General features: G+C 36.2%; 3 protein-coding genes across 3 annotated transcripts in view; 2 read left to right on the forward strand and 1 right to left on the reverse strand.

Annotated features, from left to right (window-relative positions):
• Positions 1-8,788, forward strand: part of LOC121314869 (palmitoyltransferase ZDHHC11-like) — a 16,170-nt gene extending 7,382 nt beyond the window's left edge. The window contains exons 4-11 of the mRNA XM_041248595.1: positions 538-639; positions 2,307-2,437; positions 2,685-2,882; positions 3,129-3,229; positions 3,515-3,573; positions 3,663-3,726; positions 5,263-5,341; positions 6,081-8,788. Coding sequence (XP_041104529.1) covers positions 538-639; positions 2,307-2,437; positions 2,685-2,882; positions 3,129-3,229; positions 3,515-3,573; positions 3,663-3,726; positions 5,263-5,341; positions 6,081-6,514 — 1,168 coding nt within the window. The 3' untranslated portion in view covers positions 6,515-8,788. The remainder of the gene's footprint in view (positions 1-537; positions 640-2,306; positions 2,438-2,684; positions 2,883-3,128; positions 3,230-3,514; positions 3,574-3,662; positions 3,727-5,262; positions 5,342-6,080) is intronic.
• A 3,886-nt stretch (positions 8,789-12,674) lies between these two features.
• LOC121314868 (tubulin polymerization-promoting protein-like) lies at positions 12,675-26,088 on the forward strand. The gene is made up of 4 exons (XM_041248593.1): positions 12,675-12,775; positions 22,417-22,731; positions 23,591-23,744; positions 24,874-26,088. Exons 2-4 carry the CDS (start codon positions 22,421-22,423, stop codon positions 25,072-25,074), a joined length of 666 nt encoding a protein of 221 aa, XP_041104527.1. The 5' UTR covers positions 12,675-12,775; positions 22,417-22,420; the 3' UTR covers positions 25,075-26,088.
• A 250-nt stretch (positions 26,089-26,338) lies between these two features.
• Positions 26,339-47,590, reverse strand: LOC121314867 (centrosomal protein of 72 kDa-like). The gene is made up of 15 exons (XM_041248592.1): positions 47,513-47,590; positions 46,888-47,039; positions 45,797-45,924; positions 43,509-43,701; positions 43,300-43,414; positions 42,227-42,405; positions 40,026-40,096; positions 33,872-33,926; positions 31,178-31,375; positions 30,086-30,273; positions 29,286-29,409; positions 28,815-29,005; positions 28,252-28,378; positions 27,280-27,391; positions 26,339-27,068 (listed from the first exon to the last, which is right to left on the reverse strand). The coding sequence occupies exons 2-15, from the start codon at positions 46,958-46,960 to the stop codon at positions 26,921-26,923; spliced, it is 1,902 nt and encodes a 633-aa protein (XP_041104526.1). The 5' UTR covers positions 46,961-47,039; positions 47,513-47,590; the 3' UTR covers positions 26,339-26,920.
• Positions 47,591-71,755: the final 24,165 nt, after the last annotated feature.

Raw genomic sequence — 71,755 nt, forward strand, 5'->3', positions numbered from 1 at the left:
TCTCTTATCTTGGATGTATCTATTCATTTTATTATTATGAATAATATTTTTTGTTTGTTTGTTTGTTTGTTTGAAGTTTGAAATTATATAAAGGGATTGGACCAAAATAGCTAAATCTTTTAATTAAATGGCCTGTCACTGATATGACTGATTGATTGATTTTCTAGTTATGTAAATAGCAGTCCCTGACATGTAGTCTTTAAGATAGGAAATAGCTGCACCTCCCCAGGCTTTGACAGATTACTAATAAAGGCTGCTCAGTTGGCTGGTTCATCTTCATTTCAGACTGCCATCACAACATCCTGGAAGGAAATGGTGGTGGTAACTATTGCATGATAGTTATATTTCCTGCCAAAAGAATTTAAATTAGTGCCATGTTGACTGCCTGTGATAGCTCATTGTCACCCGACATCTTGTTGCCTGAGTTGTGGTGGGTGGATACCATTTACTCTTGAATCCCTGAATAAATCAGAGTAATATGCTCTGTGCTATAACCAATGTAGACATTCAGTCATGATATGCACTTCTGATTTACAGTGGACTAAAAGCAAAACACTGCAGTAGTTGCAATAAGTGCATCTCTGATTTTGATCACCACTGCAGATGGCTGAATAACTGTGTTGGGGGACGGAACTACTGGTAAGTTGCCACATCTATGCTGTATAAATTAACACCAGTTTCCTCAAAATGACTTATATTTTTTGTTAAAATAAAGCCACATTTTCTGTAGTGACTGAAGAGAGGACGACTGACACTTTTTGCTGTGGAAAAGATTCCTGATGTTCAAGCACACTGATATTAAAGCGAGAGTGAACCATATACATGTTTAATGATCATGAAAACACGTTAATTTTATTATTCCTTGGTTTTCTAAAGAGTCACTACATGTGAAATGTATACAGTCCAAAACCTTACCTTACATGACCTTAAAATTGACCTCAAACAACCTTAAAATTCACCCTAAACCATCACAACAAACATCTAGGGTCTTGCTATTAACATGAAGGAAATTATACCAGTCAGAACAACACAAACACCTATATGAATGGATTCGTATTCATGTGTTATGCAATAACTGTAGCATCTTTTCTATGGTTCAGGTGTGATCTAATTCAATTGCTAATTACTGATCCTGTAGTTCTAGTAGGATGCCAGCACAACAGTGTGGAAAAAGATGAGACGGGGCAAAAAAAAAACCCCACAGCTTGCACCATGTCCTTGGTCTTACCATGATCGTCACAAGCCGCCTCCTTGTTTGAAAGTAACTTTACAGATATATAACCCCAAAATAAATTATTAAATAGCTGTTCTGTAGTTTTAAGTGGAGCTGTCTTTCCTAAAACTGTGAACAGGTTTGCAGTGTGGAAAGAGTTTCAGTAAAAACAGTACAGTAGAAAGTCAATTATCCAATCTTTGATGTACCGTACTGTTTAATAAACCGAACCACCTGTAATCACATGATGAATTACGTGTGGTGTATTACACACACAGCTTCTGTTGCTAAAATGGCTACAAGATTTAGCTGCCAAAAAAGAAACTGCAGACTGAGGCAAATGAAAGTTACAAAATTATTCAGATCACCAAAACCTTAGATGGAGCACTGTGTGCTTTAAATTGTTGCAGTTAAGAAAATTAAAACAATAACCTTGTTCTTGATTTTTCTTCTATTTCGTCAGTAAGGGCTGGCGATCCTGTCTATGTTATTGATCAGCTAAGAACTTTTATTTGATTCACTGCAATTGCACGTTATTACAATGCCTTAACAGCAAATATCAAAGTATAGAAACATTTTACTGAATTTTAATGATTCCTAAAGTTCTGTAATGTGTCAAAGTTGTACTAAATTGTAATCAAAGTTTTCAAAGTTTGGTATGTGGTACGTTTAATTACAGTATTTCATTACCTTAACTGTAGGTGTTAAAGTTTTAGTGAATTGCATTAATTTAATGATTTGTAAAGCTTTGACATTTTGTTTGCTTAATGTGATAGAATAGGTTACTAACTATAGATCATCAGTAGGTACTTGTGCACTAAGTACTTGTGTATGTTAACTTTATTCTGTACATTATTAAAGGTACAGTAATTGTTATTAATACTCAATTTCCTGGTGCAGAGTGTGATGTTAAATTTGATGTTAAGTTTTTTTTTGTACCCAAGTTCCATAAAATAGTTCTAGAAATAATGACTAGTATCTACAGTATAGGTGTAATGTTTGCTTTATTTGCATGTCTATTTCTACTGTATAATGTAGGGTTCAATGGATTACTATAATCCCATTGAAGAACAAGTGTTACATTGTTTTGTAGGTTTTTCTTCTGTACTGTGCTTTCTGCAGTCCTTGGGATTATTCTGATGGTGCTTGTGATCCTGTATGTTTTCATCGAACATTTTATGAACCCTACTCAGCTGCGCACTGCTCCTCAGTTTCATGGTATATGTCTAAATTCACTCCTTATCAAGTGTTTTTTTTAGTGTCTGTTCACATGTTTTACACTTTTACACTTAGAATTTTGCACCAACAGGGTGTGCAGTGGGACAACATACAGTATTTTAGACACAGTGACTTTGTAATACAGTATAACTGTATCAAATCTTCAAAATCTATAGTGGTTGCAACAAAGGCAAATGCAGTGTAATGCAAAATTACTATATCCAAATACTTTGTCACAACATGACATTTCTAGTGGCATCTGTTTTCCTGTTAAAATATTCATTTTTCTCTAAAGATATTCAGGAGAACAGCACGTGGCTGGCATTTCTTCCGGTGTCTCCCGTGGAAACAACGTCAGCAGGGATTCTGGTTCCAGCATTCATTTCCATTCTCATGGGGTTGGCCTCTCTCTTGTTGCTTGGGAATTTACTTATATTCCATATTTACCTGTGTGAGTTATATGCATGACTTCATAACTCCAGAGAACTACACTTGCTGTATAGCATACTGATTTAACAGTAAGGTTATTGTATTGTATTGTAAGGTTTATTTAGTCCTGAACATGATTCAGTCAAATCTCCCAATAGTTTATTCAACTCGCAATAAAAAATGCTCCCTTCCTGATTACTATAAAATAATAATTTTCATTAGATCAGTATACATTACTTTTTTTAATTTTATTTAAATTTTTTTACAGTGGCAAAGAAGCTGAGTACGTATGACTATATAGTGAAACAGAGGCACGCTCCAAGTATTAAAAACCAAGACAAGGATTTGGAATCAACATTCAGATCTCAGGTGAAAGTAGATTTTTAAAAATCAACTACTTTAGAATTGTAGAGATGTTCAGTTTGCAGTAACTGAATTTGAACCAAAAGTATATTTGTTATAAGAAGTTATTGAAAATACAATCCACATATCCCAATAAGCACTAATCTTAACTTTTCCTCTAGAAAGAAAGAAAGAAAAAGAGTTATGCCATGACCTAACTAAAAAATAAATAAATAAATAAAAACTCTGCAAAGAGTCCAAGGCTGACTCGTAACTGTTCCGTGTCATAATTGTTCTGTCCTCTATTGATAGAATGTGCCAGCAATGCAGACCTCTATTGGTTGTGATTCACCCTTATCTGCAAGGTCCAGGTAACATTTTGATTATCCCCAGAGTTCAAATAGTTTTGTGTAAAATTGTTTTGTGTAAATAAAAAAAAATGTATCTTTTTTTTCCACAGTGCTTTCAAGTACCAGGATAGACCCCGCGTAACCATTAAGCAGTCCAGTGGTGATCGTGCAGGGGTGAGCTTGTTCATTGAAAAGTACTTTATATTTTTGTATAATTTTTATTGAAAAGTTATTTTGATTATTAAAAATATGAACTATGAAACTTTGACTTCCCCCCCCCCCCCACCCCCAAACATATAATCCTTAATATCCTTGTTGAATTTCTAAATCTGTAAACATTTGGGTGTTATTATTATATTATGATATATTATATTATTATTATTATATTATTATTATTATTATTATTATTATTATTATTATTATTATTATTTATTAGCACCCTTATCTAGGGTGACTAAGTTGTTACAAAATAACAGTACAAAGTATTGCATTATAAAATCACATTACAAGTTATCACAATATCACATAAAATATCACATTACAGACTATCCTAATTCAGATAAGAGCAGTTATGAAAGTGCAATAAGATCAAATTTAAGTAACAGCGAAATAAAGAATACAGTAAGGTAGGGTATAAGTACAAGTTTGACTAAGAGCAGTTATAACTTATAGTAAATATTTGCTTATATGAGTAAAGTCCAGTAAGAGCATGTAGTAAGTATGATAAAGGGATGAGAATGATTTCCCAGTAAGAGCAAAAAAAAAAAACTGAGAATGGTTACCTGAAAGAGTAAAATCAGATACAAGATACAGTTATAGTTTGGAGCAGTAGTTGAATGTGGCAAGGTATGGAGCAGTTCAATGCAGGTACAAGCTGATGCAAGAACTGGTACAGTTGGGTGCCATATAGTCCAGCATAATCGAGAGTTGAGGGTTACAGATGCTGTCTGAACAGGTGTGTCTTGAGTAGGACCCCCGAAGGTGGTCAGGGACTGAGCAGTCCTGATATCCGTGGTCTGGTTGTTCCACCACTGAGAGACAAGGCTGGAGAAGGAGCGGGCTCTGGAGACGGGGATCGGTGGGAGGTTACAGCTAGTCTGCCAGAGGTGGAGGAGCGGAGGGGGCGAGAGGGGGTGTAGTGAGAAATGACAGGTGTCTGGAGATAGGAGGGAGCAGAAAGGTGAAGACAGTGATAGGCGAGTACAAGAGTTTTGAATTGGATGTGAGCAGCGATAGGGATCCAGTGTAGACAGCGGAGAAGCTGTGTCACTTGGGAGAAACGAGGAAGGGGAAAAAACAAGGCGAGCAGCAGAGGTTTGGATGCACTGGAGCGGACGGGTAGCAGAGGCAGGAAGGCTGGCCAGGAGGGAGTTTCAGTAGTCGAGGCAGGACAGTACCAGGGCCTGAACTAGGAGCTGGGTGGAGTAGTCGTCAGGAAGATGCGAATTCTTTGTAAGTTGCTGAGGAAGAAGCAACAGAAGCGTGCCAGAGTCAAGATGTGCTGAGAGTAGGAGAGGGAGGGGTCAAGGGTGACACTGAGGTGCTTGGTGGATGAGAAGGGAGAGAGGGTGGTGGATTCAAGAGGAAAAGAGATAGAAAGATCAATATAACTTGGTTGATAATTTTGATGGGTACACATTCAGTTAACAAACCTTTTTTGAATTGATTTTTCTGAATGACTTTTTGTTTTTTATATATTCTTTTTATTAGGGAGAAATCAAACAAGTAACCAGTGATACAAGTGAGAATTCATACTATAATCCAAAACAGGCCACTCAAAGCTTAGCAGGTATGTTTTTTTTTTTTTTTATTCCCTCAAATATTTTATTACTCATTATGGCAAAGTGCCCCACCCCTGTGTGTATTTTGTGTTAATGTTTGTGTATAGTCATTGGTACACGGGATATAAACGGGTCTGTGTAACATGAGTGTTTCAAATGTATGTTTGTATTGAGGCACGAGGATTGCACAGCACTTCATGTGCAGGTAAAATGTAATAATATGTGCAGTTGTAACGCGACTCCAATTGAATGACTGATTAGCAATCGAGTCTCGGTACAGCTGTATAAAAGCAGCATGTTTTCACTCGCTCGGGTTTTGTGTTCGGTGAGTGGAGAACGGGATTGGAGACGGAGGTTATAATAACAATAATAGTAATAATAGTTAATAGTTAAAATATCAGCTCACCGTGTTTGTCTGTGTAGTCCGTTTTGTTTTTCTCTTAATTTTGGCGAAAGTGCCGTGTCCTGTGTTTTTTGTTTGTTACATCCTTTTTATTTACTGTTCTGTTCATTCATTAAATGCTGAGCGAAACCAATCGCTCAGCTCCACCCAACTCCACCTCTGTGTTCATTTCCTGGTTCCTGTTTCTGGTCTGACGTCACCCACTACAGCCGTCTTTGTGACACTCATTTACTCGTTTTATCTGTCTGTCATTGCATCCATAATTTTTTTTTTTTTTTAAATGTATTTGACCTTTTTAATTAATAAGCTTAACCCACAGTAAATCTGGTTCTGTCCCCTTACAGTAAACTTGGAAGGTGAATGTTTGGTGGATTCAAATGGAGGCTTTAAGTCTGCATCTAAACAGAAGCCAAATAATTCCTTCCAAGAAAGTGTGGAATCCATAGAGCAAATCCAAGTAGCCCAAAACCCTCTAGGGAGTTGTGCCAAGCAAAGTACCCCCTCACAGCAGTCAAAACATGCAGCTATGCAGCCCATCACAACTCCCTCTCCCTATGCATCTGAGAACTCAGGGAATTCAAGACAATCGTTTCTTAGGACATCTTTATCAATGGACACAACCCATTCTGAACAGGCATTGTCAAGTATAGGAACCTCACACTTCATGGATGGAAGTCAAAGGGGTTCCCATGAAGTGTCTCTTCATACAACAGATGTTAATTCCCTCTGCTTGGGCAACAGCATTCTTGAAACAGACATAGAGAGTGACCCAAGCTGAGAATAAGACAGCATGCACTTTGTTTTCTTTTTGAATTTATGGTGGATTACCCCCTCAACACCACAAGGCCTATCCTTTCGAAGTCTTGAACTGGACATGAAAGCTGGGACACACTGCACAGCTGCTCTTTTTTTAATTCTTTAACTTTATTCTTGTTGAAAAGAAATGGACCTGGAAGTTTTACAGTTCCCAGCCGTGATGACTAATGGCAATGAAACTTCAATCTGCACTATTTAAATTAAGTGAAAAGAAACAAAAATTAGATTTAATAACATGCTGTACTTTTATATTGTTTAAGTGTTTGTCTTCATCCATCCCTCCCCAAAATGTAAAAGATTATGTTAAAATTATTTCAGTATTAAGCTATATGTTTATACTTTTATTTATAGCCAATGATGGAAGCACTGAGTTGATTTGAGTGATTTAATTTTTAATTTGTTCTGTTTGAACCTCAAATCTTTAAAGGATATTTATAGAATAAAACAAATAACAACTGTTCTCTCTGATGCTCTTTTTTTATTGATTTTTTTTAATATAAAAAGTTTTTTTTGGCAAATCTTTCTTTTATGTTTCAAGGATCCTATCTGTTATTTACTATCTGCTATATAAGCAATAGCTATAGTGTCTAGAACTAAGACTGTAGGTTGAGATGTTTATATTAGAGGGAGGCTAGTTATTATTATTATTTTTTTTTTTTTTTTACAAACTATTTAAAATATTGTCCCTTGTCGGGTTTAATTTAAGTCATTAACCTGATGAGTTCAGTATGAATAGAATACCTACCCTCAGTCATTGGTAACAATAAACACTGACTGACTGAGCAGGACAGTGCACAAGCACTGCAACATCATTTTCTAAATATTGAATTTTAAAAAATAATTTACAGTGCCTTTTCATGGGTTACCACTGACAAGAAGCAATGTATTATACTTAGAAACAGAAACTGTAAATTATGTATTCTTTGTTCTGGGAAGCAGTTAAATACTTAGGTGATATTCATTGAACTTCAGAGTTTTTAGATACCACGTAGGTTACATTGTATATATTTTTTGGCCATGAATTGTAAATTATAGTATATTATATTATAGTACAATACTAACATGTGTATAAAATCTAGGCTCTTATGAAACCACTTTAAAAATGCTTTTCAATAGGGTTTTGTATTTTGGTTCTATTTGACTTTTTTATATTATAACTTGAGTACATTTTCACCAAGCAACCTGAAACTTGGTAGAAAGTCAGATACAACCCCAAGGTCCAAGACCCTAAACCACCAGCAGGTTTCTGAGTGTGTAAATGTGATGTCTGAGGGTGGCAACTAACTCTAGTTTTCATAAAGTCTGCCATTTGAAATGTACAGTTTATAACTTTTCCTCTAAAGGTAATGATAACAACTCAATGTAAATGTATCACTCTTTACCACAAGAGGGCAGAATCTGTTTACAAGAAATGTACCACAGTTAAATTGCTTCACTCCCAGGCAAAAGCTTTTGGTCTTCTGTTTTCACATCTTTGCCTTTTTCGGTATTGTATTTAACATCATCCAAAAAAATTAATTAATTAAAAACACAATGGGCTTTTGCATGACATTTAAATAACTCTTATTGTGCAGTATTTACCAGGCTACTTTTCAAGCATGTTTGGTATATATTGCTAAGTGAACGCTTTGAAATGTTGACAACATTGTCTTTAACTCAGTTTGTGCTCTTGTTATTTAGCTAACAGCTTTGTACCTACTTTATTTAATGAATAAGCCTCTTTTTAAAGTTAAACCCACATTTGTTTACTTACGTTGTACAGGGTATGTGTTCCATATGTGTGTGTGAATAGTAATTTTGTGCAATAATATGAGCACTAATCCCTAACCAAAACTTTGTGATTAGAGATGTTTCAAGAATAAAAGGGTTTATTAGAATGTTTAATGTATTTTGGAGAATTTCTCCATTTTGCCTGTGGGAGTCACTGATCACATGCCATGGATGCAACCTGAAAAAGTAGCTCAACATGGCCTGCATCCACATGCAAAAATGTGTGTTTGACCTAGATAGAGACACGTGGAGGTGCTTCCATATACATATTCTAATATTCTTGATAACTACAGCATGTTAAAAAAAATGTCCTTTTTCAAGTATAATCGCAACTGAAAAAGTGCTACACAAGATAAATGTAAAACACATGGATCACACAAGATCCCCAAATAAATCTCAACATGTCAAGATCAAAAAATAAATGATCTCAAGATCTTGATATTTCATTCCTTTATGTAGACATGCACCAGGCTAGTATCACATTGAAAGTGAATCTAAACAAGAAGAAGAATGTATTAGTGATGTTTCCTACCCACACCAAGTTGTGTTTTAAGGGATGTTCATTAAACCAACTGTCATCCATTTTTTTTAATGCCCATGTGAGCAGGTCACCACATCTTCTAACTGAGCTGTTGGAGATGATTTACTGGGCTTCCAGCCAAACTGAATGTCTGCTTATCATCATGTAACAATCCCTGACTGGTTAACTGAAGTATGCAAGACAATGCATGTAAGGTCATTATTGATTTAAAAGTGCAGGGCAACATTGTCGTTGAAGTGTTTATTCTAACCTATATTTTTTCAGAAGGAAAATCCAAGTTTAATGTTTCAATAGAGAAACAACTTTTTCAGCACCTTTGACATGAGGTCTTGTGATTTTACTGTCTTTTTTGATGATGTCCTGTCACAAAGACGGCTGCAGTGGGTGACGTCAGACCAGAAACAGGAAATAGACGACAGAGAGATTTGGAGTTTGGTGGAGCTGAGCGAATGGTTTCACTCAGCATTTAATAAATGAACAGACAGCCAGAAAATAAACGGTTGTATCAAACACAAAAACATAGGACACGGCACATTCGCCAAAAAAGAGACAAACAAAACGGACTAACACTACACAAAACACGGTGAGCAGATATTTTAACTTTACGTTATTATTTTTATTTATTACCTCCGTCTCCAATCCCATTCTCCACTCACTGAACACCCAACAACGAGTGGGTGAAAACAAGTAGCTTTTATGCAGCTGTACCGTGACTCGATTGCTAATCAATCATTCAATTGGAGTCGCGGTACAACTGCAGGTGAATTAATAAAGTGCAATTTATTCCTCGTGCCTCAATACAAATATACATTTGAAACACTTGTGTTACACAGACCCGTTTATATCCCGTGTACCAATGACTATACACCAACATTAACACAAAACACAAAATACACACAGGGGCAGGCAATTCGCCACATGTCCCTATTGGAAATGTTTCTGGCTGCTTGTAGGAAAACTAGCCACAGCAAAATACTGCAAGCAGCATTCTGTTAAATTTCTGTGGGTGAACCTGATAACATTGTGTATGCTGTTTCAAGAGCTGCCTGTAATATCCTATGGGGTTTTATTTAGCTTTGGACCTGCGCTAGTTTTGGCCCAGACAACCTCATTTAATGTTTAACCTGAAGGAACTTCAGGTGGAACCTGTAAAACAATCTTACACTCTAAAGTACGATGGTTCCGTCTGGAGGACAATTACATCTCCTAAAAAACAAGCCCACAGTTTGTAACCTACTAAAAAGTGTGGTCTCTCTAGCAAACAGGGTGCTATTTTGATTCAGTTGGGGAAGTTGTAATCTTATGTTACAGAAAATCCAATTTCTCAGAAGCAGAAATGCAATGCTGTAACGGAGACAGGGTGCTGTACAGTACAAGTCGATTTCCACCCTACAACCTCAAAGACTAGCTGTGTGTTGCCCCTACAGTAATAGCCCCACTACAAATTTCAAAGCCCCTCCACTGAGATATCGTTATGGATTGGGAAATTGAAGAGCACCTGAAACACTTGTGGCATCTAGCAGGTACTGCATATCAGCCACCCAGTTCTCTATGCCTGCTTTACAATTGGGTCACCCTTTAAACACTAGCACCCCTTCAAAGTGGTGAACGACTGTTATCGGGGTGTACTGATATCGTTGAGGTGTAGCTTGCTGGGTTTCAAGATCTGGGGTTATGGGGTTTCCAGGCATCCCCTTCATACCTGCTAGACTGACCTCCATGCCACCTTTCTGGTGCTGTGTAGAGTTAGAATGGGGGTCTTTGTGGTCAGCTGCAGCTTAAGTGGGTTTACTAGGATGCTTTTGCAGGGATCGTTGAGGATAGCTCACATGTGTTCAATAGGGTTCATTCTAGCGATTGGCCAGCCCATGGCAGAGCTGTGATGCCCTGACTCTAATTCTATCTTTGTGTTGCACAGGTGGTGTGAGCTGGGGCCCCATCTTCCATAAAAATATTGCCATCTTTGGATATATGGCCATTGGCATAGACAGGCAGACGTCCCTCTTGGAGAATGTAGAAATATCGGGCAGAAGTTACAGTTCCTTCACTGACCACCAGCTGTGACTCGCCCATTGCCCTGTGTAAAAAGCTGACACAACACGTTTGCCTTTGTGCACAGGTTGCATGAATTATTTTTTTTCACTTAGGCTATTTAATATTAAGCTATTGTTTAGGCTATTGGAAATACTCAATGTCACCTTCCACCTTTGCTAATGTAAAGCTTGATAGAGCACACGACCCTGAGATTAAGAAACTCTCCAAAAATATAGAAAAAAACTACATTTACTACTACATTTTAACATTGTAAAGGCCTCAGAATTTATTGTTTCAACTTGGATAATGAATAGTGCTTACAAAATTACCACAAAATCTTCCGGTCACCTTTTTTGAAGTAATAGAAACGCTTATTCCCTGCCAAACATTAACATTTCGGTGTAGGGAGAGGATTGTTCATTGTTTTATTAACAACAATATGATAGCCAATCAGAGTGCAGTGTCCTGACAGGAGAATTTCTTGTTACCTTTGTAAGGACAGTGGATAATGCAGCTAAGTAATTAACCCCACTCATTTTGCCAGTGCTATGATTGGTTCCACAATAAGCAGGTGTTCTTTCAAACTTGGGTGTCTATTTACTTATGTCAAATCTATGTAGTTCAACAAAAGGAAGTATTTGGGTATAGAAAACAATTATAATTTTTCTGGTTACGTAAAAAACAGTGTAGTTGTTTTTTTTTTTATATAAAATAAATTTAAATAAATACAAATTAATTGAAAAAAGTTTTGTAATCTCTAATGAGTTTGTGTTTTAATTAAACAGAATTACATTGGTGACTGATGTGATGGGGCATTGCTTTCCGAGATTAAGACATGCCCAACATCATGTCTAATTATGGCAAAATTCCATTCATTGTCTTACCACAAGGACTCCTGCTTCTTTGAATTCCTTGCTCCCAGATACTTATGACTTTACTTCAAGATCCAGAGTGAGAAAAATCTGAATGTATAGTTGAAACTGAATCTCCTGCTAGACTTTTGTTATGTGATATCACATTTTTGTAATCTCTAAAAAGAAGTAGGAATGTGTTGAACGTTGAAATGTATTACCTATCCGTATGTCTTATGTTAGCGATTGGGTGGATGGAGTGCAACATTTAATTACAGTAACTGATGTAAAAATATGTTTTGTGTGGCATTTTGTGTGTTTACAAACGCAAATGCTGTACCTACGACATCTGTCAGTGACAGCCAGTGCTTCGATATTAACACTTCTCAGACATCAGCGTTGGTCTGGCTTCCAGCGCAGTATTTTCTTTAGACAAGACTGTTGCTTCATGTTAGCCTTATATATAGTAGTAAGAGAATGGCTTGTGTTTTAAATTAGATAAATGTAATTTTTTTTTTTTTTTTTTCTGTGAACTGTTCAAAATTGAAAACAAGAAAGAACCATGTTTGAGAAAACAGAAAACGAAACTCCGTTCTGTCGCAGTTATACTTACAGTGGTAGTACAAGGTGGCTATGGGGAAATTAATTACGCTCTTCATGTCACTTGCTACACACATTTGTGTGACACCGTTCACTTTTCATGCTATATGCGTGATAATTAAAATAAAAGTAACTCAACACCTAACCTTTTAAGGTTAAAAACGAAATATATCCATGTTGAAATATGTTACATCATCCATCGAAACATCTGCTGTAACTCACCCGAGTGACAACGATACAACCAATCAGTGACTAAAAAACATTGGAAAGTTCTCAAAGATTTGCAACTAGCCAATCAATGAATCAGTAAGCAGCGGACTGGGTTGAAGTGGAATACAGTTGTGAAAGTAGTATCATTCTGCTTCATGTTTGTGTTGCACCAGTGTTTCACAGGATTCTGACGCAGGAGGTAGCCGCCAATAATCAGGTGAATGCCTTTTTTAAATGCTACCATTATTAATTGTGTATTGAACTTTATGGTGTGTAACTAGTTTTGCAACATTGTAACGCTGCTTCTTGTTCGACCATTCTGTTGCTTTTTTTTTTTTTTTTTGTGTTTTTTTTTTTTTTTTTTTTTTTTTTCTGATACCAGTACATATATTATTTAAGCTTTATTTTATACAATACTATTTATCGCTGTATGTTTGGACTGCAGACGTTGTTTAAAGTTCCTTTGTAATTACAAAACACGACATTGAGAGTTCATGCATTTAAATGGGATTTTTTTTCTTTTTTTAGTTTCGGTTTTGCCAGTCTCATTGTGAGATGCACATTCTGCAATAAATCTATTTTAATCAAGTAAAATCAAGAGTTTGAACCAAACCTTAGTATTGTGTACGAAGTGGCAGCAGAGAATGTGTTTAAAGACGATAAAGAAAGTCATGGGCAAATCATCATCCCCGTGCAAGAAAAGAAGCATCCGTGCTAATGGTAGATTATGTAACCATGAGCCTTTACGTGTATTTATGTTTTCCTTTACAAGTTACACTGTAGTGTTCACTGAAGCATGATCGTGCCTCCTTAGGCAGATTGTATATTTTGAAAGGAAGATTCACAAACAAATGGGGAATTAAAGGAATTTCATCAACCCGTTCCTATTTATAGATTACAAGTATTAGCAGGAAAAGTAAAACGTGAATTGCATGACGGATACCTAAAAATGTTATGGTTTTTTTTTTTTTTTTTTTTTTTTTTTTTTTTTTTTTTTTTTTGGTGCTGTCAGTAATATAGTATGGCACTGTTTTGCAGTTCTGAAACACTGTTCAGGTTATTTCAGATCTATGAAATTGATTATGGGGAAAAAAAGATTATGGGGAAAATAAACGATGGTAAGAAAAGGTATAGAATTCATGTGCATGATTTGTCATGTACATCTGAAAACTGTGTCATAAAATAACATAAAATATGCAGTTTTTGGCAGTAATTTAGGTTAATTTTATATTTTAAAAATATACCTATAAGACATGAATATTTAGTTATATAATCTGTTTATCCATTATTGAAAAAAAAAATTAAAAAAATCACAAAATATTGGGCCTGTCCAGTTTATCTTAGAAGGAGAACTTTAAAAAAAAATCAATCTGAAGAAAATTATTCAATCTGAAGAAAATTATTAGTTTTTATCTTACTAAACAGCAATTACAAATCAGCTCAAAGCAAGTGAACAGTTGGCTCTCAGAGGCAGAAACCCTTCTTACTGCTTTAAAATGGAAATAGCCCATTGAGGCTGACTTTCTGTGCACCTGCAAGTGTGGCATCATTTATTCTGAACACACTACAAAAGCAATTGCTATGCACTCAAGCTAAGATTTTGGCACCCATAACCTGGCAGATCACTGCATGTTTTCCTTGAGAAGAAACAGCCTCCTCAATTCTGTAATCACTATGGCACTGCAAGTGACTTTCACATTAAATTGCAGCTTAATGAAGACTGGCTCAGTATACCAATAGCTAATGTGTTGACCCTCAAACCCAGACGTTATGTGTTTAAACTTCAGGTTTAATTGGCATCTTTACAGATTTTGATCAAGCATGGCAAAATCAGTTTCCTTGTTTACATAATGAATAGTTTACCATCTTTGAGCTGGAATATGTATTTTTAAAATCTTGCTGACCTCTCCTGCTCACAACATTGCTTGTGCTAATCAGGACTGAGCATAGAAGACATTTCTCACATAGACTAATACATAGTTCCATTGGGAGCTGGTTCAGATAAACATTTGATTAATCTGTGACAGAACACTCTGTATACACTGCCAGACTTTGAATAACATATGTTGACCCCTGTTTTTTGTTAGTACAGTGTTATAATTGTATTTATTTATTTATTTTACAATCCCAGAGATCGAATGCTTGATAAAGGATGATGTCATGTGTGCTTCCAGTACTGAAATACATTGTATTGGGTGTTTGGTCCGTCTTTAAAACAAAGATGAATACGCATATGTTGTCGACTTGTTGAATGTGTGCCAGGGTGATGGAAACAGCCCAGTCCAGATGCAGGTTCTTGGTTTACATGGGTTTCAAATGCCTGTCCAGTGTCTCCCATTGGGATGGTATAAAATGATGGATGAATTCCCCTAGAGTAAAATAGCCTTTTTTCTACATGCTAATATACTCGCCTTGTAGTTATGAGACTGCTGTGCTATTCTTTGGAGTTATCTTATAACAAAAAAAAGTAATTGCTTAGAACAATAGTTGACCTGGTCCTATCTACAGCTAAGTGTTTTTTTAATCAAATTCCATATGGGCCTATGGTATCATGGTGAATGTTGGCGGTTGAAAACAGTTTTGTGCTGAAGTGAAGGAGCACATTGACACATCCTCTTCAGGATTTCACACTTCGTTCTTCAGTTTTGTCAACCCAACTTTTACAATCTCCTTACAGCTCAGGTCATGGCTCATAATAATAATTTTTTTTTAAAAACCCTCTGTATTTGCATGCATTTTGGCTTGTCTATGCAATCATGGGCTCATGGGTGTGGTGATCTGTGTTTCAACTTGCTGTAAATTTCCAATAGTTGATGCAAGGTAAGTAGATAAGGGAATGCACAGTGAGATTATTATCAGCAGCACCACGTGTGTGTGTGTGTGTGTGTGTGTGTGTGTGTGTGTGTGTGTGTGTGTATGTATTGCTTACCCTCCCTGAGAAAGTGTTCACACCCCATTGATAACAGTACTTTTCTGGACAGTATCACAACAAGTCGCTGACTTGCTGTACACTCATTGGTTTTGTTTTTGTTTTCCAGGCTCCTTAGTCTCACACCCAAAATAAATTATCCTTTAAATCTGCCAGAATGGCACTGTTGGTTGTCTTTGATGGCAAGGTAAAGCTGCCAACTTTCTGATTCATATGAGGCTTATTGCAATGTCAAAGAACATGTGGGCATGTGAATATGTAATTTCTACAGGTGCACTGTGATCTGTAATTTTGCAACCATGGATTAATTAAAAGGAACCACATTTTAGAATAAGAATAATTAGCACTAAACCATGGCCACAATCATGCAATAAACAAAAGCAAAAAATACTGGAGATTATTGCTTGAGTTTGAGAAAAAACCAAGAGACAGTAAACTTCGAGCAGTGCCGCCCAATTGTAAAACCAGATTAGAGCTGGTCTAATGGATAAATAAGTTAGTGTTTGGTTGACCATTACATAGTATATGTCAGATCACTGTGAGGAGGCAGTGTGCACGGAACTATTGTCATGTCTTTTGGAACTTGGCTTGCAGCTGGTGTTCCTAAGAGATGTCGCCCAAAGTGTAGCTGTTCAAATGCGTCATTCATAGGGGAAGAAATAGACAATATATTTGCTTGTACAAGTAATCACTGATGTAGTGTGGGTCAAAGCAAGTTTAGTATAAGAGTACTGTACTGCTTGTACATAGAACAATTTTATATGCACCACTCCTTCAGTATTAAGAAGCAAAAAGTGACTAGCTAATGGTAAAGGGCAAGCAAGTGCAAAAGATCTTTTTTAATCTGCCTGTTCATTCAGATATCAATAAATGGCCTTGTAAAGAAGACTGTCGTAACAAGCATAAAGCACAGAGGTGTGGTAAAGGATGATAAAATAAACTAATAGAAATACATATTTTATTATAAATAACGCCTTGACGCTCAAGAAGGAAAACATAAATTCATATTGAAATGAAGATTAAGACAGTGAAGACAGGAAATGGCCAAGGATATGATATTTTAAACATGAGCATATTTTAAAGACAAACGGGGCCACCCGTAATTTAGGATCAAAACACTAATCCTGAAAACATGTACTGTCTGTTAGAATTTTTCAAAGAAACTTCTATAGTTATTAAAAGAAATCTCAGCTATATAGCAGTACGGCACATTGACGCTGGTGGAGTTGGACACGGTAAATACATTTTAGAATTAACACAGATGTTTAAGTTTCCATTGATTTAATAATAGTGCCTAAAATTTCTTAAATGACTGGTTTGGTCATAGTGCAAGTTTAATTTTCAGGTATTAAGATGAGCAATAAAGGAATACCATAACACTGAAGGAATCACAGTACAGTCGGATTTGCTTTAATAGTCCGTAAATCTCTGGGGTATTGTTGCGATGGAATGTGCATTCTGTTTATTTTTCATTTATCATGCTGTTTAGGTTTTGTAGTTCCCAAATGTTTTTCTTTTCCTTTTTATGCTTGAGGCGTAGGGATATTACTTCCATCTTCTGGTGAAAAGGTCTTAAACAGTTTATCAGAGGTTTCCAGGCCCTTGACATAAAATACTTTTTTTTTTTTTGTCTACTTCATGTTTTGTGGGTGGATAACATTTATCATACTTTGTTTTTACTTTTTGGAACTGGGAATGAAATATTCAAATATTGCATTTAATCTACTGTATGCAATACAGTGTATTGCAGCTAGTTGCAGGCTTTTGTGTTTGTGTTATATTTTAGTGCTGGGACAAATATTTAAATATTCAAACAAACATTTCTTGACATGAAAGGGGTGATTTTTTATTTTTTTTTGCATATAATAAAATACATTTGGTCTGTTTTAATCACTAAATTATACTTTGCTAATGAAATCATTAATACATTGGAGTAGCAGGTATATTTTACATGGTTAAAAAACATTAATGTATAATTAATCTATATACATAATATAATCTATAATCCATTTACACTTGCTTGAAACAGCAGGGGGTACTTCTCACAGGAGCAGACTCTGAGCATGCGTAAAGAAAAAAAAAAAAGAAGCCCACAGTCTGCTGTAGTGACAGATTTTTCCACTGCCCATTTTGTGCTCGTTAGATCCTGTCTTCTCTCCAGATAGATATAACCCTACTTTTTTCATCAGTGAAGTTGCACAAGCATCCTTCAGACATTATTTCCAAAATCTGTAATGCAAAACAATAAGGTTTAGCCAGTAGTCGCTACACATCAAAAAATGTAAACTACATGACAAAAGAACATGCAGCCATCACTGTTAATTGATATATCAAACATATTATCAATATTTAATATAAAAAAATATAGAAATGCGTTACACTTACTTTTTTAAATGCTTCGAGTTGGAGTTGGAGTTCTCCAATCTTTCCAGAATACATCCTTAGCGCGGTTACACTGAAAAAAGTGACCAGAATCTGTCCTCTTGTCCTCTCAGTCCTGAATACGAACTCAACATTTGAGAAGATAAGGGGACGGATTCCGGAACTTGCTCAGTAGCGTTTACAGTGAAAACAAGTGACCGGAATCCGTCCTCTTATCCTCTCGATCCGGAGTATTTGTAAACGCACCTAATAACGTTGCACAGCCTCACTAATTGTAGGTACAAGGGGGATGCCTTACTGTTTTTTTTTTTATGTGATTACGTTTATTTACTCATGGGGTATGTACCTACAGTACATTTCAGGCATTTAAGAAAAACAGATAAAATAAATACATGTTGCACTTATTCTTGAAGATATAGACACTTTGCAGTACTAGTATATTGGTTTGATTGAGCATTGATAATCAGAACAGCAGATGTAGTACTGTAACCTTTGGTATTCTTTTCAAGCTCGATGTACAGTACAACTGTATTCTGTTATTCTCTATCTTTCTTTGTGGGAGTACGGGTGAAGTGGTTTGTTTTATTTATAATCCAATGGTCTGATGACCACACAGCAAATAATAAAGAGCTTAATAGTGGTAAAGGGTTGCAGTCCCATAAATAATAATGAGTGCTGTAGTACTTGTGGTGAAGTACATTTTATTACGTGCAACAATGGTGAACAAGGAGTGCAGTGTTGTCCGGATTTAGTGCTGGCTGTGGGCAACAGCTCCGGATTGTATTAGCCGTCTAGTCTAGTGAACAATGAACAATAACAGAGTTTTAGACAGAGAGACAAAACAAACAAAACACTCACGGTTCTCTATAACAATACACAGGTCCTTCCGGTTTCAGTGTAACTACAAATAAAGGAACAGATCACCTTGCTATGTCCCCTTATATACCCTCAACCATTGCCCCTTCGTAAACGAGTGCAACCGCTCTGCCAATCCATGGATGCCACTTTGTTTCCCTTCTAGGTCTCTGATTTTGTGTACTGTAACTCCGCCCCCTTTCTAGATGACCAACTTCTGCCTTACCCTGGGAATGAATTGTCTGGCCGTTCAGTCCAGGGTACTCTGTTTCCTTTACACAGTGCCCTCACAGGTTTGGAAGGAAATCTAACACCAATAATCATTCTATTTATGTCACAGAGTATTACAAAAGCGTTGTTATTCTGAGATCATTTAAGGTACTGACTTCACTTTTAATAAACACTGCATCTTAAATGCTGACCTTGACTGACCTTGTAGGTATACACATAGGATCAATTGCAAATGACCCAGGCTCTGATCGATTATAGAACCAACCCCAGCTCAGGTCGAAGAGCATTCAGACAGGACGGTGAAAAACCTGCCCAGGAGAATAAGCCGAGTTGGTCTGATAGTTCATTTGCCTGTCTAACATGCTCCAGATCATTTACTATTCTCATTGACATTTTAAGCCAGTATGTTTTTTTTAAAAGCAAGTGATGTCAGCTGTACTGATACTGAGAATACAACATGGTAGAAACTCAGTATGGTATGGTGAGGTGAATGGGGCTTCTATGTGGTGGCTGAAACATCTTCAGAAGCCTATGTTAAATTCATTATCTTAAGTTTGTTAAATAGTGATAGAAATCATCTGTGTTTTTTGAGAAATGTGGGAGATGCTGTATCAGGGTTAATTGTTTGGTTAAAATTTGCAGAACATTGCTTGAAAGGAAATGTAGGAGTATATTATGATGCTTTAAAGAGGCAGTTAACATTATTTTAAATAATTGAAACTACTTGCTGCAATATGTCATAATAAAATGTAAGTGTTTACTGATTGCGTTCCCATAGAAATAGTATGTGTATGTATTTGATGATAAAAGCTGTAGTAATAAACACTGGAAATAATATGTTCAGTCTGTGTGGTCAAAACATGATTTTTTGTGTTTTTGACAGTCATTCTACTATTTCTACGAGCGACTAGTCTTGCCCCAAATCTTACACCATTTAAAAAAAAAAAAAAAAAAAAAAAAAAAAAAAATCAACATTGTTCTATTTTTTTCCCCAGCTGTAACGCTTAATGCATAAAGCTACGGAAGAGCCTTAGGGCCTTCTGAGAAAAAAATAAAAACTTTTTTTTTTTTTTTTTTTATTTCATCTTTAAAACTTTCAAGTTTTTCTCACATGGCCCAAGGGCTTCTGTATGATCCTATGTATGCCTGTATGCTTGTCCTTATCTGTGTAATTTTAAAGGTTTGCATATCCAGAGAACTGATAGTATAGGGGTCTTGCCCGACCTGTTTGTTTTTGTCACACTTTATAAATATCTAGAGCAGTGTTTACCAACCCTGTTCCTGGCGGCACACCATGTCTGCTGGTTTTTGTTCCAATGCAGCGCTCAATTGCTCAATTGAACCGTATCAACAAACGAAGAGTTTGAAAATAACGGGTCACTTTATTAGTTCAATGAAAGGTTCAATTAAGCAATTGAGCGCTGCGTTGGAACAAAAACCAGCAGACACGGTGTGCCGCCAGGAACAGGGTTGGGAAACACTGATCTAGAGAACTGCTTATCCAATTATGATGAAACTTAAAAAGACATTATTTAGCACAAGTTAAAAGCATCAGAATGAAAGGGTTACAGTACATGGATGCACCCTGATGTATAATCTGGAGGTATCTGAAGGCATCTGCCCATCTGTCTGCATTTCAAACTTACATTTTGATATAGAGGTGGCTCGTCAGCCAAGGCAAGTGAGGCATGGCCTCACCAATAATTCCTAAAGGATAAAAAAACATTTTGGTTTTGCATATTATTTTTATTTTAATTGAGAAATACATTTAAGCACAGTTAAGCATATTACATACATTTAAGTCCATAGAAGCGCTTGTGACATTATTTAAAAGTCATAACTCATTTTCAGCAGTAGCGAAAGCACAACACCAGAAAGCTGGAACAGTGTAGTGCTGACACACTGCTGCAAGAGGCACAAAGCTTGAGCACCTCAGAAAGTTGATTGGGGAGTCTCTTTCTGAAGTTGTTGCTATGGTAACCGCAGCTTGGTGCCGCATCTACTGGATTTGGATCTGCAATTTAATTTTCAAAAATGTCTTTAGTTGAATCTGATATTATATGCGAACTGAGGACCAAAGTTTTACAGTAAGATCCCAAGAAGAGAGACTTTCAATTGTTAAGGATGGCAGAATAACACTAGCACTGGAGATTTTGAAGAAAGACGGTGAACAGATGCGGCAAGGAGTCCATAAAATGGCAAGCAGCGTTGTGAACAAATTATTGTTGGCTTGTATAGTAGTTTGATTGTGTCCTGTTGCTTTTCAAAATACTTAGAAAAATAATTTTTACATGATTTTGTTATTATATTTACTGTCGTTTACCATGCTTTTGCTATGCTGTACTACATTGTGCTATGCTTTTACAACTGTAAAAGTTCCTAAGAGACAGCATCAGAACTATTTGGTTTTTACATTTTTGCTTTAATTGACAATAAGGCTGTACATCTCTATATTTTATATATGCCCAGATAATACTGCCATACCCAATCATTTTTTTCTTTATTTATTTGTAAAATTTTTTATATAGCACCTTTCATAGTGGACCACCATCACAAAGCGCTTTACAATATACGAGACCAGGGTGTGGCACTGACTCTTAATTGTGAAGGTCGTGTGGCTGGCGACCATCTTGGTTCAGGAATGGAGGTACAGCTTGGAGTCAAGATGGCCATTTTTGCACAGCCTATGTTCACAATCCTATGGTCGTCCCAGCACATAAAAATAAAAACAATTATATGGTTATATAAACAAATAAAGTCTGTTTTTGTATACAGATATGCAAGACATAAAACTGAACCCCATGATTATGGGAACACTGCAGCTTTGAAATGGATCATTTATATCACATTTGCTCATTGTTAATGTATAACCTGTTCAATATCTTATTATCAGTGCTGTGTAAGATTCCTTATTCTTGTTTCTGATTAGATCATTAGTTGCCTTGCTTACTTAGTATTCCAGCAAATGAGCTTTACCATAATTATATGTGATTTAACATCCTTGCCAGTGGTTTACAACAAATTAACTTGTGATGCTGTATTTAACAGCAAAGTTGCCCATACCCGACTTGTACATGCATGGCAGAGATTTAATACACTGTTAGACATGGAAGCATTGCTTAGCAGCAATGTCCACCTAAATTGGCTCTAATAAACAGTATTTTTTATTGTGTTTGTATTCTACCATGTTAGAAAGGGGAGTGACAACTTAAGACAAAAAATATATTTCTCACTAATACATGTTTTTGCATATTTTGAGAAAAAACTATACTGTACATTGACTGTAATTTGCTACATTACTTGTTTCATAGTGGTCTTATATATGTGGCATGAATATAATTTTACATTTTCTAGAACCCCCGTAAGCTGGTGTAAATACAACAAAAAAAGTTGTATAATGGCATATAATAACACCATACTACCAGACTATTTTAAATTTTTGCATAATTTTATCATTGCAGCACAATGGCCGACAATAAATCTAAAACTGCAAAACTTACAAACAAGACAGCAGTGAGACATAGCGAACAGGCGAAGGGTAAAGCACACAGTCGCCTCTCCTCCGAATCCAATGGGACCAGTGAAGGCGCGTCAGCACCAAATGAACTGAGCGCACTTGAAGAAGCTTTCAGGAAGTTTGCTGTTCATGGAGACACCCGAGCATCAGGAAAAGAATTGCATGGAAAAAACTGGTCGAAATTGTGCAAAGACTGTTGTGTCATTGATGGAAAGAATGTGACTTTAACAGATGTTGACATTGTCTTCTCTAAAGTAAAGTATGTACTGTCTTTAATTTTGTATACACAATATTGAGTGTTGGCTTTTTCAAGTTAAACTTGTTACTCTTTGTGTTAATGTTAACAATGAAAAAGTTAATTCCAAGTTCAGCTGTATGTGTAGTGTACTGTTTTAACATATTTATCAATTGAAAAAATAAATGTTAAATTAAGTTTCTGGTGCTCTACAAAAAATGTAGCAGTACATTATGATGGAATTTAAACCCAAACATAGAAGCCATGCTTTACATTATGATGGGACATTATTAACCCGTCACTGTTAATTATTTTTATTGGAAAGGATATAGCAATTGATGTATGAATTTTACTCCCAACTGGCATTCTTGAGTAACAAACAAGATAACATCAGTTAAAACTGTATACATTAAAGGTAGAATTATCACCCTAACACATTTGACTTAAATATTATCATTTTCAAAGATAAACCAAAATAGTTATGTTTATGCTGGCATGTTGCTATGACAGCAAGCGCCAGACTCTGGACCCCTTATAGATATTTGTTTTGGTGATTTGTCTCCATGGTAACAAATGTTTGTTTTTTTTGTTGCTATGCACTTTTAACTTTTAAATAATTTTGTTGTACACATTTATCTTTGTTCCTTCCTCTATTTTTATTATATATAATCTCTTTAACCCCACCTTAAATTGTTATTGTTCCAACAGTAAAACAAGAGGGTGGCTAACAATTATTTTGTGTCAGGGAATGCATGCCAACAATGTGTTTTTGAATGGTGGGCCAGGAGGCATCAAGTACTATAAACTGCAAACTGAATTTATGTGTGTTATAATAGTTAAACATAAAAAAAATCGTATCTAAAATGATTAATTCATATTTCAGGAAAAAACCTTGCAGAGCAGTCACCTTTGATCAGTTTAAGGAAGCTCTTGGTGAACTTGCAAAAAAACGTTTTAAAGACAAGCCAGGGGAAGAAGCTGTTGAAGAGGTTTATAAACTGATTGAAGGAAAATCTCCCATCATATCTGGTGTAACGGTAAGAGTGCCATCGTAGGCCCTTTACTACTCAGATATTAGGGTCGTTTAGTTTACCCTTTTGCTTGTGGTAAGGCCCATTTGAAATATCTTTGTTAAAACATAGAGTAATAGCATTTACAATTCTGTTTGGGTTTTACAGAAAAAATGGAGGATAGCATGTTTATAGTCACAAATATTCTTGAAAAATTATTGCCCAAGCTTTTTAGAACCACTGGTTGCCATTTAATAGTAATTAAAGATTTTTTCATTCATATTTTTGATGTCGTGCATAATACAAATGGCACTGTGATTGTGTCACACATTTCTGTAAAAAGGGTGTTTACAACAACTGTAAGAATACTGCAAAAATGTACCAAGTTTATCTATTCTTGGGTTTAGAGCTGATGTAATTTATTTTTATCAAGCTTTTTTCCTCTGCCATTTGTTTTAGTAAGATGTAGATTCTTAGATCTGCCACTGAATAGTGATGCATTTTGGTAATAATACATTGTTTAATCTAACCAAGTGGCCCTGACTACTCCCTCCAGACATATTGTACTATTTCTAGATTTCCATTCTGGGTCACCAGTCAATATAACCAGCTAATGCCTTCATAGTAATGTATGTTTCTTTGTTCGGTGGCTCCTTCTAATCGAGCTGAGTGTATTTCTTGCACACTTTGTGATGTGTGTCATACAAAGAATGGAAGAGAATATACGCTTAACTTGAAAGTAAGTAGCCTCTGAACACTTTCAGACATACTGTAAGTCATAACATCTAAATAAAAAACAGACAAAAAGCTGGTATTAACACATTTCATCTGTTTATATAGAGCCTGTTCTGGTTTAAATTTTTTGAATACTTTGTATTGAGTGTGAGATCTACACTCTCAGCAAGATTGTAAGTGTAGTTGCTGCTAGTAAGGTTCCAACAGAGACATGACTTATAATTAGTACTTTTTTTTTTTAAACAGTGCCTACAATTTAAGCACCACTAACATTACTGAGCAAAGAGAAGTCAAATTGGCAACAAGTGGATGCAACTGTACTAACAGAGATAGTGTTGTATAAAAACAGTCTGATTAAAATTACTACATTCTAAATCTTGCAGTAATAATTTTGAATTATACTTTTTTTGTCTTTGCACAGAAAGCCGTTGCTTCTCCCACAGTATCACGGCTGACAGACACGTCAAAGTTCACTGGCTCCCATAAAGAAAGGTTTGACGAGTCTGGAAAAGGGAAAGGAAAAGCAGGCCGAGAAGAATTGGTAGACATGTCTGGTTATGTACCTGGGTACAAACATGCTGGTACATATGCTCAAAAAGTGAAAGGATCGAAACCAATCTAGAAATGTCTCTTTCTTAACACTGCTGTATACAAGTTCCTGATCTTTCCAGTGAGACATTCTAAACAGTGCCACTCTTCAGCAAAATTCCAGTTTATATCTGCCAATATATTATCAGGGTCCAGCGTTCCTAAAGACTAGCTAATTGTAAACCATATATGTGGTTTTATTTAGATGAAATAACCACAAAAGACACAAATCTTTTCAATTAGCAATCTTCTTCTGCCATTTTCGTCAAAAACAGAGACACCACCTAATGGAGAAGGACATTTGTAAGATTAGGATGCCAGAAATAGGAAGAAAAAAAAACGATGATCATGTCAACAGAAGATAACTACACCTACAAATTACTTTTTTTTTTCTGTTTCCATACTGTATACATTTACAAAGAGCTATTTGCAAGAAGAAATTGAAGGTTAATGCAAGTAAGTGCATGAAGTTCGAACAATTCAGGTATTTTTATTGCTAACATTTGTCAAACCTTTAAAATGCCATTTGTTTCCAAGTTGGACTGGACCGAAATTAAACATGTTTTTTTATTAAAACAGTGAGTCAGAATTTGTGGCTGGCATTTGGGGTAAAGTATTGTATTTTTCTGTTAAGTCTCCTGTAATTGGTTTCTTCAAAGTATGTGTCCTGGTCATAAGTAATGCCATTTTTAATCGTTTAGTGTTTGGGTAATTTTGTTATTTGAATATAAAAAAGGAAAGAGTGTTCTTTAGCACTCACTGAAGCTATTTTTATGTCAAATTTGCTGCATTTCCAGTTATAAACTTTGATTATAGTAAGTGGACCAGCCAGACCTGAATTGCTTAGCTGCAATTAACTGCAGTTCCAGATATAAAACACAAATTCTTCCCAACCCATTTAAAGCTTTCTGGTTCAAAATGATCAAAATGTTGTGGCGTTACCTTGTTAAGTCGGATTTATTCCTACTAAAGGTAGCAGAGATATACATATTTGAAAGTCTATTTTTCCAATCTTTTAATCCAATATATTAAAAAAAAATGTGAATGAGAAATGTGTCTTTTTTACTTATGCTTATTCAACATCCATAATTGTAATCATAATTATGACTGGCATTTTGGGTTCAATCGGTTTGAGGGTCCATCACCTAGTCTGGTAGACGAGTATGTAGACCCTCCCATAACAGAGGACAGACTAATTTCAATAGACTAATTTATGTTCCTCTGTTTGTGAATGCATAAAAATAGGTTTTGAAACTGTTCTTGTCCATAAATTTAGATTTTTTTAAATATATATATATATATATATATATATATATATAATTCTGTTCATATTAGTTAATTTTATTATTGTATCTGTCTTTGTTGTAACCAGCAAGACCTGAGACACTTTGAAATACCTGCATTAGAATCATTAGAATCGTGAAAATAGTTGCAAGAACACAACACACATAAAGTTCAAACTAAAGGTATAAATGATCATCCTGCCTTGATTACAACATCTTTCTGTTCTTAGAACATACAAAAAGACGAGTATGTATACTTTATACCACAGACAAAAAACCCAACACCTCCCAATCAACACCATCCTCTACCTGCTCCATTGGTCCAACAAGGACAATAAAATATAAAAAAAACAGCAGCTTTATTTCCAAAATATGTTTTACATTTTAATGCACACAATTGTATATATCACAGTAAAATAGTCATTAAATATTACAGTAAATTGATTGACAGTTAAAATCTGAAATATGCGAAGCACACGGAAAACACATTATTTACATGTTGTTTTTTAACCAAGTTTAAAAAAGTGAAATACAGAAAAAAAAAAAAAAAGAAAAAAAAAATTGGATTTTTTAAAATATTCTGTTAAGGTTCCTAGATTAATGTCCCTTGTTAGTGGTGGAAATAATGTCCATGGTTTTTTTCAATTCATTGTAACTCCAGTGAAGCTGTTGCACTTCTGTTCTATGACGTGAACGCGTCTCTTCCAGCTCAGCCAGCAGATGCTCATTGGTTGAAACCAAAGTTCTGAAATGAAGGAGAAAAGGGTAAAGAAACTTCCATATAATTAAAGTTTATCTACCAAAGCATGATTTAAGCATCTCTGTTTATGTTGCCTCTTCAGTTCAGTAAGATTAGTGGTATTTGGCATCTGATCCATATAAATTTACTTGTCCTTATCTCAAGTTGGCTCACTCAGGGATAACAGTGTGACGAGAAGGAGGTTATGAAACTGTACCTATGACTTTCTTGTAACATCTCTGTTAGTTCCTGAATCCTGCCAAAGTGCTGAAGCTGCTGCTTCAAGCTCTCAATTTCCATCTTAAGCTGTTGATTGTGGCTCTGCATCTCTGCATCAGAATAAACAACCAATGCATTAGCTAAAACCATTAGTAACCTTAAAACCATTTCTTTATGCCCAATGTAATATCTTGTATGATTTTGTGCAATGCAACTCGTGTCTTCCTGCTATTTTGTTTAATTTTTTGTTCCATAAATACTGAGCCTGTAAAAAGCTTAGGTTAACAGTGATTATATATATATATAAAATCTCCTTAATGTATTTTACTAAACTTTTAACCAAAACCTGTTTTATGAGGACCTTGGGTTTCACATTTTTTCAAAACGTTTAATTGGTTAGGTTTTGAAAATTATAAACCACTGTGTTTTAATTGTGTGTGTGTGTGTGTGTGAAAATGAATGTGAAATTAAACATGCATTCTATTAACGTGAAGTATATTTTCAGCCTTATAAATGCCCAATATATTGCTAAATCTTCACACTGTTTAGCATGAACATGTTCCTGTGGATTTCTGCATACCTGTAAATTGTGATTACTTTACAATTCCTTACTGCAATCCTTAAGTAACAAAAGCTCTTACGTTTGGTTGCAATACAGTATGTTAGAGCTTTATAAAAACATTACCATTTTCAGTACAGTTTTTTTGTTCAAATGTTTTGCATTTTAATAAAAAAAGAAAAAAGATGGTGTTAATTGGGTCTATTGAACTTATTTTTGATACAGTACTGCTAACAGTAACACAGTTAACCAGTTCTAACTATGGTAGTAATCCTGTCGTCGTGATTTTTCTTTCTTTCTTTCTTCTACCAAGACTAGCATAAGTATAGAAAGTATGGCACATCAACAAACTAAATGCAGACAGGGTTATACAATGTCCCAATTCCCAGTAAATAGAAAGGAACACTTTACCGAAAATCTGAAATTCTGATGGATTGGGACCTTTGGCATTCAATAACTTTTGTTCCATGTTTGTAAGTTGGTTTTCCATTGACTTATTCTTTTCCATAGTTAGTTTCAAATGTCTCCCCAATGTTTCCTAGTAAACCAAGGAGAATATTAATGACTACAGATTAAATCATTTTAATGCATAGGCACATCACAGAAAAGTATTCAGTTGATCATCATTGGAAGACAAAGTAGTGATTCCTGTCTTTTTTTTTACCGCCCAGAAAGAAAACTGGAAAGGCCTCTTAGAACTCAATAATAATGATTACTGCCCTGCCAATATTCAGCTTCTTTTATACTCTGTAGATGATCACAGTGGTTTCTAACGGTGTAAACCAGCAACCTCCCTTTTCAGAGCCCACTGGCAAGCTTACTTGACTTTCTGTGCACCCACAATAATAATAATAATAATAATAATAATAATAATAATAATAATATTTTCACTTCAGAAATCTGACTCGGGTTACCATTTTTTTTTTTTTTTTAACAGGTTATGTTTTTAAATAGTTTTTGCCACCAAGACTCACTGTCTCTTTCTGTGTCTGGCTCAGCTGGGCATTAAGTGCCTGTATTTCCAATAGAGCACTCTGCTCCTGTCTGTCTTTCTGGATGTGCAGCGCTTCCTTCTCTTCTTTGAGCTTGTTCATTTCATCTTCAAATCTTGAGTGGTCTGGTTCTTCTGCTACCCACATTGCAGCCAGAATTTGAACAGCTTTAGCTGTAAGATTTCAGGAATAAATAATATAGCCATATTATTATAAGTGTTAAAAAGAGCTACATGATGGGAAATACAGATTCTGTTCAGGTAGAATAAACTTTGATAAATGCATATTAACTCTAGTACCTCATTAAGAGTAAAAATAAATAATGAAATGTAGGGAGACTTGTGCAATAACATAGTTATTTAAAGCAGCTAACTTTGTGTTTGCGAAATGCATCTGGTGTGAAATCAATTCATGCACAGCATTTACGAGTAATGGATGAGGTGGGCTACTTACTTAGGAATTTTTCATTACAGTGAAGAGACCTTTTGCCATTCCAGTACTTATCTACTTGATCCAAGAGTGATTCCAAGAGAGCTGGAGCAACATGTTTTTTCATAACTGGAACGGAAGCTATAATCTGAAATAAAATAAATACATAAATAGGTACGTATTATGTCTAGTTATATGGTATAATATATATATGTTCTATATATATATATATATATATATATATATATATATATATATATATATATATATATATATATATATAAATATAGAAAGGGGCCAGATTACAGTATTATAAGGCTTTTGATTTAACCCAAAACACTGTTGTACTGTGTTTCATCAACACTGTTTAATCAACAGTACTGTGTTAACCCCTTAAAAACTGCAAGTAAACGTGTGTTTCTTTAACATGTCCTAGGCGTACCCAAGTTGTTTCTTATTGCCTGGTTAACATTAAGGACCAAGGCAAATTGCCAAGTAGGAATAAAATCATTTTACCAATATCAAATTAGCAAAAAAACTACTTGTAACAATCGAATCACTCACTCAGTTCAAGTTCTATACTATAAAAATAGTTTTCATTTGCCTTTGCACTTCAAAACCGGGCCCCAAAATAAAAAGAGGTGGTACACAGTAAGTACAGGAATAGAACTTTTACTGAAAATACAAGTTTTTTTTTATTTTTTTTTATTTTATTTATTTATTTTTTTTTTTTACACAAAATAGAATACAGTATAAACTGTTTTCTTGTTTACGCCAAGGTTTCCTGTGTTTGTATTAATACAACAATATTATATTTTGCATACCTCTTTATACTTTTCCCTATATACCATCCCATCTGCAGGATTGGAGCTATCTACATAATGATGAACTGCTTTTTGTGCCTTTGTGTGTATTCCTGTAGAATCAGGAACACCTTGCTGAAGAAGTTTATCAGAAGCAGGACAGAATCCTGTAACAGATGAAGGATCAACAGCTTTTGGACCTGCTAAACCTAAGAAAAGAAAATGTATCCAACATTAATAAGAACCAAACAGACTGCAGGATTGTTGGTGTTAATGTACAATAAAGTAGAAACTAACACAGAAAACGGCACTGTTAGGTTTCAAAAAATACACTGCCAGTACCAACAAGGCCCTTAGAGGAAAATGTAATTGATAACTGAAAAACAAAGCATATAATGTTGGTTTGCCATAGTGTGCTGCAAATCAAAACCAAGTCTATGTGTATTGTAATTATCAACACAGGCACGTAAGTGGAAGATAATGAAGGACTAATTTTTTTTTTTTTTACAATTTAGATTTGAAAGAACAGTCACGCACAGCACTGCTATATCCACTATAATGTTATTAGCACAAATATGTGCCAAAAAATCTCACTATAGTGTATGGGAATGTATTGTTATTCTACTCTGGAATCCAGAACAATTTGTAAAGCATTTCTGCCTAAAATCAATGTATATCTGACTGTGCTGTCCAGCACCAAATCATGACATTTGTAAAAAGTTTATAACCAACTATGTAGAGTGAATACATACATGTGTTTGTTCATGTAATAGAGAAAGTAAAATTTAAACAAACACAATACCTGAGTGGATATACCTGAGGGAGTACTTTTTTTTTTTTTTTTTTTTTTTTTTTTTTTAAAGTGTTCAAATAGTTTGTCATTTATACATTTATTTTATTTTGGGTACCGATTTTACAGTACATCTTTAAACCATCACACTGTATAATCCAGCACTTTTTCCGGTCCCAAACTGGATTAGACTGGTTTTACTGTACTCAATCGTAAGATACCAGTAAGTAAAATTACTAAAATAAATGAACAAACTTCGTAACTAGAAGTGCATATTGAAGTCCTGAAGTATTCAAATAATAAAGACCCATTCTGTGAGTTACCTGGATGAGGTGTGAAGTGTCCGCGAGCTGTGATCTTGTGATAGGCCTCAGCCTCATCTTGAAATTCTGCATGTAGATCTTTTGGCTTGTCTTCTGAGAATGTTACTCTTATCCCTTCGCCTCCTCTCATACCGTCTCTGGCTGCTTTATTGAAAATACAAGACCTTGGTGGGGATCCGTTGGACAGGGGCTGACATTCTGAAAAAAAAAATATATATATATACAATTTAGTTAGACATTGAAACTGAAAAAAAAAACATAAGTTGTAGCCATTAAATAAAAAAAAAAAAACATCTACCAAGTCCTCCCAAATCAACCCCCCACCACCACCACCACCACCAATTACAAGTATGAGGTTTTTCATGTCATATCTTTAGATCAAAATTTAGATAAAAGTTTACTTCAATATTATTTTTTTATTATTATTTTGTGTATTGTGTATTTTAATGATACACAATACATTTAACAAAATAATGCACACCACCCACTCAATATATTGAGGGTGTCGGGGTCCAATACAAATCCGGTATATATCGAGGGCCGCGATATAGCGAGAGACCCACAGAAAAACAAAAAGGCTAACAAATAAGTACTGTACAACCACTCCCTTGTTTTATCAGGGTCCAATAGAAATCCTCTATGCAAACCACTTTTTCTCATTTTTCATATAAAAAGCAGCACACCCTTTTAATTCGTACTGCGGAGGGCAATTGCTTCTCATCAGCTTAAGTCTCCAATTAATTTTATGAATCTTTCCCTCCTTTCTCAAAACCGCTGCATTGAAAGAATCCATTCCCAACATGTGGCTTGTTGCTAGGGAGCTGACGTCACTGCCCTGACTTTTGTTAGTTAGTGCATTGCTCAAAAAAACGCTTCAGCAAGTAGATATTTCTTTGTGTTATTGTGAAATGTGTGTATATATGATAATATTACAATACTAATGCTTTGTTTTTAATTGTTCTGTATATTTTAGTTTGTGATGTGCAGTACAAAATATAAAAAGAACAGTAACTAAGTGAAGTTGTCTATGTATATTGCAGCTAAGGCATAAACAGTTAGACTGTAAACATGGGCAGCCAACTCCAGAACCACTATATATCCGACTCTGCAGTATACCGAGGGGCGGTATAACAAGGGGTGGGTTTATTTGCATTACAAAACATTGAAAAAATTTTTTCATTACATCATAATATAACCATGAGTAGTATAAAATGTTATTAAAAGTTCCCAGTTGATTTTTATAAGAAATGCATATGCTGTAATAATATAGTGCTAAAAGTACCAGTACAGTATTCATAATGTTAGGCACTTTTTATTGGGAAAATGTAGCAAACTTGTGCTAGCTATTGTACTGTACCGACTTTTAATAGGCGCACCTTGTATGTTTAAGCAAGCTTTTGCTACCCCCACCTGGTCATCTTAAGAAATTACAGGAGGAATTTTTTGACTGACTTTTTTTCTTAAATTATTTTCATTGTATTTTTCTGTAATGTAATTGTTAACCAAGGCTTTTTTTATTACTTTAAATTTGGAGTTAAAAAAAAAAAAAAAAAAAAAATTAACTTCTACTCAGTGCCAAATCACTTCCTGTGTGGAAGGTAACAGCTGTACTCCACATATTGAATTTAAAGGCTTGAATATAAAAAAAGAACATCTGACTATAACATTAGCATTTTGTATACATTGTTAATAACATATTTAAGAAATGTCTGTACTTTTTTGTTATCATAAACAAATACTGTTTAATGTAATATATTGAAACATAATTTCCATTAGTCTGGTGAAGAAAACTCTTAATACACTGAAACAACTCTGAACAATTCAAACCATTTTTTATGTAAACATTAACACAAATTAAGAACGAAGCTGCTGACATCAAAGTAATTAAATGCAGCACATTACTAATTATAAAATGACAGAAAGTTAATTATAGTGCATATGGAAAAATATATATTTTTAAGTGGAACCATTCAACTGTATTAGAAATGCCTGGCTCCAGTTTCAGACTTGTTTACCGAGCAAAAACAAGTTGATGTATGGCTTTTAATTGCTTAGCCTCAGTCCCTGACCACCTTCCGGCGCCTCCTCAAGACACACCTGTTCAGATAGCATCCCTCCCAACTCCCATGCTGAACTACATGGCACACACTTGTACCAGTACTTACATCAGCTTGTGCTTGCATTGAACTGCTCCATACCTTGCTGCATCCAACTACTGCTCCTACCTATAACTACTTACTATATCTTATAGCTATCTGTACTCATGTTTTCTGTAACTGCTCTTATTTGAAATCATTCTCATCCATTTATTGCACTTACTATGTGTTCTTACTGGACTTTACTCATATAAGCAAATACTTACTATAAGGGTTAACTGCACTTAGTAGAATCTGCTCTTACTTAACAGTTACTGTATACTTTATACTTACTTGAATTGATTTTATTGTACATTCATAACTGCGCTTAACTGTACTATGATATTCTGTAAAGTGATATTTCATAATGCAATACTTTGTACTGTGATAACTTGTGGATAAGGGTGTCTGCTAATAAATAAATAAATAAATAATAGAAGTGATGAATTACTTTATGTATGGTAACTGCTTCAGAAAGCCAATCATTTTTAGTACTCCTGAAGGTTAATGTCTATTTTGCGGACTAGAGCTCAATTTTGAAAAAGCCAGCAATACTTACTTTCATTAGGTTCCAGGAATTTCACACATTTTTGTGTTTCAGAATCCTGAATAACCTAAAACACAATGGTAGATACAAGTTAGAAGAGAATCAATTTGAACTTAGATTTATTTACAAGTTTCTAAGTACCTTAGAAATGCCGATTACTTTCCATTTTTTTGTATTTTATGTTTGAAATCCCAGAAAACTAGCTACCTTACCTACCATTATTTAATATTAATGCATGAAATAAATTAGTGATAATTCCTTGTGATATTTTTAGCTGCTAGAAAAATGACTTAGTTTACATGAAAATTGTGAAATGTGATGGGCTGAATAGCTTATTCATGTCTTAAAAAGTCTTGTGATCTTGTAGCTTTGAGGTATTTTTATTTATTTATATATTTGTTTATTTATTATTCATTTATTTTGTTAACAGAAAAAAAAAACTAGGGAAACAGGGTTGGAGGTGTATCACATTTTGATTTTGCCAGAAGTCAAGTCTTTATAATATATTGTATTGCATACATCTCCACTAAACGGTTTGCAGTACCAGTTTCTGTATTGCATTCTAGCCTCACGCAAAGACACCTCACAATTTGCGGATTTCACACATCCATGGACTGTCCCCCAGGGGCGGTTCATTTAAGTGTCTTTCTAAGCTCGCTCTGAGCCCCATGTAACTGCTTATGCCATATGGCTCTCCGCAGCCATTTCTGACAGAGGCATAAAATTGTCGTAGAACTGTACTAAGGTGTTCTACTGTGACAGTTTTCAAGTCTATCTAGTGTGTTACTCTCACTCACAGTCATAAAAAACTGACTGCCCAGTTGGTTTGTCGTTTCAGATTTTATCTTTCCTAGTCTCTCAGAGTCTATCTCTTTTTAAACGTTTTTTTTTTTCTTCGCTCATTGAGAGGTACTGTCTGGTCTCCTGGCTGCTGTGTTTGAAGGCTCATTGCCAAGCAAGATTTCCACAGTTGTCATGTTGTTTAAAGTAAAATTCACTTTAGTAATTGTGTACTTTATTCTGTGTTATTACCAGTTGTGGCTGATTCATATGTCTGTCTAGGTTTTCAGTAAGGAGGTTGCCGGTGTCGTAGGGAATTAGCAGACCAGGGAAAAAGTGGATGGTGCAAGCGCAGTAAGGCAAAAGGAAGACATGGCAGCAGTTTGATTAAAAGGGAGGTTAACTAGATGAATCAACATTTTCTATCTGGTCATTTTATTTGGTAGATTGTATGTAATGTGTTCACACACCACTTTATTTTTTGTAAATTTATTTTCGGTCTGTAAAAAAAATGTGCGATTCAAAGTGTTCAGTTATACTGGAACTTACTTCTCTCTTTATACTAGGCCTAGAGTCTGTAAAAATGTCGTTGTTAATCAGATGTAGTTGATGTGTGATTGCAAATATTTATTTACTGTATATTAAAAGGTTTTACACGTCAAAATGTCAATCTTTAATCTAAATTAAAATTATTTTGTCAGTAGGCCTAGCGTTAACTATCACAGTTTACAAAGCCAAAACGTTAACACCCTAGTATTTAAAAAAAAAAAAAAAAAATTAAACATAAAAGCATAAACATGTTTCTTTTTTTTTTTGTTTGAATAGGAACAGGAGTTGTGTTTCTTTGTTTGAATAGGAACATGAGTTTTGTCATGTAGTCTATGTACCTTGGTTGGAAAATAAAAATGAATACTTTCTGTAAAAATAAATGAAAGAACAAAGCACATAATAAATAATAATAATGCAAGTGCATCAGTCATGGACAAAATTGAGCTCCATGCTGCGGTTACTAACTTAGGCCATGATGCACAGCAATCACTGATGCACTTGTATTATTATTATTTATTATGTGCTTTATTCTTTCATTTATTTATTTTAACTATTTTAACGTTTCGACTTTGTAAACTGTGATAGTTAACGCTAGGCCTTCTGGCAAAATAATAATAGACCTGGCAATACTACAATAATATTGCATGATATATGTCATTAGAATATATTACTAAAACATTTTAATTTCGATTAAAGATTGACAACATTTTGAAGTGTAAAACCTTTTAATATACAGTAAATAAATCTTTGCGATCACACATCAACTACAGGTCGAGGGGAAATTAAAAATAATAATAATAATAATAACAATAATAATAATAATAATAATGGCTATCATTTCTGAACTCAGCATGTCAGAAACCACCCAGGTGAATTTTTCTAGGAAAATCTGGGACAGACAGGCAACACAATGTCCCTTTTCTGGTTGAGTTGGCGTGGAATGACCCACATATGTTTTACAGACCGAAAATAAATAAATAAAGTTGTGTGTGAACACATTACCATATGATCAGGCAACTGAAATGACCATTCATGTTAACCTCCCCTATAATCAAACTGCTGCCGCGCCTTTCTTTTGCCCATCCTCTTTTTCCCCTGTCTACTAATTCCCTACGACACCAGTACTAGAGCCATAATTTTATGCTGGAATAACATCACGGGTCTGTTGCAAGGCCAACCAATCAGAATTCAGGAATTTTTCTTGCCACTGTATGTCTACTATTTAGGGAAACAGTACTATTTACTGGTCAATAACCCTCAATTTGAGATCCGTGAAGGGGAGTGTATTGGGGTTGCACTGATACACTAAAGAGAAAATAGTGGTTTGGTCAGGTGTCAGACAGCTTCCAAGAGCCAGCAGTGGTTTGCTTTTTGGAAGTGCCTGTTTTGTATTTTGAGTTTGTTGAGAGTTATGAGTAAACAATTAGAAAAGCCTGCTGTGTACATACCAGAACCAACCAAATTGCTTTGTGTACTATTTACTCGTTTGCAGTAAAAGCAGTTCAGAAGAACTGTAAAGGTATATAATATAAACCTAGAAAAAATCTCCTATTCTTTAAATAACAAACTTGAGAATGTAAAAAAACATATGGTATAAGGCATGATCATATCTTCCTAATACTGATATGTATGAAAAGCCTATGTTATCTCTCTCTCTCTCTCTCTCTCTCTCTCTCTCTCTCTCTCTCTCTCTCTCGTACCAGTGAAAAGTTTGAGTACACTTGCTGGAAACTAGGTTTTTTCCTTTTTACATCGTATACGTTTCTGTAAACACGTTACAATATGCAAAACAATACACAAGGAGTATTAAATCAATGTTCAAGAAAATTGAAAATTGTCTCTAAATCTTGGATTCCTCAAAATAGCCACCCTTTGCCTTATTAAAAGCCTCACAAACACGAGGCATTCGGTTAACAAGTTTCAGCAGGAAATTACCCGACATGTCTTCTCAGCTCTTCTGCAGCAATTCCCAGAGATGTAGGGCACTTGTGGGTAGCTTTGCTTTGACTCTTCTGTCCAGTTCAACCCATACAAGCTCTATGGGATTGAGGTCTGGAGACTGGGCAGGCCAGGTAATTTGATTGCGTTGTCCTTCACTTTCCTTCTTCACCAGATAGTTCTTGCACAACTTTGAGGTGTGTTTCGGGTCATTATCTTGCTGAAGAATGAAGGACTGCCCAACTAGCCGTAATCCTGCTGGAATGGCATGCCTCTGAAGTATGCTATGATATATGCTGGTTGCCATGCTGGTTGAGCTTGCCATGGACTTGGTAAAGATCACCAACTCTGTCACCAGCAAAGCAAACCCAGACCATGACACTGCCTCCTCCATGCTTGATAGTGGGAACCACACATGCAGAACTCATGCGCTCACCCTCTCTGCGTCTTACAAATACTCGGCGGTTGGACTCAAATATTTCAAATTTTGACTCATCTGTCCATAAGACCGACTTCCACTCCTCAAACGTCCAGTTTCTGTGTTTTTTGGCCCAGGCAAGTGTCTTCCTCTTATTCTGCACTCTTAACAATGGTTTCTTTGCAGCAATTCTTCCAGTTAGGCAAGCTTCATGCAATCTCCTCTGAACAGTTGATGTATTTCAGGGGCAGTTAACAGCCGGTTTCGCAGACTTTTGACTCGAATGAACTTGTTCTCTGATTCTGATGTCACCGTTGGCCTGCCTGACCTTGTTCGGTTCTCATGAGTGCCAGTTTCTTCAAATCGTTTGATGGTCTTGGCCACAGCAGTTACAGACACTTGCAAAGTTCTTGAGATTTGTCTTAAAGACTGACTTTCATTTCTTAAAGTAATTACAGTCTTTTTTTTGCTTAACTGACCGTATTTGGCCATTTTCTGCTCCCTTACGTTCAGGAATGACAAACTTGTGTCTATGCTACCTACATTTATAGTAATCATGAACCCTCACCTGTTAATAATAACTGGTGACAAAAGGTTAATTAGGTAACATGCTAGTTAACTCAGAGAACATGTAACAAAGACATTTTTATACCTAGCCCAGTGTTATAACACTGTGTTACACACATTTCAGACGTTTAACTGATTTGGGCTTCAGACTGAAATCCCCTTGCTTTGGGTGACCATTTCATTGAAATTGACAAGATTTATATTTTCATTTAAAAATGTAATTTTTGAATGCAATTCACTTATGGTTATCAGCTTATATAAGTACATGTATCATATAATGAAATAAAGTGTTATAGACAAGTTTATACAGTTAAAAGCATAGATAATCATGAAAAACCTGGTTTCAAGCAGGTGTACTCAAACTTTTGACTGGTATTGTGTGTGTGTGTGTATATATATATATATATATATATATATATATATATATATATATATATATATATAAAATCACTGTTTTTGAAATTAATAAAAATATATATAATTAAAAAAATATAATAAATAAGAGTCCTATAAACTACTTACCAGTACATTAGTATTTTTCATTTCATTCCTGTTATTATTATTATTTTTTTTTTTTTTTAAGAAAAGAGTAAAACAATGGCCACTTGTCTGACATACAGAGTGGTGAGGGTTAGGGTTAGGGTTGCGTTCCGCATTTATGGTTTATTCCGAATTTTACCAAAAAATGCCATGATTTTATTTATCTGAACCTCGGTTTTTACTGATTTATACCTGATTTTTAGTCTACTTCCTGGTGGTAGTGCTCTGGAAAACATAGGCAAGGCATGCAACTGTAGAACTGAATCCTCCTTGACTGAACACTGTGGCGTGCAAAATGGAAAACTTAGTGAAAAGTTTGTTGACTAATCCGTTTAGTGCAAGAGACTTTGCAACAAAAACAGAATTTACAAAAAAAACGGAAAGCCAAAACCAAAACTGCAAGTAGTAAAAGAGTTGAAATGGTACTTCAGCAAAGCGGTGTACAATTGTGAATGAATCTGGTTTACCGAATCATTATTATTAGCCTACATTATAAGAAAATGTTTTTATCTGTCATCTAAAAGTTGTTGCATGCCTTGCACGCCACTGCTATTCAGTATTTTCCCGGAAATTAAAATGCCGTTTTGTTTTGACTCCGACATTGTAATGAGTTTGTCAGAGCTATGTGCTTTGCAGGACAGCCACTATTTACTGCAGTGTTGTGTGGTGACTTTGTGCAACAGTACTATCCATCACATCAGCTAAAACACTGCCTAACGCTAACAATCTAATCCTAAATATTTGACAGAAAATGATGATGCTTTAGTTGGTAAACTTACAGAACTCATTGTTGGAAATCTCCAGTGTGATTTTTGACGAGTCTCTCGATGCCTCGGATTGTCCAGTTCTGTCAATTTTCTTTTCTATTTATGATTTCAAGGCGAATAAACCAGTTTTGTGCTGATGTTAAGTTCATACCTTCTGCAGATGTTAGCTCTGTCAGCACAGCGGTTGCCCAGACGTTCGCAAAATACTAGCTAACTTGCACATTCTGCTTCTCATACATGGCAAAACTTGCCAGGGACATTAAACTTAAATCAGAAATCAGAACTGCTACGCATCATATTCCACATGTAAAGTGTGTATACTGAGAATTTTATTTCCCAATTTTTCCTATTGTTTCAATTAAAAAATGTTTTTACCAATGTTCTCTCTATTTTAAGATTTGTAAAATAAAATTTTGTTAAGATAAAAACCAAACAGGCGGAATGCTAGAAATGGGTTACCTAGTCATGTTATTGAGGCAGAATCACTTGGATCTATATAAGTAACTATAAGTAACCAAGTAACTACTAGGAACCAGTCGAGCTCAGGAGGTTATTTTAATGTTTTTCATATAAAGTACAACAGAGTAGATCACCTTTGGGTGTTTACCTGCTTTGAAGTAGCACTTTCATCTCCTTCATGATAACCATTTAAACCTTGGACATCTTTCTTAGGGTTACCTGAAAACAACAAACATTTGTTAAACTATTGTTTAAATTAGAAATTACAGCTTGTAGGACACTGCAGAAATACATAATACCCCTTTGGCTAAAATATAAATCATAAAGGAAGCTATTTATTTTTTTATTATTTATTTCAAATTAACACAGCAGCATTGACTTTAAATTGCCTTAAACAGCTGCAACATTTATTCAAGCAGCACTTATTTAAGGGCTGTATTTATTGGAAGTAGCAGTAAAAAAAATTTATTTTTTTTTTATATATAAAATAAAATCAACCAATAGAAGATCTGCATTTTCTCTGCAGCAGTCCAATCATAAATGAGCAAAGGTGGGACATAAACAGTTGAAGGTGTTTAGTAGGTTTAACCAATGGGAGAGAGTGAACGTGTGGGTGGCTGCAAGTCGCAAAAGGGTGATGTAGGTGCTCCAACAAGGACAAACACAAAGTTCACGGTTCAAGGTATTTCTTTTAATTCCCTTTCGGTCTCCTTGACTGGATTTAAATGGGTATTGCCAGCGTCAAAACAAGGGGGGTTGCAGTCCCGAAAATAATAATATACAGTAAGCACAGAAACAACACAGATACGTCTCCAAACAGAGCGTGCTCTGGGTGGAGGTGCGGTGCTTGATCCAGGGGTACGCGTGTTCGTGTTCAGGTACAGTGACGTCCGGGTCTAATACGGTCTAATAAAGCGGCAGCTCCTGGGATTAGTATTAACCGTCTGGTGAAGACAAACTTACACAGTAGCTGCCCCAACACAACACTAGCAGTTTCCCCTTTCTCCGTTCCTCCCATTAACCACAACAAAAGGAACCGATCACGACGTCACGTCCCCCTAATGTACCCATAGCCCCACCCCCTCCGACAGCTAGTTCAATCACGTCTCCTCCAATTCATGAATGAAGCTTCGCTCACCGTACTAGGGCGATGACTCCTGGTACCGTGACGTCGTCCCTTTCCTGAATGGCCGGCTTCCGACTGACCCTGCAACGAACTGCCAAACCATTCAGTACGGGGCACGTAATTCCTGCTGTGCAGTGCTCTCACAGGTCAAGAGGGAGATTGTTGATCCAGATTCTTTCACTCTTTGTCACAGAGTCAAATATCTGCCCCTTGTTATACAGGTGTCCAATCACGAGTGAGCAGAGGCAGGACATAATTGTGAGTTTACCAATGGGAATATCAAAGATCTGCCCTGGTTTTACAGCTGTCCTGTCATTAGTGAGCAGAGGTGGGACATAAATATGTTACAGTTGGGTGAAAGAATAGCTGGGCCACTGTTACACTTTTTTGGACAAACCCGGACTGATGTTCAATGTGATGGAGATGCAGAAGCGTAGGGATACAGTACATCACAATGAGTAAGCAAGAACTGGCTTTCAGATGGCACGATGAAGGCACCAATTCCTAAAATAGAAGGATTTATGTGGAATTACTTTCTCGGATACTTTCTATGACAGCACGTTAAGCAATCACTTGTCAATAGACACGGTATTCTCAGGGTACCTCCAACAAGATTCAGAATGACTTAATCTCTTCGGTGTCTCAGTTTTGCTAGATGCTATAAAAAGGATAAGTACAGGAAGCCAGGTCCGTAGCTGTACTGGGAAACGCAGCCCAGCTGTCTTGTGTTTTCAGATATGTGCTGACAGTGGCCCAAACGAACGGTTGTTTTTTTTTTTCTCCCCCAATGGAAAGATTCCCTGCACTCTGGTTTTATTTTTGAATAAATTAAACATGTAGCAGGGCGATTGCTCTGCACATGGGGAAATTAGTGTTGGTGTAAATTACATGTAGAAACATGTTTGTTTTGTGTGGTCAGGTGGTGACTGGATGATTAATTGTCAACCAACCCCTGGCCACATGAGATAAAAGAACAAAGAGTGTTTGTGAGAGTGAGTGGGAGAGAGAGAGAGAGAGAGCGCGAGCAGGAATACGTGTATTGCACCGTGATAACTAAAGATTGGGTGTGCTTATGCTGGGTTTGTAGGGTTTTGTTTAAACTGTTCCTATGTTTTGTTTTCTTATTATTAAAAGTGCGCAGAAAACACTAAACAGCAGTGCCCATGTCTGGCTCAAAGGGTGCAGACCAGCCTTGCACGGGCACTGCGCCACAAGCACCTTACCTTGTAAAGGATAAAGTTCAGCCTCTTGGGCCTTCTTCACTGATCCGGTTATTACTGGAGGTTTACTCAAATCCCAGTTGCACTTTGCAATGAGGTTTAGCACAGCCTCATCATCCTCATCAAGCACAGAGCATTTTTTAGACAGACTGCTCACATACGACGCCCTCGGTTGATTAGTCCTATAAAAATAGAATTATTATAGCACCAACTTAATATTCATATACTAGTATCAACATCATAGCACAATTTTCACCAGTAGGTCTATGTTTTAACTTTACATTAACATTTTATGAGGGAAAACTGAATTAGTAATGCACAGGAACATATATTACGTACAATATATTACATAACATATGCTTTTAACTTTCTTCTTGTGTCATCGATTTACGTGGCAGAATTTGTTTTTGAACAAGATTTTATAAGTTTGTGAACCCCCTAGGACTTTCACATATTTCAAACCAAAAATGTTATCAGATATTAATCTAAGTTGTAGTAATAGATAAAGATAACCTGATTAAACAAATGACACAAAAACATGATACTTTTTCAACATTTATTTATCTACAAATGATTCAACTTTCAATATCCATGTGTGAAAATGTATGTGAACCTTTAGACTCAATAACTGGTGGCAGCCCTTTGAGCAGCAGTGACTTCAGCTAAGCATTTCCTGTAACTGTTAGTATGTCTGTCACATCGGTTTTTAGCAATTTTGGCCCATTCCTCCTTACAGAACTGCTTCAACTTGGTGACATTTGAGGGCTTCCTTGCATGGACAGCTCGCTTCAGGTCCTGCCACAACATTTCGATGGGGTTTAGGTCCGGACTTTGACTAGGCCATTCTAAAACGCGGAATTTCTTCAAAATCAAACCATCACACTCCCACCACCTTGCTTGATGGTGGGGAAGAGGTTCTTCTGTTCGTGTTTGTTTGATTTTCGCCAAACATAACGTTTCTCATTGAGGCCAAAAAGTTCTACCATTGACTTGTCTGTCCAGAGAAAACTTGTGTCAAACTGTTTAGATAAAACTGTTCACATGGTGAAGATGAAAGAGTTTTAGTTTACTTGTACCTCTTGTTGCCTGTTTCTGATTCAGGAGAAGAGGATTCTTGGTTTTCAAATGGTAATTCTGTACCAAAATGCAGAATGGCTGCTTTACGTTCACTGTCTCTGACTGGACGATCATCTATAAAAAAATAAGAATAGAAAAAAATATATACTGACATACCATACAGTGAAATATCACCATAAAAAGTACTGCATGTACTTGGAGCACATACCTAATTTTCTTAGGTTGGGAAGCATATGTACAATGAAGAGCCGGTAATCTGGTTCACTTTTCACTACAGGATTTAGTCTGAGGTCCAACTCTGTCAAGGCGGTCAGATTTCGAAGATGAAAGATTTCATTTAATGAAGGAATACTATTATAATATAGATTGAGTTTTTCAAGCAGCTTTAAATGTTGAATCCCCTGTAAGAAAAGAGAAAGTGTTTATTTGAATTACACATATTTAATGAAAGGTCCAACTCAAATCAAAAAAGGAAGTAACAATAGTTAGCTAACATGATTGGTGTTGAGGTTTAAGGCACAGTTAAAAAAAGATGGGGCTCTATTTTAAAAGGTCTTAAAAGTGAAAGATATGTTTAATTCTATATGAATTGTGTGGTCCGTCCCCCCCCCCCCCCAAGGACCCAATTATTAACATTACTACAGTCAATAAAAATAGAAATAAAAATACAACATCAAAGCATGCATTAATGACACCTGAGCCTACAGGTTTGATATAAGGAGTGTTTTTAGTTTGTTTGTTTTTTTAATAGTTAACGTCAAACTCCTTAAAAAAAAACAAAAGAGCTTTTTTCGTGGGATTATATTTACTCAAAATTTAGACACATCCCACTTAAAGCACAACATACTGAATACCTGAAATGTAACACCCATCAACTGTTCGTTTTCTGTAAATAGCCATTGAACACAAACTTTTCTGCTTTTTTGTACATATTCCTGCATTAAAATTTTAAAAAAGAAACTCAATTTAAAACAATGCTGCTACTGTATCTCTACTGATGTCCTATGTATGTTTAAGTTTCAACATTTTAGCCCTGCATGCCATCTTTTCAAGGTCCTTTGTATGGCTGCAAGTGAAACGTATCATAATATAAACATTTCTACACGAGTTTGTATTTAGTGGCCAGGACATTTAAATTAATGGTGCTTGGATCAAGCCTTTATGATTAGCAGACTTTGCTATTTATCTGCACCTGCTTTAGTGGAACCGAAAGTAACATGTATAGTCGCAACACAAAACTATTTCGTCAGTTAAAAAAGAGAAAAACCACAAAAAGTGATTTCTATAATTTCTAATTGTTCTACTGAAAGATTTAAATTAAAGTAGAGATTCAGCTTTAGAATTATTGCATAACATGCATAAAATGAAAAATTGAAAAATGAAAAACTCCCTAATCGCCTTCTAATACGTTACTTGGGAAAGGGTTACAAATAAGTATGCTGAAAGGACAGAAAACAGTTTTTGGGGATTCAGATTCAGACCTAGTATTCAAACTAGTATTCAAACTAGTTATCTGTGTGCAGTGAGTGTCAAGAAGACATCTTAAATACTCAGAAAGATCTAATCCCCCCCCCCCCAAGAAAAAAAAAACACGAGTGTTATATATTAATATTACTTCCAGTAACATTAAAATAATCTGAGATTGTGAAGTGAGGAAGATCCTAAAATGTCCTCTTTGTCATACACACTTACAAAAGCAATGCATTTATGTGTATTATGCTTCTCAGTGTTTGTTGATCAGTTTGTGTACCTTTATATTTCCACGAATGTAGACTATCCTCTGGAAAAAAAAACTACAGCCTTGTTAGTGTTGCAAGTCATTTCCCAGTGGGTACTGAAGTTAGGTGAAATCCTGTTGGCTAGTGGATGAGCTAGTTCATTTTGAGCATTAAGAGGTGTCTCTACCGATGTCATTATTAAGCCCCTTTCACACTGGCACTACTACCCGGGTCCCGACCTGGGTTCTGGCTACCCGGGTTACAATCAAACGTAGTGTGAAACCATGTACCTAGGATTTACCCAGGTTAACCCCAGTTGAGCGAGACAAAATGCATGATGGCCATTTGTAAGCCAACAAAATAACTATTTCACTTCCACAAGAAATGTTTCTGTTGGGCCGACGGTTCAATCCAGAGAAGCTTGGATGGAATTATCCGTAACAAGCTGCTTCCAGGGCACTGACATGTGCATTGTGTACTTGCGTTTGTCACCCAGGTCAACCATGCTTTACCAATAGCAGTGTGAAATCGCATAGCCGACCCGCATGACACCGGTACCTGACACAGGTAGGTTTCGACCCGAGTAGAGCATGCCACTGTGAAACGAGCTTTAGACATTTTACAAGAGTGTTGTCCTATTGTATGATTTTTAAAGATTCCTCCCTGCTGAGAATCTGCATACTGTATTACCTTAGAGGCCAACACAATCACACAAATAACCTCCTTCACCCCCAGTAATACTTCATGCTGCTAATTAAAAAGGTTAAAAAAAACTCACCTCTATTGAGACCAGTGCATTTCGAGAAAGGTCCAGAGTTTTTAAACGACAAAAGTTCTTCAGGGAGTTTCCCAAATGGTAGATTTTTCCTTCATAGGTTCCTGGCAGCAACAATGTTCTGACATCCACTGAAAAAAAAAAAAAAAAAAAAAGTAGTAGTTTTTATTATTTGTCACACCGAAAAAAAAAAAAAAGTGTTCATTCAATAAATGTATTACCTGTTACCAGTTATACATTGTTGGTCTATTAAAATAATTAAAAAAAAAAAAAAAAAAAAAAAAACTGTGGAGAAAATGCAAAAGCTAAAAAATAACATAGGATCAGATTCTGTCATTTTAAATGTATGTCATTAGCAGAGGCACTGAAATAATTTTTATAGTTGGGGTGCTGAAATAAACTGTAACTCCTGTATATTATGTAACCCCCAGCACCCCTAGTTCCAGCGTTCCTGGTCATTAGCTGGAGAATGTTTGGCATAAAGTTTTGTGACAGATTAGACTCCTTGCACATTATCCACACTAATATGAAACTTCAGTTTTTAATCTGTAGGATATGTGCAGTAGGTCAGCTAATTAATCTTTTAATACGAGTTTCATGTGTACTTTGGTTATAATACGCATTAAAAAGTTAATGAAAATTAAGGAAACCAAATGCAGTTATTTTACGGTTTGTACGCACATCAAAACGTGTTTCTGCAGTAAACCACAGTTTTACAATTATTATTATTATTATTATTATTATTATTATTATTATTATTATTAAATGCATGTTAGAATACATGGTTTAACTGTTGTTCTGCATAATCTGTCGAAATGTTTATTATAATGAAGGAAACACAAGTAGTGAAATTACATAGCAAAATATGACTGAATTTGATATTGCAGAATGACAAATAATAATGGGTATGCAGTGGGCGTGGGTATTATAAGCATCAGTATACTAGGGATAAACGTTCAAATGTGGGTAAGAGTCGTCCTGTCACATAAACAAATCCAAATATCGTAGTACTTTATTTTCTGTAGTAATTAACTGTAACGCTGGGACTTCTATTAATATTCTTTGTAGAATATTGGGAATGTGAACGTATTTACCTAGATTCTGGTGTTGTAGTTGTACTCGTTCCCTAATCCATTCTTCTGTTATTGACACTTTCTCCGCCGCCATACTCTCAAACAGCAAAGTTCACAGGGTTGAGCGTGCGCACTGAGACCACTGGGGACCAATCACCATGCAGAAACATTCACTGTTGTACAAAATACAAAACACAGATCTGCCTGCGGATGCAAGTTTTTTTTTTTTTTTTAAAGGTAAATTGTAATTATACTGCAGATTATTCACATAAATGTATAATTTAGCTCAATCACTTAAGCGGTGCACAAACTTTATTATTTAATTCCCAAAGAAAGAAAGAAACGTCATAGATAGTTCAAATTTAAAACAGAATGAATACTTCTATTTAGTGTTTTATTTCAGTCCTTTGTGAAATGTAATCTACAGCTAACATCATTTGCAAATGACAACGTCTGTGTACTTATTAGATCCTAGATCCTCTCTCCAAACGGGATGGATGTATTTATTTATTTATTTATTTATTTATTTATTTGCGCGATAAAAAAAAAAAAACAAGCTGCGTGTTTAACCACACATTTGTACAATGGCTTTAAAAATGGTCAACGCCATTATTTAATATGTAGGTAACAGTATGAATGCGCTTACCTGAGAAGAAAAAAAACACGGCGAAATCTGCACTGCAGTCTTTTGTGTACCACTGGGCCAGCTACAGACTTAATGTTTGCTAAGCGACCTAGGCTAAAGCGCGATAATTCCTGTGGTGGCGGGAAGATTTGTTTAGTCTTGTTTACAAATCTTATACTAAAGGGCATCTCTTAAACGTTCCCTATTGTATACAGTGCAGCATGGCAACGTGTTGTGAAACGTATTAGCCTAGCAACCTGTTATTATCGAAAACGATTGTAAATAATAGATCTAAATAAGTGCTGATGAATTGTACAAAATATAGTACTTTTTTTACCAAGGCAAATTGACATATTAATCGTACTGGTAAATCATTTAAAGGGGGTGTTTAGAAAATATGTTGAATACTGTTTGTCAGTATTGAATTCAAAGCTGGTGGAATCCATGAAGATGCAACAGTATTTTCACAACAGTTAGTCGAACGATTCTCGCCATATCTGCGAAAAGATTGCTTTCAGTATGGCATACCTCCCTGCAAAGTATGTTTATTTTATAGTGACGTTTACATTAATCACAAACACAACCGGCTATTTTGCTTTTGATTTGCGCTTATAAGGTTACCTTCTTAAATTTGAAAACGTGTTGGTTTTTTTTGCATCCAAATGAACTTGTCTAAAACATGAAAATGTTATACAAAAAAATCACAGCACAAGGATAAGATGAACAAAGTATGTGTTAAAAAAAAAAAAAAAACATCAGCAGTAAAGACATTAGGAAAGTCAATCCTGTAAACATGGCATGCGGAAATTGCCAAGATAAACCGACATGCACACAATTTAGTTTCTGTGTAATGAAAGTAGCGGTGGCAGATAGCGTCAGTTCTGATATTGTTATAATAGCGATATTGTTCCTTTTTTTAATGCTCATGTAGTTAAATTCAAGAGACACAGTAATTTAGGTGCTCTAGTGAATTAGAAGTTTCATGTAACCATCTTTTAGTTTTTTTTTTTTTTTTTTTTCTTTGTAGTTTTTGTGACTTTTTTTTTTTCTCGAAAATCTTTTGTATAAAGTGGTTTGTGAAAAAAAAAGAAGTAAACTGATTGTGTTTTTTTTTGTGACTACATCAGTTAAATCTGGTTTCAAGCTTTGTGTAAAAAAATTCAAATGATTTGGAAATCTTTTGTATAAAGTGGTTTGTGATGTATCTTCTGAAGTACAGTACCAGCAGCTTTATCAGATATCTATATGAAAGATATTTGCAATGTGTCTTGTACGTGATGTGTTAAAAGTAAACGTGTGCATGTGTTTACTTTTCTGTTCTGTTTATCACACTAGTTTTGCTGGAGTGCAGGCGAGTCATGCGGGCGTTGTTCCAATCCATCGTTGTGCAGAGTTAAGTGAGTTAAAAGGAGCTTTACATTTCTGAGTTTTTAAGAAGTCGCCATGATGTTATGACAAAACTAGAAATTATACAAAAGTAAATCTGTACTAACAAGAACAATGTTTTAAGTTAAAATAACTGTAATAATTCACGCCCATACCAAGTTTCTCTTTAAGGATGGGTAGAAAACCTATATGGTTGAGAGAGTTAAGGCTGGTTCATACTTCAGATCGTTTCTGGTCGGAAGTCGAGGGTATCTGACCGTGTGCGACAGGTCGGAATTACATCACCCAGACTCTTGGGATGTGCGCCTTTTTTCATGCGTCTGCTTCCTGAAATCGCATGGGGTCGGATGATGTTGGAAAATGTCAACGTTTGCTGAATAGTCGTACGCTAGTGACTATCATGGAGCTCGATGAATTTAAAATAAGTTTGTAAACATACACATTATAAATAATAATAGAAATAGCGTTCGTGTGTATTATTCAGAAAACAAATTGAAAACGACTGGAGAGAATGTAAAGCCTGCTGGAGAAAACTGATAGATCTGTGGACACACTTTGCTGAAATTGCTAGTCGCTATACATGGGCAGTGTGACTGCAAATCCTTTTGTGCCATTGGCATCGCTGTGTATTTGAAGCAATGGCCCCAGTCTGTTTAATGGTTAAACCTTTCACATGTCATTCGAAAAATGTCTCTCACGGTCACATACCTGCACCTTCTAATTAATGTATAGCATTCTCCCTTTCGGATTCTCTTGGTTGAGAGGACCGATGTAACAACAGTGTCGCTTTTGATTTTTTTAAACCTCTTTTATACAGTATAAGGGGTACAAACTCAGCACTTATTGGGATTTTGGTGGGAAAAGCCTTTTTATGGTATTGGTATGTCAAGTTGTGGGCTTTGTGCCATTGATTGGGTTGAGTAGTAGCTATCAGCTGTTGTCTAAATACTTCAAGGTGAAGGCTGCGTTATCTCATTGTAAAACTTACCTGTGGGCAACAAACTGTTTTAGGGCATTGTCACAAAGAGGGCCGAAGTGGGCGGCGTCAGAACCAGGAAAGGAATACACACAGACAGGACGGATGAAATGAAACAATGATGGCGCCTGCTTGCGCTGGTTTATTGCAAAATAAAAGGGTTGAACAAACAGAAACAGGACACGGCACTCTACGCCAAAATAAAAGACATAAACAAAACGAACTACACTTAACAAAACGGTGCACGGACAGACACGCTGACAAACACGGTGAGTTTTGAATACACAAGTATCGTGCTGGTCCCACCAGCGCTCAATAGGAATTGTTGTAAACGATTTCTCCTCCTGTTCTCCACTCATCGAACACCCAACCGCGAGTGGGTGAAAACATGCTGCTTTTATGCAGTTGTACCAAGACTCGATTCCTAATCAATCATTCATTTGGAGTCTCGGTACAACTGCACATGAATTAATAAAGTGCAATTCCCCTTGCTCACATATTATTACTTTTTACTTGCACATGAAGTGCTGTGCAATCCTCATGCCTAAATACAAATATACATTTTAAACACTTGTGTTACACAGACCCGTTTATATCCCGTGTACCAATGACTATACACCAACATTTAACAAACCACACGTAACATAAAACAGATAATATACACAGGGGAGGGAACTTTGTCACATATACCCCCCTCTGTGCAAAGCACACATGGCCTCAATGGCCACCTCACCCCTTAAAAACCCAAAAGTCCAACACAAAGTCCAGGGCTAGGACCGGAGGCTTCAAGGGGGCCACAGGTCATAAGGCTGTCAGCAGCAATGCTGACAGCGGGGTGGCATACTCCTGCCAGGGTAGTCCTGGCAGTGGAAAGGCTGCTTGGGGGGTGGTCTCCTGACCTCCCCCCTTCTTCGGAGCCAGCAGCTCCCCTTGGTTGGGCTCCGACCACAGTGCTTCCGGCAGCGAAGAAGCTGCAGTGGGAGCAGGTCTCTGGACCTCCCCCCCGATCTCCGGCAGCGAAACTGCTGCTGGGGTTGGTGGTCTCCAGACCTCCTCCCCCTTCTTCGTGGCCGGCAGCTCCCCTTGGTGGGGTTCCGGCCACAGTACTTCCTGCTGCGATGCGGAGCAACAGGCAGCCCCAGGCGATGCGGAGCGGCTGGCAACCCCATGCGATGCAGAGTGGCGGGCAACCCCAGGCAATGCAGAGCGGCAGGCAAGCCCAGGCGATGGTGAGCGGCGGGCAACCCCAGGCGATGCGCAGGCATCCATGGGCGGGGCGAATCGAGGCAGTCATCCTTGGGCGAAGCGAGGAAGGCAGTCAGGACAAGCTGGGGTGCGGGTGTTGGCCCTCGTCTCGGCAACTGCGGCCGGGCGGTTCTTCCCCGTGCGTCCCTCAGCAGCCTATACAAGGGCTGCTGAGGACCGCCAGCATCTAGTCCTGGTCCTTCTGGTGCAGGGAGAGGCAGCTGCTGTTCCTCTCCCCCTGATGGTGATGGAGGCAGAGGCAGCTCCAGCTCCTCTCCTCATGCTGGTGGGGGAAGTGATACCAGCAGGCATTCATCCTCTGCTGGTGGGGGAAATTATACCAGCAGGCATTCATCCTCTGCTGGGGGGGAGTGATACCAGCAGGTATTCATCCTGTACTGGTGGACAAGGACCCAGCAGGCATTCATCCTCTGCTGGTGGACAGGGACCCAGCAGGCATTCACCCTCTGCTGGTGGAGGAGGCAGAGGCAGCTCCTGCTGCTCTGCTTCTGGCGGTGGAGGTGGTGGAGGCGTGTAGTCTCCTGGCGGTGAAGGTGGCGGAGGCAAAGGCAGCTCCTGCTGCTCTGCTCCTGGCGGTGGAGGTGGCGGAGGCAGAGGCAGCTCCTGCTGCTCTACTCCTGCCGGTGGAGGTGACAGAGGCAGAGGCAGCTCCTGCTGCTCTGCTCCTGCCGATGGAGGTGGCGGAGGCAGAGGCAGCTCCTGCTGCTCTGCTCATGCCAGTGGAGGTAGGAGCGGCGTGTAGTCTCCTGGCAGCGGAGGTGGGAGCGGCGTGTAGCCTACCCTTGTTTCAGGGGACTGGTCCGGCTCTCCCTCTCTTGCAGGGGACTGCTGCGGCTCTCACTCTGGCTCTAGAGGTAAAACCAGCAGGCATTCTTCCTCTGCTGGTGGATATGGGAGCGGTGAACACTCTGCCTTCCTCTTCCCTTTACCCCTTCTCTGCCTCTTCCTCACCTTCCTCTCCTGGGCCAGTTCCTCCTCTCCCTCTTGGTAGGGGCAGCGCACAACTGTGTGCCTCAACTCACCACAGACAAGGCACCTGCCTTGGTCCTTTAGACCACCGAGGAGCCATCTCTCCAGTTCCAGCGTTCCGTTTCTTTATTTTTTTATTTTATTTATTTTTTTGTTTGTTTTACACAAAAACACCTCTCCTGGTCTGACGCTTGGAGGCGCTGTTTATCCCACGCAGGACACCACGTGTCACAAAGACGGCCGAAGTGGACGGCGTGAGAACCAGGAAAGGAATACACACACAGGACGGATGAAATGAAACAATGATGGCGCCTGCTTGTGCCGGTTTATTGCAAAATAAAAGGTTTGAACAAACAGAAACAGGACACGGCACTCTACGCCAAAATAAAAGACATAAACAAAACAAAATCCACTTAACAAAACAGTGCACGGACAGACACACTGACAAACGTGAGTTTTGAATACACAAGTATCGTGTTGGTTCCACCAGCACGCAATAGCAATTGTTGTAAACAATTTCTCCTCCTCTATCTCCCATTCTCCACTCACCGAACACCCAACCACGAGTGGGTGAAAACATGCTGCTTTTATGCAGCTGTACCAAGACTTGATTGCTAATCATTCAGTTGGAGTCTCGGTACAACTACACGTGAATTAATAAAGTGCAATTCCCCGTGGTCACATATTATTACTTTTTACTTGCACGTGAAGTGCTGTGCAATCCTCGTGCCTAAATACAAATATACATTTTAAACACTTGTGTTACACAGACCCGTTTATATCCTGTGTACCAATGACTATACACCAACATTTAACACCGCACACACAACATATAAAAGATAATATACACAGGGGAGGGCACTTTGTCACAGGCATATACTATATATATAGACACACGCACGCACGCACGCACGCCACTTTTAAGCCGGCTTAGGATGTATTATTATTATTATTTGGAAGTGCAAACACATTCATCCTTGTTTCTGCCATCACAAAAGTGATCTACTCCAGAGCAGGCTTTGCGAGCAATGCCCCCGGAGCCAGTGTCACTCAACCGTCCCCTGGGAGCAGGACGTATAAACATACTCGCATGAACCTGCAGACGTGACAGATCAGAGGTATCAAAGCCGGAGCTGATTATGAATCATTTAATTATCTATTCTGGGCAGTTTGTTTTTGTACTAGCATGAAAAGTACACTCGTCTGATAATATGACATGAAAACCAACACAATAATAGTAATATGTATATAAGTTTCATACTGTATTATCCCCTCTGTTTACTCGAAACTTGGACTGCATACCTGAATAACCAAACATAACAAACAAAAGATAAAAATAAATGTTGTGAATCCAGCATTGTACCATTTCCTGAACAACGTTTCACCTTCAATACTGTATCACTACCATGTCCAAACAAACACACTTTCACTGTAGGACAACTTGCACCGATACCCACATACTTGCAAAAATAACTGTTTAACTTATAACAGATAAATACAGTTATCTTTTAAGTTTCAATAGTGATTCCAAGGTCTGTAAGTTAAAGAAATAGGCAATAAATGTTTGACAACCCCCCCCCCCCAATAACATTCTTATTTTTTTGTAAAATACTCATTACTTATTAGATGTGGGGGATACATGTGATTACAGTGATTATTGTTAAGCACAATGTGAGCAGCATGTGAATATAATATTGTAAAGGTAAGATAACTTTGTAGTCTATTTCTGTCACTTTGCAAAAAAATATTTAGTTTTATAATTTGGTTATTATTTGCAATGGTATTAAGACTGCATTTAACTAGCTACAAGAAATAAATAACCATATGCTGGGTATATAGTTTATTTTATGTTTAATGTGAATTTTACAAATGTTAGTAAATAGAATTTTTTTTTTTTTTTTTTTTTTAAATGAGTGCAATATATAACGGAGTATACAGGTAGAAATAAACTTATTTTTTGATCAACATTTGCACTTCAGTAACATATGCTGGAAACATTATACAAATAAAAATGCGTACTCCTACATGGTCTGTGTTTTTTTCTAGGTCTCTCAGGTTGTGGCTAATCAGAAAGAAAACACTTGGAACATATGTTGTTAGGGCCTGTGTTAACTATGAAATGAAAAAGGATTTCAATCATTTGTAAACTCAGGAAACCACAATGTAATGCCTATTAACTTTTTGTCCAGTGTGTAGTGAGGTTACCATGGAGATGTGAGGTCACGCACTTCAGTTCAGGGGCTTTGCTTGCATAGAGGTTCAGTCCTTAAAGCACCTGCACACATTTAACTAGGGGGTGCAAATGATAACAATATTTTAATCCAATCATTCTAAACCAGCTCAGATTGGAGTTTTAAATTGGATTTTATAATAAGTTTTAAATTTTTAAATTTTTTTATTGGAGTGCACTAACAGATACAGTACATTAAAAGCTTCAGGCTCTTGAACCCTACTGGCTGCTTCATTGTGTAAGTCAGTCAGTGTCAGCACAACAAGGCAACAATATAATGTTTTTTGTTTTGTATTTTTTTTCCCAGTGTTTAACTTTTCACTGCTGCTTTGTAATGTCAACACTGTGATAAGTTGACTCGGGGGGTGGCTAGTCTGTTGTTTCAGGGCTGTGTATTGCACCGTTTTCATGGATCCACCTCTCTTTGACTGGAGAAATATTTAATTTAAGCACCACAATGTATTGAAACTATTTATCATGTTTTATATGCTCCAAAACACTTTGTGCAGTCATACCTCTGTTTTTAGGCATTCTTACCAGCTAGCAAACTTCAAAAAGTTTTTTTTTTCTTCTAACAGAAACAATTGTTTAGTTGAGCAACCAGTTTAATTTGGGTTTTTACAAAATAAGCCTAGTTTTTAACAATGCACAAAGTAATATACCACTGGATAAGCCCACTACATTTTCCCTTATCTGGCGATTACACAATGTAACAAATTTTTTATTTTTTTTTGTTCCTGGGTAGTAAGTGTTATTTCCTGATTGCTTATGCCTCAAAAGTATAGAAAATGGCTATTATTCCCCACAAACTTTGCTTTTGTGACCAGGACAGTGATATTTCAAAATATCACTATTTCCAGTGGGAAAACGGGCAAATGCGTGTCTTTTTGTTCACATAAAGTCAGAAAAAAGTAATACAAAAATGACTACAAAAGATGAATAGTTTTTCGAGATTTACGATTATTCTGTATTTACAGTATAATCGTAAATCTCGAAAAACTACTCACTTCTAAATCTTTTGTAGTCATTTTTGTATTACTTTAGTATAAATACATGTTAATTTGGATTCATATGTTGTTTTTTTCTGACTTTATGTGAACGAAAAGACACACATTTGCCCGTTTTCCCATTGGAAATAGTGATATTTTGAAATATCACTGTCCTGGTCACAAAAGCAAAGTTTGTGGGGAATAATAGCCATTTTCTATACTTTTGAGGCATAAGCAATTAGGAAATAACACTTACTACCCAGGAACAAAAATTGTGTTACATATTGTTATTAAAGCTGTTTCTCACTTGCTATAGTGTAAGACAAAAGACACTCTAAAGGACTACCTGCATTACAATAGAACCAGTTGTTCGTGACTGTTGATGGAGGCAGTGTCAGTGGACAACCTGACCGATGAAATGATTTATGATCTACCTACTTATGTAAGTACCAGCACAAGGAACATTTTCAAATATTTACAGTGATAATGTTTTGAGGTGTTTTCTACATGATGCATTTAAAATCAAATGTGGACTTGTGTTTACGTTTCTGTTCTGTTTATGGGCATTATTTTGCTTGCACGTTAGGGGGGAGGTAGTGAATTTGAAATTTGTATAAAGTCACCTTTGAAATATCGTCACATCAGCCATAGGTTTACAGTAGATAGAAAAGATAACCAAGTATACATGATTGGTAAATATGAGGATTTATAAGTTAGGCAAAATAGTTTTTATGTACAAACGAGGTACCTCTCAGTAACTGCTGTTTGTTGAATCAGAGACAGCACCAATGTTAGGAGCAACTTTTATCTTCATAGAAATGCACAACAACAGGACTCTCAGGCAGCCAGTTAAATGCAGCTTGTACACTACCTGCATCCAGCATTTGGTTATGGTACGATTTATGTGCAACCGTTGTGTCCCCTCTGTTTCTCATAGTTGCTTCTGACCAAAAATAGACAGATCAGTAGTTGTCTTCATGATATTTGCATTAAAGGTGGGAGTAAGACAGGTCAGGCATGTAACCCAGTAACCTGCCACTGGCCGGGTCCTAGGAACTCACTGAGTGGTGGTGGTGGTGGTGGTGGTGGGGTGGGGTGGGGTGCTAGATACCAAATGGAATTTAAAACAATATCCACAGAGGAGAAACTCCACCTTCTGCTGCTGCCTTGCATCCAGTTATAGGGTTGAACAAAGACTAGGGGAGAAAACCCTGAAATATAATCAAGTGCAACTCAGCTCTGCCCTCTGGCATCTCCTGCAGCTCTGAGGCTTTGGTCCTAAGGCAATCCTCTGCCTCCTTATTTCTCTGGCCTGTTTGCCCCAATCCGGGGACAGCCCTAGAAAAGTCTAACATTTGTAGCAAATATATTGTCTATTATTTACATAGAAATATCGGAAACATGGATCGTGTAAAGCAAGTTTGCTGATATGGAAAGTACATCTATTAAAATGTATCTTAGAATTAAGTCACTTTGTCATTGCTGTCATAGTGTAGCATGGCATTTTAAGTACCTGTACAGTTTTGGTTTTTTTCTTTATTAATAAGTGACTAATTTTAGTTCACTTGATTCGCCCAAAATGAGGATTAAGTGAGTTTGACCCACTTGCTCGGACTAACGTTAGTACCATTGCAGCGTACCAAAAGTTGATTAGTTAAGTGGGATCATTGGTTAAACTAGATCAAGTTTAGTACTGTTTGCAGCTTATTAAACCAGGGCCTTGTGGTCATAAAAAAGATCCTCATTAAGTGGATTAAGTTAGTCCTGTGAAGTAAGAGACTGTTAGTCTGCTTACTCTGATTTATCCCTTCTCAATATTTGCCTGCAGATCTGTTTAATATGGATTATACACACATAAATCGTGTTATTTATGCTACTTATGACTGTTACATCACCCAGAAATAATGTTTTAATAAGCGTTTTAAAGTTCTGATACAACCTTGCAGCTATTATAAAAATGCCATAAATTTTATTTACAGTGCTTTTTAAAATATATATTTTTTTATTGTTCTGCTTAGAATACGTACTTTTATTTATTGTATTTTCATCAACCAAAAAAAAGTCTAGATTTAAGATTTCAGATTTAATTGCTAAATGTTTTTCAGATTTATCGTTAACTAAATGTTGACTCGCCAAGTGTAAAAAAAAACAACAAAATTTTTTTTTTCCTGATTTAATGATTTTAAATGTTGAATTTGTGATACTCATTTTAAACATTTATAAAGTATATCTGAAAGTACAAATTTAAAAAAACTTTTAATAATGTGTTTGTTAACATTTATGTATTTAGCTGTATTTAGTGTGGTTGAAAAAATATGAAACAAAATCCACGTGTTAAAATATAAAGTAGATTGCAACAAAAATGTATGCTGAGAAAAGGGGTGGCATAGAAAAAGAGCGCTCCACTGATTTAGACGACAGATCTCAAACCCCAGCAGCCATTTTGAAAAGAGCTTTGAAACAAAGTTATAAGTAAAAAGTTGTCAGGATGTTAACGAAAAGAAAAAAAATACAGGTACATTATTTAAACAGTTGTAGCAACGCTATATTTTTCCAGAACCCTGCTACTTACTCCTTAACCTATAATGATAAATTGCGTTGAGTCCATTGATATTAAGAACGGAACAAATGGTGAATTGTCACAAAAATGTACCTGATTTATTTGTGTATTTTATTCTTGATATTCCCCATGCAAATTATGCAGATTATTAATTGCAATTGCAATACAAACTTACCTTTATGAAGCATGCTATAAATCATTAACATGTATGCAAAGCATAATGATGTGGGGTATGGGTGTAGATTGTCTTGCAAATGTACACCATCAGCAAATGCATTATGTAGATCGGTGGATTCCATTTACCATTTCTAAAAATAGTGTTAGTTTATATCTTGTCATTGTCAAGAATGAATACTGGGGAAAAATCATAGTGTAATTAAATTATATAAAGAGTAGTTAATGATGTGGTCTAATTATATTTGCACTACAACACACATAAAATGTTTCTTAAAATCATTTAACATCCTGGATTATATTTTCTATATACTGCTCTAGGTTGATTCCCATGATCAGTCTAACTTGGTCCACTTGATCAGATCAACTAAACTAATTAGCTGGACCTCCTGATTGGTACGCTGCAATTGGGACTAATTTTGTTCTTGAAGTAAACAAAACCACTGCAGTTGATACAGTGTAATTACAAAGCTTGTCAAACATCACACTTAAAAGGCAAACCATCCAACTAAATGAACGGCAAACTCTCTATTCAAGAGGTAAGTATGTGTCTTATGCCAATGTCAGTATTATCAACTCTTCACCCTCTAGGAGGATGTCTGTTACATTTTCCCCCTGCTTAATCAAAGCTCATCCTGGAGCCTAAACACTAGTGCATGGCCATTAGTGATGCTCAGGGAGTCTTAACAGGGAGTCGTCACCGCAACCACTTGTGGGTACCGGATTATTATTTTTATTTTCTCTTTCTTAAACTGGAAGAAAACTCAAATCCAGTCTGATCACGCAAGTATAAGAACTGTCCGTCCATTGTGATCATAGTACAGGAATTTCTGGGAACCAAAACGCCATCCATGCAATGGGTATCTACAATATTACCAGTAACAAGAAACCTATCAGCTGATCATATTGTGTATTTACATTGACTTTTTTTCCCAATCTGCCTGTTTTGTTTAATAAAATGATCCCAAATGGAGCACAACGTATGCGCTACTACGTTTTTTCCTTTACTATGTACTGTAAGATTTCTGCACACTAGCCATTAAGGCGAGTAGATGAACCCAAAACTTATAATCAATTTGAAATGTACTGAATTTTATTATAGGGGACTGAAGAATAATGTGAGAAATATTTACTGCATATTCCTGGTCATACTTAATACTTGTTGATATCAGTCTCATTGGTATTTCTTATAAAATGGCAGACTGAGATACTGCTGGCTGATTGGTACCACCCACTGAAACATGTAACAATATCACCACGACTGGAGCCTCATCACAAAATATTGAAAATTAAATATGAATCTGCTGAAAGGTAAACCAAAACAATAAGGAGATGTGGAAATTGAAGACAACAGGGACTCTATACACCCCTTCCATTACAGGAAAAATAAAAGATTCAGCACTAACATTCAACAAAAAAAAAATTGTCTGACACACCAGTGTCAGATTACTTTTCATTACATTTCCTTCTGGGTTGACAAAGAATAAAAATAACATGATCCTCTTACACACCCCATAAGATTGGTGGATGGTAAGATCTCAATGTTATGAACCCACTTGAAAATTATAATTTTTGTTTGATTCTCAAGCTTAATTTGATGTGCTATGTCCTAACAAGATTAATTGAACAAGTTAAACCTCTGTCCGTGTTCTAAAGTAGTTTTATTGTTGAATCATGCAGATTAAACCTATAGTGTAATACCGCTTAAAAACTGGAGTAGCTCAGCCCAGATTGTGCGTATACCTATATTATGTCCTATTACTGGTTGCACATCCAGGAACTGTCGTCAAATTGCAGCCTGGTAATTTGTTTAAAGTATTGTTTTACCATCATTGGTTGGTGGCAACTGTTAACTCTGCATTCTTGTGTTACAAAACAATATGTAGTAGTAGTAGTAATAATAATAATAATAATAATAATAATAATAATAATAATAATAATAATCTTTATTTATAGAGCTCCTTCATAACACAAGGTTCAAGGCACATCCACAAGTTAAAATAGAATTACAAAGACAAACGTTATAAAAACACTAACAGAAGACAAAAAATACACTCAAAATGATACAAAAAAAACATTAAAAAAGTAAATAAAACAGTTAAAATAACCATATGTTGTCAGAATACAGAAGGCTACATTATAGAAATAAGTCTTAAGCCTTGACTTAAAAGTAGCCACTGTGGGTGAATCTCTGACATGATAGGGTAGATAATTCCATAGTTGCAGAGCCCGAACATAAAAAGCAACCGCTCCTTTCTTCCTAAGCCTTGCCCTCGGACTGCAGAGCAGACCACTATCAGCTGCTCTAAATGCACACTGAGGCCGATAGGGAGACAATAACTGACAACTAATCTGGTGCCGTTCCATTTAGTGCACTAAATGTAAGTAATATAATTTTAAAATCAATTCTGTATTTCACCGGAAGCCAGTGCAGGGATGTCAGCACAGCACAGCTCTCTTTTTTGTTCAGCTGAGAAACCTTGCAGCTGAATTCTGCACAAGTAGCAGCTGTGATAATGCTTGGTTAGTAAGCCCAGCAAACAGGGTTTTATAGTGTCCAGTCTAGATAAAATAAAGGCATGGACTACTTTCTCGGCATCGGAGAATGACAGAAATGATCTAATTTTGACAATATTTCTTAAATGATAAAAAGAAACCTTTGTAATCTTTTTAATATGTGACTCAAAACTTAAAGCAGTCAAAGATAACAGCCAGATTTCTCACCTCAGATTTTAAATTAGGAGTTAAGTAACCCAAGTCTATTTTTGACAAGTCAAGTTGTTGCTGAGAACCTACTATCAAAACTTTTGTCTTATCAGAGTTTAATTGCACGAAATTTTGGGACTTCCAAATTTTTATGTCAGTAATACACTCAGCTCCACATCGCTGCCTGTTTTCCCATACAGAGAACACACCAGGGATTTACAGACTGATTTCAAGGCCTCAGACACATTGATCATGTTCCTAACCCATCCATTGGCTTACAATGGGGCATATTTTTCTCAATGCCATTAAAAGCACTTACAGAGTCACACCCTGTGAAAGAGGAAAGTCCTGGTACTGCATCACACAAATGTGGTCCAAGCGTTTGTGCATTAGTATTAATACTGATAAAACGGATATTCTTATTCGGTCCTGTATACAAGAAAAGTTCTTCTGTAATTCTACACCAGAATCTGATGACCTAATGACAATCTTGTCATGGCCATTTTGTTCTGCATGATGTGCAAGTAAACCTGTGTCTGCTTTATCATGGTTGCATTTCAGCTCCTGGATTTCCTGTAATTTAACAGACCCATCTACAACTGTTAGATTTTGGTATCGTTCACCATAGCCAATGAACAATTTACGTTCAGTATAAAAATCAGTACATTTTCATTTTGACCATTCTTCAAAGAAGAACTGTGTTAGAGCAACTTTATTTTACCCTTCAGCCAAGAATTTTCCCCATTGCCTTGGACACTTTGGAGAGACACACATGATTTTTACAACAATTGATTCAGCTTTGGTTCAGTGGTCTCGTCTGGATTTCTTGGTTAAAACAGATGGTAGCAGTCTAGCATAAGTCTATTAGTAACATGTCAGGCAGATTTGTGCAGACTACTGTCTTCATAAACTGGAGGGCTGCTTTTCCAAATGTGGGGCGGACCCACTGGAAGGGTTCAAAGTAACTTCAATAGAGGTGCCTCAGGATGACAGATTTATTACTTCAGTTTAAAAAACTGAAAATGTGATGGTTCAAAAATGTGCTACCAATTGTAGGCTGATGTTCCAACTTCCCCAATATTAGCACACTCAAAAATAGGTTAATTAAAAAATTGATTGGAACCTTCATGGGAAGGCTTTAGCTCAAGTTTCTTTATATTATTGTGCACTAGCACTATCTAGTACACACACATTTATTGCCAGCCGAGCAAAAGGAAACATTTGTCTAAAGTTGCATAGGACAGGTTCTACTATCTATAAAAGTACTTTGGCCGATATAGGTTATGCTAAAAATCTCTATGGCATCAACTAGAACTGAAGATCTGACCTGGAACTCTGGTGGAACACTGCAAGATAGACTTATAAAAATCAGTATTCAAGCAATTAACTAGATCCACTCAAAAGAATTGCAAACATCACATAAAAAACAAAACAAAATGAAAATTGCACTGCTCAAGCAACTAATCGGTTTCAACTAGCTAGTCATATTCTGTTACAATCATAGAAATTTGTCTTAACATTTGCTTCTAAATATATCTTCTGAACTGCTTGCTCAAATTTGAAGACACTGAACATCAACATAGATGTTATTCCACATACTATACTGTAAATATATGTCATGGTGACCTACTTTTTTTCGTACTGACCTACTGACAGCAATATCTCAGGAATCACTTTTTTTTTAAATTAATTTATGATTGACCCATTATGCTATTCTGTACATGGTATAGTTGTGCTGTAGGTCACAGTGACATAATACTGACTGCTATTATGCCTTTCGCAACTGATGAAGACATTAACCAAAAAATTTCAGATGTAATTCAGGCATGAATACACTGGCATGGTTAAAACTTGAATTTCACGTTTTTGGTGCTTCCGCTCCCTTTAATGACTGTGACACAATTAAATCATAACTTTGAACTCAGTATCTGTTGCTGGCTGCCCCTTCAGCTAGAACATTATGGCACAAATTATTTTTCAGATTACGTTCTTACTTTGGGTTTGACATCACTGCTGCTGCGCTAAATCAGTAATTAATATTTAAATTAGAAACCAAATCATAAAGTACATAAGCAAGGAATACGTGATTGTATTGACAACTCTTTTTTTATGTTTTATTTACAGGTAAATATTTGGTAATACAGCAAAGCCTCTCTGTAAACTGTTGGTTAAACAACTATGTTAGACCCTGCTTTACAAATGTACATCATAGGATTTGGTAAAACATTTTTAATTGAATATTGCAGCTGGCATTGGCTTGTTTAAACTATTATTGCATTAATTGCATTTACTACAATATATAGACCCTTTCTGACAAATGTATGAGTTGCCATTCAAGAAGTAATTAATGGTTAATTTATATTTAAGATGGCTAAAAAGCAAACTGAGCTTCAGTAGGATTAATTACAGGGTGCGAGTTGCATTTAATGCATTTTTGCACTGAGGGTCCAGGTCTAGCATCTGTAAGTTAACACTGGCAGCACGCATTGGTCAAAGACTTTCCTCTTTAGGCATGAGGGTAGTTTCCCTTTCAGACCCATTCTAAATCTTCCAAATCTTCTTCTTCTGTTGATTTCTCCCATTTGGTTCTCCATTGACGAAACTAACTGTCCTAAGTATACGTACTTATTGACTTCTTCAAGCTTAATCCCACTGAGTTCAATTGCCTGTGGAGTGGTATATTTATTGAACATGACTTGAGTCTTCTTCGGGTTCTTTTTCAAACCTGCTTTGATGCTAGCCTTGTGTAGTTCTTGTATTCTTGTTCGTAATTCTTCTGGGCACGTTGTAAATAAGAGGATGTCATCAGCAAATTGTAGTTGATTCAAGTAGGCTCCATTAATCTTCAGCCCCTTATTTTCCCAATCAAGTATTTTGAACATGTCTTCTAGGGTGGCCATGAAGAGCTTTGGGGAAATTGTATCTCCTTGACAAACTCCTTTTTTAATCTTGATTTGGTCGCTGTTTTTATGGAGTCTTGCTGTGGATGTTGCATTCTTGTATATGGTGCTGATCAAGTCTCTGTACGTTTTCTCAATTCCTTGTTTTTTCAAAGAGCTTAATACAGAGCTTGTGTAAACAGAGTCAAAGTGGTAGTTTGTACTCGTTGAATCACTTGCTGTTCAACTTAAAGATGATCCATTGTGCTAAATCCACTGCTGAATCCTGCTTGCTCATTTGATTGTGCCGAGTCAAATTTATCTTGAAGTCTGTTGGTGAGTATCTTAGTAAAAAATGTATAGATTATAGGAAGTAAGCTCTGTAGTTCTTGAGGTATTCTTTATCTCCTTTCTTATGTAAAAGCATCACCGATGGTCGTTTGGCACTTAATTTTGCTTAATGCAATCTGTAAAAATATGACAGTATTTTTGTCACTTCTTCATTGCCTGTCAATTGTTATGCCATCTTCTCCAAGTGCCTCTCCTGTCTGCACATGTTTGATAGCATGTTTCACTTCTTCTGGTAGAACGTCTGGAACTTCTTCCTCGGGTTGCATTTTTTCTGTCTCGTCTTCGTCATCTGCTACGTTGCTCTTTTTGTCTTGATATAATTTTCTGTAAAAGTCTTCGACTCTCTTCAGAATCAATTTGCAGTTCTTGATATAAGTCCCATCCTCTTGTTTGATTGCTAAAATCTGTTTTTTTCCCAACGATCAGTCTTTGTTTTGCTTTCTTCATGCTTCGGTTGTTTTCAATTGTTTTCTCTACCAACCTACAGTTGAACGACCATGTATCCTCAGTAATGCGCTTTCTTACTGTCTTGCAGAGCTCTCATATTCAATCTTTGACTTCAGAGCTGCTGTTTGTTTCATTTCCCTTCTTTTGTCTCTTGTGTGATCTTCTGGTCGCATTTTGTACTCTGTTCCATCGATGTTTTTTGCTGTTTCTGCAATTACTTGCATTATAGATTTTGTTTACCTCGATTGCTTCTTCTTTTTGCAGATCTTGAAGAGCTGAATCTATTCTTCAGTTCCAGTTGAAACACCAGGCTTTGCTTCTGAAGCATTTCTACATTGATTGTGTTGGATTTCATCATCAAGAGTTTCGCTCTCTCCGGTGCTGTGATAGGTGTATTTTGCATCTTACAAGCCTCTGGTCACTTCCTGTGTCCATTCCTGATGTGTTTCTTCTGGAAGAAGGTGTTCATGATGAATAATTTCATCAATATACATTTAAAACCATATACATATTATTGAACAGCTTAACCTGTTCATTTTTCTCCTCTAAATCAAATGGATAAATGCTTTCAGGCTTTTGGAGTTAAAAAAACAAAATAAAAAACAAAAACAACAATTGGGAGTTTGCAGCATTTTGTACTTATTAGAGAGGTAATTGAATAGAGGTCTGATATGTTTGGGGACACAGAAGTGTGGTAACCAGCGGTGTACCACAGGGATCAGTATTAGGTCCTCTGCTATTCCTAATCTACATTAATGATTTAGATTCTGGTATAGTAAGCAAACTTGTTAAATTTGCAGACGACACAAAAGTAGGAGGAGTGGCAAACACTGTTGCAGCAGCAAAGGTCATTCAAAATGATCTAGACAAGATTCAGAACTGGGCAGACACATGGCAAATGACATTTAATAGAGAAAAGTGTAAGGTACTGCACGCAGGAAATAAAAATGTACATTATAAATATCATATGGGAGATATTGAAATTGGAGAAGGAATCTATGAAAAAGACCTAGGAGTTTTTGTTGACTCAGAAATGTCTTCATCTAGACAATGTGGGGAAGCTATAAAAAAGGCTAACAAGATGCTCGGATACATTGTGAAAAGTGTTGAATTTAAATCAAGGGAAGTAATGTTAAAACTGTACAATGCACTGACCTCATCTTGAATACTGTGTTCAGTTCTGGCCACCTCGTTATAAAAAAAATATTGCTGCTCTAGAAAGAGTGCAAAGAAGAGCGACCAGAATTATTCCGGGCTTAAAAGGCATGTCATATGCAGACAGGCTAAAAGAATTGAATCTGTTCAGTCTTGAACAAAGAAGACTACGTGGCGACCTAATTCAAGCATTCAAAATTCTAAAAGGTATTGACAGTGTCGACCCAAGGGACTTTTTCAGCCTGAAAAAAGAAACAAGGACCAGGGGTCACAAATGGAGTTTAGAAAAAGGGGCATTCAGAACAGAAAATAGGAGACACTTTTTTACACAGAGAATTGTGAGGGTCTGGAATCAACTCCCCAGTAATGTTGTTGAAGCTGACACCCTGGGATCCTTCAAGAAGCTGCTTGATGAGATTTTGGGATCAATAAGCTACTAACACCAAACGAGCAAGATGGGCCGAATGGCCTCCTCTCGTTTGTAAACTTTCTTATGTTCTTATGTTCTTATTCTTATGGTGGCTTTAATACTGAATACAGAAGTGACTTTAATACTGAATACAGAGGTGACCTTAATATTGAAAGCAACTTTACATTGCTGTCAACAGGGAGGAAATTTACCTTGAAAGTGAGGTGGACTTTATACTGAGGTGGCCTGAAAGGAAAATTATATTTATAGAATATTAGATGGCTTGAGATTAAATAATACTATTTATTCATTGAATGAGGCAAATACATATTTTGACTCATGACAAAGAAATGATCAACTATCTTGTTTATGCAACATTTGCTTTGTGTTTCTGATGGAGGAAATGTGAGTGACCCTACTGTACCCAATGATAGATATCACATCATTATGACAAATCATAAAAGAGAGATGAGCAACCCCTTTTCATTAACCAGAGGCCTAACTTCTTATCTCCATTAGATCCGGTATCTAATTAGTGAATGGCATCATTCATTTCTGTGAAAAATACTGTAATACTGTCCAGAATCACTACAGTTTCCTATGATAAACTATAGGATGTACTGCAGTATACTACAGGATGTCCCAAAAGTCAGACATTATAGCCAATATCGTATACTATGCAGATTTGGATGTTCTCTGTTAAATTTGGTGGTGGGGGTTAACTATCTACACCCCACATCAACATTTTCTGAATTCATTCTTCTTTTCATAAAGACATTTCATACCTGTAATAAATAGTGACAACAATTTTGCTTATGATGCTTGACTTATGGGACACCCTGTATAGTAATTTTGGACAGTACTGTAGTTTTTTTATGGAATAGCTTTCAAGTCATTCTTCCCAGGATTACTTCTGTGGGCCAATCTGTGGGAAATACAGCCCATAAGACATTTTATTTATACCTACAGTACTGTTGTTTAAAATTGACACTTTTCCCTGGTACATATTTTCACCATGTATGTATTATTGATTCAAAACTACAGTAGTAATAAACAACGTACATACTTGTCAGCCCTTAAATTACCCTTCAGAGTTCTTAAACATGTGTTACATTAATAGCTTTATTTTCTCACAAAATGGTGCTAGACTATAGTTTCATTAAGATGCTTGTTTGCTTTCCTCCGAAACAATATTTACATTCAAGTACTAAGTCAATTCAGCTTCACTTATTTGTCAAAAATTGTCTTTATTGGTTCAAGGACATTCCGGTTTAGAACATCATGTTTAGATTCTGGAACCTGAATAGAACACATCATTGTTGTATCATGCCAAAGGGTAGCATGGTTGTAGCTAGTTCTCAACTGGATTAGGCCAGCTAACAAGTGTACCAACACATTTTAAGTTATTGGGTGCAGGTCACTTTCAAAATAAAGTCTTTTGTTTCAGTTAAATGCTTAACATCTCAGCACTGTCTTGTGACAGTTAAAGTTAAAACCAGTACAGAAATGGATACCTTCTGGATTAAAACATGGAAGACCTATATATTTATAATATATGAACATATATTTTGAAGTAGAGGTTCATATATTTTTAATATAAATAATAAAATATATATGTACTATTTAGTACAAGATATGTGGACCCAAATATATTTGATCGATTTGAAATTGTATATGCATTATTTTGATATTGTATATTTATATGTATATACAGTACTAAATAAATAGCATTTATTGTATAATATCTGTTTCAAAAAGTTTCAGTTGTTAACTCTACATGTTTAATTAAAAGTGTGAAAGTACTTCCATTTTTAAATGTATTTATTAATAGATTATTTTACCTGCTACATATGCATAGCAACAAGACTACAATTTTAATTAAATGTAAGTATGGATCAGTATATTATTTGTATTATAAGAAATCCCATTTTTTTACATGTTTAGCTTGCAGTGAAGATTGGGAGTGTGCGGGAGTGTTTGTTATTTTTGTGTTTAGTCATCAGCACAGGTCTGCTGGTTTGTCGGCCTGAGGGGTGCCTCCAAATAACCTTTGTTAAGCTTGTCCTGGGCGGCTCCTTATTGCTAGCAGCCTTTTATAAAGTACTGCAGGCATCTAAACCTGGACTGACACCGTGTCACAGCAAGCTAAAATATATTTATCAGGTGCATATATTATTCATGTATTGTGTTTACATCAACAATCATTACATATATATTTTAATGGTATTTTGTATATGTCTATGTATTTAAAATATATGTTTCATATAACAAAAAAAATGTGACAAACCAGGGTAAACTGTGATGAATACATTGTATAACCATGGGAAATGTATGGTAAAACTGCAAAAAAATACTGTGCAAAAATAGAACGATAAACCTTTATAAGGGTATATTTATAATGTACAGTGTCTATATAGAAAGTATACATCCCCTTGAACTTTTTTTCACATTTTGTTGTGTCTTTGCCTCAGAGTTTCATGTATTTAAATGAGGATTTTTTTCCACTTATCTACACACTATACTCCACACTGTTAAGGAGGAAAAAAGTTTTTTTTTGAGAAAAAAAATTATATATTAAAAATACAAAACTGAAAGATTATAATTAGATAAGTCTCCACCCCCCTGAGTTAATATTTGGTGGAAGCACCTTTGGCAGCAATTACAGCTGTGAGTCTGTTGGGATAGGTCTCTACCAACTTTCCACACCTAGATTTGGCAGTATTTGACCATTTTTCTTTACAAAACTGTTCAAGCTCTGTCACGTTCCATGGTCATGCCACAAATTTTCGATTGGATTTAGGTCGGGGCTGTGACTGGACATTTACCTTTTTGTTCCTTAGCCACTCCAGTGTAGCTTTGGCTGTGTGCTTTGGGTTGTTGTCATGCTGAAAGGTGAACTTTCGTCCCAGTTTCAGCATTCTTGCAGAGAGCAGCAGGTTTTCCTCAAGGACTTCTCTGTACTTTGTTCCATTCATTTTCCCTGCTATTCTGACAAGTGCCCTAGTCCCTGCCGATGAGAAACATTCCCATAACATGATGCTGCCACCACCATGCTTCACAGTAGGGATGGCATTGTTTGGGTGATGCACTCTGTTGGGTTTGCGGCAAACATAACACTTTGCATTTAGGCCAAAAAGTTCAATTTTAGTTTCGTCAGACCACAAAAACTTTTTGCCAAATGGCTACAGAATCTCCTGTGTTTTTTGCATACTTCAAATGGGATTCAAGGTGGGCTTACTTGAGTAATGGCTTTCTTCTTGCCACCCTATCATATAGGCCAGATTTGTGGAGTGCTTAGGATATTGTTGTCGCATGCACGCTTTGGCCAGTCTTGTCATAAAAGCCTGTAGCTCTTGCAAAGTTGCCATTGGCCTCTTGGTAGCCTCTCTGATCAGTCTCCTTCTTGCTCGGTCATCCAGTTTGGAGGGACAGCCTGATCTAGGCAAGGTCTTGGTGGTGCCATACACCTTCCACTTCTTAATAATCTCCTTGACTGTGCTCCAAGGGATATTCAAGGACTTTGATATTTTTTAAACCCATCCCCTGATCTGTGTCTTTCAACAAATTTGTCCCGGACTTCTTTTGAAAGTGCCTTGGTGCTCATTGTTGAGTCTTTGCTTTGAAATGCACTACCCAGCAGAGGGAACCTACAGGAACGCCTTAATTTATCCTGAAATCATGTGAATCATTACAATTCAACAGAGTTGGAGGTCACTTAACTTGGTGTGTGATTTTGAAGGTGATTGGTTACACCTGAGCTAATTTAAGATTGTTATTACAAGGGGGGTGGACACTTATCCAACCAAGCTATTTCAGTTTTTATGTTTAAATAATTTTCTACAAATTTCTAGAATATTTTTTTCACTTGGAAGTTGTGGGGTAGGATGCATAGATACATAAAAAAAAAAAAACATTTTTAATGCATTTTAATTCCAGGCTATAAGACATTGTTCTTCATTCCAAGGCCCGCGGGCCACTGGCGGCCCCAGGTGGACTTTAGTGTGGCCCTTGATGTGCGGCCCTTGACAATACACAAATGTGAAAAAGGTGGTGTGGCGGCCCTCACACTGATGTCTTATCGGTGAAAGTGGCCCCCCTCTGAAAATTAGTGAAGAACACTGCTATAAGGCAACAAAAGGTGAAAAGTTTGAAAGGGCGTGTAGACTTTCTATAGGCACTGTATATATATATATACACATACACACACACATACACTCAAAGAGCCAACTTCCCAGTGATTCGGTATGTTTAACATACCTCTGTCAACGGAAATATATAATATTTCTAACAACACCTACATTATACATGAATATTGTCCTCATAAACCACCTATATAATTTAACACTTATGACCAGGAGTCTATATAGTATATATAATTATATATATATATATATATATATATATATATATATATATATATATATATATATATATATATATATATGTGTGTGTGTGTGTGTGTGTGTGTGTGTGTGTGTAATAGCATACATTGAATCTCCTATAGAGATATAAATAATATGCTATATAAAATAACTGACCGTCTTTCCATATATACAGGTATTTAAAACATGGTTCCTCAATCAGGTTTAGCACATTGTGTTTTTATTTTACAACCCAGTACCCTTCCATGGACAATAGGAACTTGTAATTATAGGTTTCCATTTGACAGGGAAGTGGTCACGTAACAACACACACAACTCTTTAAGCCAATACATAGAATACAATATTTGACAGTACATTTTTTTCTCAAAAAAACAATTATCTGTTTTTAATCCATTCACTGGTAAACAGTTCAAGAACTATGTTTAATAAAATCACTCAAAAATCATTATTTGGTGTTCATTTACTACATGCATACTTTCAATATATTATACATATATGCAATGTATACTGTTTTATATGTTACATATATGCATCACATATCCATATATTGATGTACATATGTTTTTAATGTGTTTTAAATATAAGCAAAACAGGAACATGCATGAGCAAAATGATATCATGCAGCTTGATTTGTATGCCATAAAAAGATAGATGCACGTGTGTGTATATAGACAGATAGAGTAAATAAGGAATACATTAAAAAAAATCACAAAAATGTTGTACACGTTTATATACAAAAATAAGAGTTAATGCACCGATTCTAAATATGAAAATAACGAGAATAAGAATCACACAATGTTTTCTTTAAAAAAAAAAAGTAATAATAAAAAATTATCAATTTATATTTTTATCATACACCATAAACATTTTTGTAAATAGCATAAAATCACTTTCCTTAAAGCTGCTTTTTACCTGCAAAGCGTATATCAAAAACGCAGGTTATATAAGATACAAGATAGCTTAGTTACACAAGACACAATTAAAGCTACCTTAGCACCCACATATTCTCATTGTAACATTTTACCAGAAAACAACCCTTGAATAAATATTAGATTGTCCATCAGTTACTACAGTACACAGGGGCATATTTTAAAAGCTTTATTAACTGCTATCTATATATCTTGTGTTGTCTTTTCTGTAAAGGACAAATCCTAGGAATTCTATTTATATGAAAGTGTTATAGTGTCACATTTTATATTCTGGTTACAGTGTGTAAGTATATACGTGTGTTACATAAATTGTGTGTATCTTCTAATATTCATTTTGACATTTTTCTTAACTGGATGATGGATAATATGTGAACATATGTAGTAATTTGTGTAAGACATATTTAGATTTTAAAAAACACATATATTTTAAGTATTAAAAAACACATTTAAATTAC

Source organism: Polyodon spathula, chromosome 4 (assembly GCF_017654505.1).
Source record: "Polyodon spathula isolate WHYD16114869_AA chromosome 4, ASM1765450v1, whole genome shotgun sequence".
NCBI classification, from domain to species: Eukaryota; Metazoa; Chordata; class Actinopteri; order Acipenseriformes; family Polyodontidae; genus Polyodon; species Polyodon spathula.

Coding starts and splice junctions, on each gene's coding strand:
- LOC121314868 (XM_041248593.1), top strand. CDS start 22,421: ATGGCCGACAATAAATCTAAAACTGCAAAACTTACAAACAAGACAGCA. Junction 22,732..23,590: donor ATTGTCTTCTCTAAAGTAAA/GTATGTACTGTC, acceptor TTCATATTTCAG/GAAAAAACCTTGCAGAGCAG. Junction 23,745..24,873: donor CCATCATATCTGGTGTAACG/GTAAGAGTGCCA, acceptor GTCTTTGCACAG/AAAGCCGTTGCTTCTCCCAC.
- LOC121314867 (XM_041248592.1), bottom strand. CDS start 46,960: ATGGCGGCGGAGAAAGTGTCAATAACAGAAGAATGGATTAGGGAACGA. Junction 45,925..46,887: donor ACTACAACACCAGAATCTAG/GTAAATACGTTC, acceptor TTTTTTTTTCAG/TGGATGTCAGAACATTGTTG. Junction 43,415..43,508: donor TCCCAACCTAAGAAAATTAG/GTATGTGCTCCA, acceptor ATTTTTTTATAG/ATGATCGTCCAGTCAGAGAC.